Raw genomic sequence first — 72,089 nt, forward strand, 5'->3', positions numbered from 1 at the left:
CACCTCAGCTGACTCCTTTCGACGCGAAGGAGTAGCGGCTCTACTCCAAGCTCCCTCCTGATGACCGAGCTCCTTACCCTATCTCTAAGGCTGAGCCCGGCCACCCTACGGAGGAAACTCATTTCGGCCGCTTGTAGCCGCGACCTTGTACTTTCGGTCACGACCCAGAGTTCGTGACCATAGGTGAGGGTAGGAACGTAGACCGAGTGGTAAATTGAGAGCTTTGCCTTCCGGCTCAGCTCCCTCTTCACCAAGACGGTCCGGTGCAGCGCCTGCTTTACTGCTGCAGCTGCACCGATCCGTCTGTCGATCTCCCGCTCCATCTTACCCTCACTCGTGAACAAGACCCCGAGATACTTGAACTCCTTCGCTTGAGGTAGGCACACCGTCCCCACCTGGAGGGAGCAATCCACCGGTTTCCGGCAGAGAACCATGGCCTCAGATTTGGAGGTGCTAACTCTCATCCCCGCCGCTTCACACTCGGCTGCAAACCGCCCCAGTGAATGCTGGAGGTCACGATCCGAGGAGGCTAACAGGACCACATCATCTGCAAATAGCAGAGAGGCGATCCCGAGACCCCCGAAACTGACGTTCTCCGCCCCCAGGCTGCGCCTAGATATCCTGTCCATGAAAATCATGAACAGGACCGGTGACAAAGGGCAGCCCTGGCGGAGGCCAACACCCACCGGGAACATGTCTGACTTATTGCCGAGAATGCGGACACAGCTCCTACTGCAGTCGTACAGAGACCGGATCGCCCGTTGTAACGGGTCCGGCACCCCATACTCCCGCAGCACCCCCCACAAGAACCCCCGAGGGACCCGATCGAAAGCCTTCTCCAAGTCCACAAAGCACATGTAGACTGGTTGGGCAAACTCCCAGAACCCGTCCAGTAGTCTTGCGAGGGTAAAGAGCTGGTCCACTGTTCCACGGCCGGGACGGAATCCGCACTGCTCCTCTTGAATCTGAGGTTCGACAAGCGGTCGGAGCCTCCTTTCCAGCACCCTGGCATAAGCCTTCCCCGGGAGGCTAAGTGAGCGATGTCTTCTGTAATATCTTGACGGTTTAGATAAGCAATATCCAAAATGTAGACCCTATTTAGTACGTTATTTTTTGTGCCGATTTTGTCATGGTGAGACAAACAAATATTTTTCCACATTGGGTCGACAATAAAATCATATTCTATTATCAAGCCAGTGACTTGCAAACTCTGAATGCATCCTTTATGCTCTTGTCATTCCATCACTCTCTTTCCTCCTCACTACTTTCTGTCCATATTTCAGCCTCATCAGATGATTTCCTCAGTTATTCTAGAAAATATGAAGACATTATGATACAAGATGACTACGTTCTCCCCGGACATTGTTCAATCTTGATACAGCTTCATGCACTGAAGGTTTATGTTCATGCTGCAGTGCGTCTTCAATCCCTTAATCGCCAGTCCTTAGCAGGACCGCTGAATGTCATTAGCGGCTCCTCCGAGCCACTGACAGACACATGCTGGGGAGCGGGAATGACACGGGGGCCCCCCAAAAAAATCTCATTATCACTGAGTCACATATCTGAGAGTGATACTGGATGTCCAGCCTCACACCCTCTTCATTACACACCCTGCTGTGTCACTACACCAGCAAGAGGGCAAACCGTTTGAAGACAAATGGTCATCCATTCTTCTTCTACTTGTCAGTCCCATTATTAAAGTTCAGGGGAGCTTTACCTCCTGTGAAGGGCTAACTCGCCTTCAACTTTAGGAGAGATTAAGGAGTGTTTGGGTCTTTAAATGAAGGGCAAAAACCATTTCATTACTTTATACTATTATATTTTAACTTTCTTATTGGTAACAAGTAATGCTTCTATTTTAATTCAGTGCAATCTGTTACAGTCTATTTAAAATGAATTGCAAGCTGACAGCTTACCTAATGTTAAAATACAAAACCCCATAATTGTGTAGATGCAGTCCAGTGTTGTTGGTAATTGGGACTGGTGCAGAGGTTGCGTTCATCATCGACTGATTGTGAACCTCTTAAATTTAAATGGCAGAGCTCTCAGCAGTGTGTTGACCTGTCTTTGTGCCTCACACAATGGGAAACAAGTTTTGCTTTATTACAAGTAAAGCTGACTGAATGAATGAATATATAGCAGGCAAATTAATATAATAATAACAACTCAGTTTTATATAATTTTTTTTATCTTGTGTGGGAAGCAAGCAGAAAAAAAAATAGAAAGGTCCACTCAGTAGACTGCAGATATCTGCCAGGTATGATTGCAACGACCACTGCTGTATTTTGTGATTGATTGAATACAAACACTGCTGTAAAGCACCATCAAACACTTCATTCAAACTCAAAAAACAAATGGCCATGTAACACTATGCAGAAATGAGAAAGTGTGAGTCACCGCAACCACAAGTGTTCCTTGGGCATGCAGCCATGACTGGTTGCAGAGAGTTAGATGAGAAGATCAATACCACTCTCAGGTTTTGTCCATTAAAGAGTAACTTAACACCAGCCTGAAAATCAGGGTTTTGCTGCCCTCTCTGGTTAAAAGTTTCAAGCTTGTTGTTCATCGGATTACATCAGATGTATTGTATGCTTTGTTGCACCTGTAACCACACCCAACAGTGATGTCACAGGGTCCTGCAGGACACTTGTACATCACTGAAAAGTTAAACCACTGGAGGCCGGCAATGACAAGATTTTCACCTAACCTGACATATCTCTGGAGAATGGTTTCAAATGTCCATTTTGGTTTGGGTTGGCTTTGTTCTTAAAAAAAAATATTTCGTGAGGTGAAGCATGGAGACAGCAAATAAAAGGAAAAGGAAAGAGCAAACCCCCCCGGAAGTTGGTTAAGCAAAATGGTTAAGGTTGAGATTAAATGGATTGACTGCCGAAGAGGGATATTCTGATTTAATCAGTGGCAATATGAGTTGCTACGTGCATGTAAATCGAAAGTGTGCCTGTATCATAATCTAAATAGAGTTAATCATTCAGCGAATGCAAAGGTCTTTATTACAATGTTTGTTTATTAGTTGACCAATTATTCTATAGTCAATGTGGGCTCACACACAAAGTGACCAGGTGTGGATTTCATAACTAAATGGATAAAAAAAAAGGGAAGAAAAATGCTAATCAGCATGCTAATCAGAGCTATTACATGTAAATCATGGCTCAATTAATGTTGAGTGGCTCTGAGTAAAAGGTGCGGGGGGCTTATATTGATTGTATTATTTTGGAAGATGACTGCTGAAAACTGAGAAGTGCTGATGAAATATGATAGTCAGTCATCAAAGCGATTCCCTCAATGTACTCGCTGCAGATCATTGTGTGTTTGTTATATTTGCTAATTGTAAAGACAAACCGACGGCTCTTTGTAAACATGCTGCTGGAACTGAACACACAGTGCCTGTATCCTGCTCCAGAGAAGGCAATCGCGATGCTACTCCCAAATGCAAAACAAATGATTGAAGAAACACTTAACAACTTGAACATGCTAAAAATATTTCGCAATTATTGCTCTCAAGCAATAAAAGCAAATTCATGACCTCAGCAATTAACAAAAATTCTTAATTTTCTGCAGATGTTGTGGACACTTAAAACTCAACATCCTCCATATGTATTATTCACAAGTTTCTCCTGAAATAGAATCCAAAAGTTGTGTGTTATGTTCTTTGACACGCGACTCGAGGGCAATATTGTCTGTTTGATTCATGTGTCAGGTTTTGCACAAAAGTAACAGTAGTTTTGGATCTCTAACTCTTAGTCACCGTGCTGTCAGCACAGGGCCCCACAGAAATGTACAAAATAGGCTGCTATTGCTGCATTGTTCAGTTGGTTGGCTTCAACCACAATAACGAGTAAAACATGTTGACAGTTATTGAGGTTGTGAATGCATTCACAATGAAATGCAGCACTGCACTCATCGGCCATATCTGCTGGGGTCTACTAACTACCTTTTTTAAAAGTTTTTTGTAAGCTCACTTGACAAATGAAACACATTCAAAGACTTAGTAATCACAGATAAAATTCAAGCCGGCAGTAAATTGCCTTCGTCACTCACAAGATTAAGCAGAAATATAATACAACTATATTTTTTTACTTACTTAAGTGTCTGATGCACTATTTATTTTTAGCTTAGGATTCAAACTAAATCAATGAAAGATGGCAAATGGGCATCAATTAGTAATTTATTGTGCTTCCAACTCATACTTAACATAAACATGTAATATACAATAACAGGGAAAAGGTTGAAAAAAACATGTAGTGCTATAGTTGGTATTACAGTATTACACTCATAAAGTTGTCTTTCATAGCGTCCTTTATAATCCTTGACCTGCCTGTTAATAAATGGCATCATATTCACTTACCACCCCCAGATTGTAACTCCATTGCTTGAATGTCCCTTTTAAGTTGATCTTGCTATTGAAAAAGATCACGTACTGAAACAGAGTGCTTTGGCATGCGATGTAACAGGTTTATTATGACTACATGTTGTTCCTCTGTGTCCTCAGCAGGTTACCTTTTATTTGATTGTTTACTGTGCATTTTAATTCAAAATTTGAGGGTGGAATACATCAAATGTCCGCAGCGGCTGTTGAATTAACCAGCAAAACACCTTATTTAGCCAAATTCCTTGTTTTTCAAGCTGTTGCTGATGATCCCATGATGGTGCGGTTAAAGTGGTTCAAAAGACCTGCCTCAATCCGAATAGTCAACGTGTTACTTCGGTGCAACCGTTCAGTCTCTATTTTAGTCCCCCCGCTTATGTGCTCTCATATGTCCATCACCATTTGTGGCACATGTTTAGAGCAGTGGACATTTGAACTGCATCTTTATTCATTGGGGCACAGAGCGTGAAACACAGTATGAACAAGTTGACCCGTCTTTGAATCGTGCTGCATTTGCATCTGAAAGGGAGGTTGTAGAGTTCGAGTGAAGGATGGAATAATAAATGCTCTATTTCCTCTGTCTCCTCCCACCATTGTGCTGCGAGGCATCTGATCTCATTGCTCTTTTTATTTTGGCATGTAGACGTTTTTTTTTTTACACACACACACTCGCACGCATGCTCATTATTATAGCGCTTCATAACTTGGACTCTATAATAAGTGCTTAAGAACTCGACAGAGATTTAAACTGTGCTGTGCAGTGGCTGTACAGCAGCGAGGGAATTGTAGTGGAAGGGATTGAGAGGAAGAGGAGGGTGAAAAAAAAAAATTTCATGTGTCTCCTGGGTTGCTGTAACTAATACATAGAGCTGCAAAATCCAAAGGTATTGATTTGGATATTTGATGTCTGATTTTATTATAAATATGTAATATTTTAGTGATATAAAAAGGAGAGAAGGAACAAATCTTCACGTTTCGAAAAAAAATTAAGGGGATCACTAAATCCTGCTACATTTATGCTTCAGAGAGAAGCGCTCCGAAATGACCTCCAACCTCCTAGCACCGCACAAATCAACTGGCACTCAGTATATTATCTGTGTGCATCAATTACCTTTTTATGTTTTTTTTTAGAGGCGCGCACTCAACCCAATTGCATCGTTCTACTCGCGAGGAGCTCATTGCATCATGATCATACCATGATCCGAAATGTAAAACGCCACAAGCCGAGGAATTCGCTGTGCTTAAAATTTATGACGCGCAGCAACAGATTCCTCTCACAGTGCCATTACTCCGGAGCCATCAAATCTTCCGGAATGCTCTTGCCGCAATCCGTCATTGCTATTCATAAAAATGTGTAACTATGAATCGCAGGGTTTTAAGTGAGTGACAGTTTAATTTTCACCATCTGCATTATGCCCTCACCTGCACCCCCCCCCCCCAAAAAAAAAGTAAACCAGTCTACGATCACCTGTGAGGGCGTCGGTATTAGTGACATTTTAATTCACAACAATATATCAGCCTTCTGGCTTAAGGTTAGGCTACTTAAAATTGATGTTTTCAAGTGGCTTGTTAATCATTCCAACCTTTTTCAATTGCTATTCCAGTCATTTTAAAAACGATCGTCTCTTGCATTGGCATAGAGTCTCAGCCATCAATAGTCAAGCTTCTTTTTTTGTCAGTATAATAATCCACTCGCTCCAGTTACTTCTGTTTCTTCACTTTTTTTCCCAAAACACATCTGCCAAAATCCTGCCGTAGCGATGCCAGAGAGGTCAAAAGACAGTTGAGTTCATGCTGATATGATGGAATATGTCACAGCATGATAAAATACAGCTTGACGTGATGTCAGCTTCCTGATTTTCATTAGAGTTGAATAACTTAACCTTGCCTGTGATTGCAGAGTGGATGCTGAGAGGGACTGGCGATGAAAACAGGTGGCTGAATCTCTCTGCTGTTTCCACATCAATCTCCCAGTGTCCTGCCCTAATTAGACTGTGTTCATTCCCCACACCTGCTAAAATACCACTGTTGTTGTCAAATCATCTTGTTTTGCAAGCAATCATTTGCTGTTCAAACTCTTCAGGGTTTGATTGCACTTCTACATCAGAGAGACTGTATGTGAAGCAAAGAATATTTCAACAAGATGCGTTGCTACAAAAACATCTGTCCATAGCAATGTTTCCTAATCGGTTCTGTTTGATGGACCTCACTGCCCTGTCAGATGAACTGAAGTACCCCTTCATTAACACCACCCTTAACCAGCCTTGCCTTGCCTTCACAGGGTGCTTTGAGCTTGGAAAGTCAGACACTGAGTCTGTGCTGTGACTTTGGGAAACAACGCTCATCCGTCATGTAATTAGAACCTTTAAGGAGGAGTTGTTTTTTTGTGCGCATGCATGTGTTTTTTGTTGTTGACTGCAAAAATCTACAGCAATACAAAGTCCATCTGCCCTCCCACCTTTTCCCACACACACACACACACACTTCCCCAATGAAGCACAGTCATATACACACACAAATAATGAACATAGCCAGAGGCATAATGCTTGCAGAATATGTCCATATCTCAATGGACATGCATTATACATAATGCTGCAAGTGTCAAAAAAATGCAAAGCTAGCCACAAGAAATTGTCGGCTGAAAGATGTGTGCTGAATATCCACTTCCCTCTAAATGACGTCTTGTTGATTCATTTTTTTTTTAATGCTGAAATGGAATTCTGGTCTCAGTTATGTCCACTTCTCCACTCAGTGGAAGAGGTGAATCTAAATACAAGAGTGAAACTCAAAAAGACTTTATTCATCCCAAGGGAAATTGCTGAAATCGCAGCAGTAATGACAAGCACAGATGTATTTTTCTTGTATTTTATATTTTCCCAGATGGGATATTTGTACATGTAGAAACAATATATCCCATCCCAAATAACTGCGTGACTAGAAACTTAGTGCCAGACCATGTGATTCCTTTGATGCTAAAAATAAATGCAAACCTGAAGCATAGCTTTCTAGTTAATTTATCTCACTCATACTGAGTAAACCTTTTCTACTGAGCATACATCAAAAAAAAAATATATATACATATTTTTTGGGGATTCATTGTATACTAATAAAAGCAGCCAAGCGGAAACTGTGCAATTTGTGGGCAAGCAAATCATTGATTGTAATCACCGTATTTTCTATAACCTACAGCATGAGGCCCCAAAAACTGTCTGAAAATATAATCACAGACTCTCAGGGGAAAAAAAAGATCACTGTAATTATGTTTGATTTCCCAAGATATAAGCAGCAACGATTTAAATAATAAATGCTGTAAAAGATGTAGAGATTGGCCAGGTATAGGTATTGTACACCACCTCTCCTTAAGGTTCTAGGCTCAAAACTATGAGTGCAAATGACAAATGTTTCATTGTAAACCAGCCAATGAAAGCCATACCAGCCTGCTGCTATAGCTGTTTTCAAATAGTGTCACAGAACTAAAGCTGTCACTGTCATTTGGTAAATTAGGTAAATCCTCAGCATTAAATTGTACTAAAAAAATGCTAAAAATGTTTGATACATTGCCAATACCAGTATGTAAAGGGTATGCATGCATGTGGTGGTCAAATGGTCAAATAAATAGTTTGACATTTTGGATCGTCCCACAGATAACCCCCTGTGACACCACAAAGTGTTGTTTTTTGAATAGTAAAAGCACCCGATGTCACCATATCCCCTCTGAATCATTTATTTGAATCCCTCTAATTGCTCTAAAAGAAACTATAAACCTACTAAGCCGTTTTTTTTCTCCTCCTGGCACCTCTGCCTATTACGATTAATTTAATGTAACGCAGCCTGTAAAACCAGGAAAAGATAAATGTTATGCAATATTAAAATATCCAAAATCTAAGATCTTAGATTGTCTTGGATGATCAAGTCTGATATCATGATATCAGTATAATATCCATATATTGCCAATGCTTAACTGGAGCAGTTTTGCAGTCAGTGTATTGGACTCCACTCTCCACTCATCTAGACATTTTCTCTCTTTACTTTAATTGTAATTTATGAACTACCAACTGTATTCTGAGCCGATACGCTTTGCTGTGCTTTGTTAGCAAAGACTTTTTGCTGCAACTTTACAGTGAAAACCTTCCAGCTATTTCAAGAGAACGATCAATTCTCTGGCCAAAACCGCTTTTCGGTTGCTTCGTTATAAATCAAGAGCAAAGAATTGATCCACAATTTGATGATGTGTCAAACAACTAGTCCATTTGAAGTATTCAAAAGCCTGGGGGAAACATTACCTTACAGTCATTTATGCAAACATATGCTAATTAGCACTAGACACAAAGTGCAGCTGAGGCTGATGGGCATGTGATTCTTTTTTTCAGGTTTTAATTCATAAACCAAGTATTTGACAAACCAGAATTATAACCTGATGATGAGGCTAGATGAAAAATTCATCAAAGTTATTATAGTTTATCCTGAAGGGAACATGAACGTCTGAACCTCATTTTGTGGCAATCCATCATAATAGCTGTCATTTGACTTCAAAAAAACAAAAATGAACCTCAATGCAAATCACCAGTTATTAGGAAACACTGTCTAGGAACCATCATTCTTCATCTATGTGGTGAACCAAACCAAAATGAGAGGACATTGCCATCACGAGAGGTCGCGTAACCAAAAAACATGCATCTTTCCGTTTACAAAATGCATATTTTACCCTTTCTTGAGATTCACCTTCCTTACCAATTTGTCCATCATGGGTCAAGAGTCAGACGTGATTTTTCCTGTGAAAAAAATTAAAGTGTAGCAAAATGTAGAGCATAGAAAACAGGATTCATGAACTGTCAAATGTTTGAGCTAGTGTGTGTGAGGTTGTGAATACATGTATAAAAGGACTCCTGAAGGCCAACTGCGTTTGTGTATGCCAGCGTGTGTCTGTTTGTGGCCTTATTGTCATTCCAAACCATCAATCTGAATCAGACGAGCATATTTGTACCCAAAATGTTTACATACATTATAAAGGTTATAAAGGCCCCGAGATGAGTTTTTGATATTTTGTGTAAAAGGATATAAATGCAATGTGTCCTAGTGCACACTATACATTATATTTACAGCATCTAACAGGAAGTTAGAACTATATTTGTTCTATATAAAAAAAAAGCACCATGGCCTTGTGACTTCACACACCAGAACTCTACAAACGTGGCTGCTAGGGATTATCTGGTGTGTTACGAGTGTGTGTCAAAGTATTAATGCCCTTGCTCTTTCCTTCAAAAGAAGTGTTAGTAATGGCTCCAAAGTGGAGACAGTTGCAGTTATTATGTCTAGTGTCCTGGTTTATGGCATCGGCGCTAATGCCTTTTAGCCACAGATATGCACATACACCACAGCATTTCGGTGTTATTTCACTACGTCCTTAATGCTCGCTGCATACACAGTCCCTTAAACTGGGATGAGGCGTGAAGTGATGTAATCAACTATTTCAATTACGTTGATTAATACGCTGCGGAGAGTCCCCAGAGAGCAACGAGAGATCTATGAGGAGGGATTTGTGAAGAAAGTGGTGATTCGTTTTTGGTGTGTGTGCGCTTGTGTGTGTGTGTGTGTGTGTGTGCCAGAGAGAGAGAGAGAGAGAGAGAGAGAAGGTGGGAGGGAGACAGCTCTGACCTGATGGAATGGGTTAATGCTTCAAACGTATCGTTTCCATGACAAAAATGTAGGCTTGATGAAGGAGCTGTACTCGAGAAGTGAGTGAGACTTTGTTTGTGTGGCTGGAAGTGTATTCATCTTTATGTGATCTGAGTATAGATTATACATTATATATCTGTGATTGTGTGTGACCGGGATTCAGATGACTATTCCAACACAACCAGCAGAGATGGAGACGTATTTAGAAGCTTCTCGAAATTACTTCGGTGATAGTCTAAAAATATCTCAGAATTGTACGTAAGTACAGTACTTGAGTAGCATAAATGTACATTCCACTGCGAGAGCACAAAATTGTTTACAAGAGCACAACGTTCTTTATAGCTCTAGCCTCTTAGTTGCTCTCAAAGTGCACCAGATTGATGCATTTTTAAGGACATCATTTTCTTCTGGTGGAGAATGATCCCTGACCCTGTAAGAGGGTCTGTAAGGCTAAGGCTGTATGGATTCATCTGCCAAAGCTTGGCAGGTTTTTATTTTTATGTTTTTTGAGGAATGGCTGAAATGAAGCTGGAAGTGCCTTGTTATCCAGAGATGGGTGTGACAGCCGACGCCATGCGACAGAGTGATAAGAGACACTCCTCCCAATAGATACACACACTTTTCTCTCTGTCGTTCGTCCTGACTTTCTCCTTTCTTTCAGATTCTCTATGGCTATCTCAGTGCTGTCTTCTACACTTGCCCAAACTCATTTGTTCATTTTCACGCTTTGTTTTGTCTCTTCATCGTCCTCACTTGACAATCATTTCCAGCCAATTTCAGACTTTAGATCATTTTTATTATGTGATTTATCGAAGTGATCGGGCCCACATTGTCCTCTCTGTCTAGACTGAGTCTTGCATGAATGCAGAGATTCAGTTTTCTGGTCAACGAAATGTTCAAATGACATATCTTCAAATGAAGACGATATGTGACTTTCAATACATCGATTTTAAGGCTCATTGTGCTGCAACTAGCAACTCGGGAACACCCGATTCTCTGCCATTTCTGGCAGTTTACCAATAATGGTGTGATGACCCAAAAAACAAAAAGTTAGCTGTGGATGCCATTTTGATGCGAGAGGTCACAGGAGAGTGCGAAAATGTTTTTGAGGTAACATGCCAAAAAAATACAAATAACATCTCAGTACAAAAGTAATGCACAGAAAGGGCATTTCAGGGCACACCACTCAAATATCAGTCCTTGAATCAATCTCCACGCATTCAAGATACAGATGTGTGTAATATCTAATATCTAATGGAAGAGTGAATACTGTAGTTTACCAAAATATTTCCGCTTGCCTTACAGATTGAGCTGCAACAAATACTCATTATTGATTTATCTGACTATTATTTTAATTTATCTTTTAGTCTATAAAATGTAAAAACCTGAAAAAAATACATCAGCGGTGACATTTTCAAATTACTTGGGTTGTTTTTGACCAACATTCAAGAATATAAAGATTTGCTATTTACAATTACAGTGATTTAAAACAGAGAAAGTAATGATGTCCTCACTTTTAGGAAAAAAGGACTGAAATGATCAGTTTCAGATACATGTTCAATTCTACATACAACCAAACAGTGCGTCTTCATTTGAAGTTGGTTTTGGTCACATGACACTCTTAACACAAGGTCAACTTACTTTTTTCTCCTGGGGCTTTCATCCGTACCTCACTGTCTCCCTTTGTCATACTGTTTCCAATATCAAGAGTGAAATTCCAAGCTCATGATCCTGTAATTTAATATTGCAATAGTAATGTTTACTATTTTTTTCTCTCTAAATTGTATTGGGTAAGCACTTACTTACTAAATAATTAGAGGGGGATGGAATAGGGGGCCTTATTTAGTGAATTAAATACCTATTAAATCTTTTTATCACATTGATGCACAGATCCTGTTAATCCAATATTGCCATAAAGCAGGTTTGCCTGTTGATTTACAACATTGCCTTTAATGGTCTGATATTCAACTGCAGCACTGTATTAAAAGTATACTGTAGAAACGGTATAAAGTCTTGCCAGATCCCTATTGTTTCATGGCGTATATATCACAATATTGCCCAACCCTAACATTCTATATAGAGCTCCTTATGTCTACGCTGTTGGTGGTGAGATTGTGTGTCCAGAGCTGGATAAATACACCTCTCACAGCCCCCTTATCATGTTACTTATAGACCCCTGCTTATTCCGCTCGCCGACAGCTACCTTTAGAGCAAACTAATAGCTCTGCCAGCCACCTTTAATTGGAAATCTATGGCTGCATTTATTTTAGAGCACGGCTGACAAGCGCAAGTCTCTACGTTTATGTATTATCAAACTGAAAACAATCAATAACTGGAAGACAGCACCTGATATTTCATGGGCAATACCTTTATCAATATGTAAGCAGGTGGAGGCAGGGCTGACGAAGAGAGAGCGGGGAATAGCTGGTTGAGTTCTGCTAGCATGTGAGAGGGCCAGAGACAAGGACTTTTAAGAGCCTGTGTTTTCTTAGATCACATCCAAGCAATTAGTGTCACAACAATGGCTGCTGAGATGTATACCCTAACCTTGTACAATAAGCAAGACAATTCAGATGTGTGTTTGTATATGTCACTAATGGAGAATAGGTAAAAGGAATTTGATATCAGATTCCCTTGGATTCCAGGACTTGTTTCTATAGTTGGAAATCTTTTTTTCTTTGCGTTCATAGAGTTGTCCTCGGGTAGGTGTGTGGTTGCTATGAAGTCAAGCAAGCATAATGCAGCGTGTGTGGTTGTAAGACAATCAAATAAATGACCTTAGAGAAATGATGGTCAGAAACAAAAAGAGGTAGATGCAGGATAACAACAAAAGGTTATAAAATATATATATTTTAGACTTGTGATTCCCAAATAGGGGTGCCCCAGTGGTTTCTTTGAAAGATTGTATATAAGATAACAACCAATTTAAAACAAGTTCAAATAAATGTCGGGGGAAAATTGTTAATAGTTCTAATGTTACTTTTATTTTGACTTGAATCTGTCCACATGTGGTTTCGGTCTAGTGTGAACTTTGACCTACGGGCAACAGAGCAGGGGTTTCCTGCTTTCTCATGGGAACCAAAGTGGGTGCAGCTTCTCAAATGTGGGGAGCCTTATAGGAGACAGATGGTTACTTGATTTTGTGTAAACATCCCTCAGACAACAGGAGACTGACTGACTGACTGGAGTTTGATTGACATGCAGCTTCCTGCTGATGGGGGAAAGGCGGCACTCAGTCGTGTTCTTAAGGCTTCGCTTCTTTGTGGAGAAGTCAGAGTCTCCCTTGATCCTCCAGGGTGAAGGAGACACTCTCAGTGCTATCAGCTGATTAGCAACCTACTGTATGACTCTGTTTTACTCTGTTGTTTTATTCTGTTTATTCTGTTAGTGCACATTTGAGCTGTTTGGGCTCGTTAGATCTGTTTTATTTTGTTTATTTGTTTGTATGCTTTTTATAATTTTTCTATATCTTTATCTTGTAATAAATACTTAAAAGACAGAAAGCTTAAAGGTATTTCTCTCAAGGAAATACTTTAATTTCCACCACAATAAACACATCTGGAACAAGACAGGTGGTGTCGATGAAGGAATACTTCAGTTCATCTGACAGAAAAAAAGGTTGGCTAACACTGTGGAAAACTAAAAAAAGAATATCCAGAAGGAATGGCTGTACAATTTTTCACTTAAAAAATGCCAGGCAGGAGAGTGTGCATGTGTGTAGATGTTCTAAAATAATCCTCATCTTCTCATGACGATACACAAGGTCACCAGTGCGTTAATGGGGAAAGATCAGTAGGTGTTTTGGCTTAAACTTTGACATTTAATGCAGTGTAAATGGGGCTTTGACCTAGTACATGTACAGTGTAAGTACTTGTGAGGTCGTAGCCTGCATACGCATATGAGTGGGTGTGTGTCTAGGACCTTTGCGACTTAAAGCTGTGCATTCAGGGGCCAATTAATCAGAAGGTGGTGTCACTATGAGAAGGACTTTTGAACGTGTTGCCCTCTCTTCGGGACACAGGATGCAGAACAAAAGCTTTACCTTAATTATGAACAAGTTAAAGGACTCATTCCAGCTCTTGCTCCTGCTTCTTCTCTCTCCTTTCATTCATCTTTTGTTGCCATGCATTAAACAGATAAAAAAAATGTTCTCACACACACACACACACACACGAACACTCAAATGCCTTTTTCCTGTTTTCAGAGTCCGCCTGGCATTGTTCATTCCACCATAAGGGTTTCTACAAAATGACACTTGAATAACACATGGCATTTTAACTGCCACTGAAAACTACAAAAAAAATCCTAATCCTGCACTCAAGTACCTTTTTTATCCTTTATCCTTGATTTAACTGCAAAGCACAGGCCACAGCTTTAGATGGCCAATCATTTCAGTATCCCACACATTGAAAGAGCAAAGCCCATTAGGTTTTCACTTTAATGGCATTTACTTTTCTCTTTTTACTTACTTTGACATGCAGTTTCGTCAGTGAGGTCATACATGTTGTCAGGCTGCATGAGGCTTTTGCGAGGGGGATTGACAGTGAGTGATGAATTAGCATAGTAATTGATAATTACTCAAAGATCAGTGGGGCCATTGTTTCTTAGACGGCTCAACATGTTTTCCCTCAGGTTTAGGTCAGCTCTAAAAGGAGAAATATAATTGAGAGCCTTGTGGCTTAATTAAGGAGCTTGCACAAATTACAGGAAAATGAATGAGGAAGGGGGCACAGAGACGTACAAACACACACAGCAATATAACCACTTTCGCTTATATTCCCAATAATTTCCATATATTCACATGAGCAACTGGTGATCAAACAATGTATTGTTTGATAGATTTGTTCACTAATATGAACGTATAACATTTTTTAAGATCGTGTAGAGGTTTCTAGGCCATTTTAGTTTTAGTTTATTTTTAATCACAAAGGTTTCAACTTGTCATACCAGGTTGGTACAGCAGGTGATTAATCACCTTAGAATATGCGTAGTAAACCGCAAGAACAGGTTCACCTTTTTCAGAAGGACTAAAAAAATACTCAAAAAAAGATTGCTTTGCATTGCAGAAGCTAGTGGAACAGTGGCTAGCCTGGAGTTGACTTCCGGCTGTCTATTGGAGGATGTCCCTTTGGGCTCTTAGCAATTGCGATGAGCATTTCTTCACCATTTTGTGACAGATGACAGTAAACATGGCTTTCCTTTAAACCATGGCCCCTGGATTTTCTCCAACCCGGGCCAAGTAGATATTTTAACAATGACATCTAATGAACAAATGTATATTTATATTCCCTGACTCTCATCACGTCATTTTTTTGTGTGGAAACTTTATTCTTGGCCAATATCAATCACGGTATTTTTATTTTTTCCTGTTGTCCTGTTTTTCAAAATCTTCTTCCCTCTCAATCTCCTCATCTATTTCTCCATCCTTAAAAGTAATACCCATCTCCTGATTCTGATCCCCCCCTGGGTTCCATCTTCTTCCAATCAGGCCCCCAGTGTTTCTTGTCTGTCATGTAATTTGGTAGTGGTGCTATCAAGCTAATGACAGATACAATTTCTTCCGCCTCTAATGACGAGTAAATAATACCGTCACATCAAACCGTGCGCCAGATGAAAGCGAAGCCTCGGTGCAGATAAAAGAGAGGGAGCCAATGCAGCTGTTTGTCAACTAAGGACAGGGGTGTCTGTCTATCTTTCTTATCTCTGCCTCTCTCCACAACATGTTTGTTCTTCATGTGCCCGCCTCTGCCTCTGATGTCAGATGGAATGAAACCATGGGTGTTTGTCATTGAGATCCAGGAGACCACCAGGAGTGCTCACCAAAGCCTCCCATGCGCGCAATTTGCATTTCAAAGCCATCTTCTTTACCGTTATAATTCCATCTAAGGCAATTGTTCAATGAACATTCCTAACTGCTGACTAGGACAAAGATATTTTGAAAAAAAGAGAGGGAGATGTATGCATCAGTAATGAAGTGGAAAGAAGGTAGGGCGAGTGCGATCAAAGGTATGGTAATGCCTATGGTAAAAAGGATGGGAACTTGTCGGGCCTGTGGAATTGGGGGTGCAGGGGAGAGACTCAGCAAATGAAAAGGACTTCTCCTGGGGAAGGGTGTGAGGAAGAAAGCAGGTGGGGGGAAGGAGGAGATATTTATACAGCTAGGTTGCACCAGGTCTATAGATGTGCTGCTTCAGAAATCACCTGAGAGACACAGTCCCCCTATGGAGAGGCACCAGAGAGCTTTTCAGCTATTTTATTCCCCTTTGTATACAACCTCAACCACTTTGAGCGTGCAGCGCAGTTCGCTCGTCTCAGATAAATCATTGATACTCCGCTTGACAAAAAGCAGATGAAAGTGAAACAATGCTGTAAGGGAAGAGCTCTGACGGTGTCAAAGTGGTGACCGTGCATTAAAAACTGTAGACCTTAATGAGAAATCCAGGCACTTTCAAAAGTTTTGACAAGAACTACCAAGTGATTTGGGAAGAGACTGTTAACATTTATAGTCTCACTCCTCCTCACCACTTGTCTTATAATATCAATGAAGTTTGGTTGCCACCTCGTCTCACTTTCTCCTTCTATTTCTTTCTTTTTGTTAAAGCTTTTGCCCCTCCTGCTATTATTTTCCCAATATCTAATATTTATACATTGCGGGCAGGTGGATGAAGTTGGACTGACACCACAGAGTGAAATATTGAGGGTCATGAAACATTGACAACTCTCTCTAAAGACATTTTTTTTAAATATAATGTAAAAGAATGAAGAAGTTAAAACGACCTATTGAAACTGCTGCTAACTTTGGGATCTACAGATTGAGGAACAATGAGGAGCGTTATAAGAGTATTGTTGGATTCATCTCTTATTCCATCACAGAGCTTGTTTAGAAGTTCTCTGATAAGAAGAAAGTTTTGCATAGTGCAAATGATTTTATCCGCCTATTCACTCGTGTTACTTCTGTAGAGTCAAAGAAAAATAGATAAGAGAAATAAATAGTTACGATTTTGAGACATTTCACCACAGATGAACATGAACCGATCACAAGTCAGCGCTCGAATTTATTATCCACCAGCTCTACAGTCATGCTTTTATAACCTCTGACGTGACAATTGCAAGGCCTTTCATCTCTCTCAGCTGGAGTCATTCGGAGTCAACAAACACAATCTGTTTCTCCTCTCCTTCATCTCCATCGTTCTTCTTTCATTTTTCTCCACATCTACAATTAATGCATTTATTTCGAGGCTTCCTCTTGTTCTTCAAAGACACTCACCAGGGACACAGCTGTCGCTCCAACCATCAAAGTCCTCCTGCACTCCTCCGTCTGCCCTCTACCTCATTGTTTTTACCCTCTCCTTCTTTTCCACCCACTTAGACCGTTGCGTTTTACTTTTGCAACGACACTGAAACAATGATAGCGTATACGTCCTCATTGTGTGTTTCTCCACATTTCTATCCATCCTAATAAACACAAAATTCAGATGCAAAATAGGCAAGGCCAGTTTCTCTACTTCCCCGCTCTCCATTTTGTCTCGGTGTCTGCAATCGTCCTTTCATCTTCCCCCAGGATGTTGGCTGAGTGATCCAGGTGCACACGGCAAACACTCATTCATCTCCGACTTATCATTTCAGCCATGACACCTGACTCTCCAGCGCCACGCCGCTCTCCAGAGCAGGGCACTCTGGGATATGACTAATGCTTTCTCCAAGCGTTGTGATTTGTCTAATCTGCCGAGCCTTCTGGGACGTGAGTAAGACTTGCTTGAATGTTTCCTTAGCTCACCCACAGCTGGTTTCCCCCTGGTTGGCTGGCCGATATCTTCCCACCCTGCTTTATATACAGTTCCTCTTATTTTCTCCACTCCGTGTTTGTACGTGGTTTCCCACTGAATCTCTCTTGCTTCATCGCTTGAAACACAGATGCAAAGGCACCCATCTACACAGCTGCAGAGATACGGAGTGAAAAAGTAGTTTAAGGAAAGTAGAGAGGGACATAATTCATTGCACCTGGTTTGAGCAGTACATCATTATCACTAACAACCAAGCTTGTTGTTCACTCTGCATGTGTATATTCTGGTAGTTGTATAATAGTCCTTTCTTTTAAGCTTGTTATTTCCAAATAAAGAATACATTAACTTCCAGGTACAAATGTTTGTCTCCAAGGAGATCTCTCCTTTAATTCACCCACATATAGCTGCTTAAACATGTTCTCCTTCAGGCTTATTTAGTTAATCAGGGAAAAGAAACATTACTGTCAAGTGGGATTTATTTACTTTAAGTGTTTGAAAGATTAAATTCCATCAACACACACACAGTGGTCGACACAAACACCGGAACAGCTGTATAAAGTAATGTAATCCAGCACAATAGCCTTGAACTCATAATACTGTTCGTTTTCTGGTAACTGCGACCTTAGACGTTGCTTGTTATGTCTAACAGGGAATTAATTAACGCAAAGCCTTGAGGTAATTTCAGGTACTAACGGGGCCGTACACAACAGTTACCATGTTGTTTTTAATTCATTGCATTATGAAAAATGTCTGAAAGGGACATTAGAAATAGTTTTTTGTTTTGCTCAGGAACATTGTACATTCAAACCATAGGAAATCAAAATCAAATAAATAATGTATAATATATAATTTTGTCTGCCCCCTCTCTCTTTAAACTTCAAAAAAAATACATACAAGAGAGTCCAATTCTAAGTTAATGTTTTGATACTAATGCAAACCAGTGTTTTGGGCTACACAACTTGTAGCATTACAAACCCGTGTCTGATCACTAGGCAATGTTCAGTTCTAGTGACTAGTACCCCAATAGTTCCCGGGCCACTGGAAGAAACTGTGCCTCCGACGCAGGGATGCTAATTGGAGCTAGATTTTTGTTCCAGTGTTCCTTTAAGTATTTGGAGTGGAAAAGGGCATGTATCCGGACATTAAAGTGTTCCATTTTGTATGGTCTAACTGTTATTTTGCCCATCTCAGTTTGGGACACATTTGGTTGTCAGCAACATAAACACAGCTACTGTACTCTATTGTTGGTGCATTTAAAATATGGTATTGTATGGTGTGAATTTTTAGGCTGTTTACGGTGTCATCTGTTTGCAGCTGTTTGTTTGCATGTGCATACGGGAAAGGTCAGAGTAAATCACCCGGGGCGTCACTACAGGGATTTGGGTCATCATATGCAGATACACGCACACACGCACGCACACACACACACACACACACACACAGAGACTGACACACAGTCGTGTTGCAAACACTTTAGAGGACACCGCATTTACTTCCATTCATTTCCTGGAGACTTACCCTAACCAATTGCAATTTGACTAATCCTAACCTTTACCGTAACCTTTAACCAAGTCTTCACCCGATCTACACTATGGGGACTTGCATAAGTCCCCATAATATACACACACACACACACACACACACACACACACACACACACATACACACAGCCTCTAAACTCATCCATACCTGTGTGTGAAATAATATATATCAATCTCTGAAATGCCCTCACCTTGACCGGGATTACTGGATCTGAATTTACTCCCCTCAGTCCAGCCTTTGGCGTGCAAGCGTCCGCACTGCAGTAACACCATATTGCTACAGCGCTAAAAAAAAGCTTGAGGACGTCTTGTTGCTAAAAAATTTAGCTGGGCGGAACATGTAGATGTGAGACACCATTGGGACTTAGAGAGAAATGTATCCCTGTAACTGTTTGAAGTCATGAAATATTGAGTGTGATGGTATCAAACTGCAAAGAAATACAGGTCTCAGGACAGAACAGGAACAATCTATAAAGAGATGGGATGATTCAGTTTTGATAACATCTTCCAAGCGAGTGAGGAATAGGCAATAACGTTCAACCAGAGTGACACATTGGAATGATATCTGTGTCTTGCATCAAGCCTCCTCTCAGGATGCAATCCTGCAATTGGCACATAATATATATAAATATTTGTACAACCTTATTGAATCATTGCACAGCCAAATGGTTAAATACAACTTGAGTTATTAGCCAGAAGGCCTGAATAATTAACCTTCCACAATGTTGCTTAACCTCAACGCAACATGCGTATATTCCCGTAACCTGCAGGGTCTGATTTCAGTTACGGGCTCATGTAGAATGATTATCCACTGTATTTTATCCACTACTATTTGCAGTAGCTTGAAGGTAAAGCAACATTTCATTTATCAAACTTTTAGTTTTTCTATTTTTTCTTTTTCACCCATTAGTCCCTATTATTGCTGTGGAAGCTTGAGCCTGGATTGCATTGATTTTAATCATCACCCCTTGTACATTTGCTCTGGTTATTGGGAGAGCTGAGTTGGTTCCAGTGATATATTAAGTACAATTATTGTTAGCTGGGAGATGAAGAGTTTTATTCCCAAGATGACTGGTGAGAGGGAATGTGTGAAAATAATTTATTTCACATCTGTGGGGCCACACAATATTATTATTGTTGATGAAAACATGTATTTAATCAGATTTTCCTCTGTTTATGATGCTATATTTGTCTGTTTCATTTCCCTATAATCTTTTTAAAACTATATTTTTGTTGGTGAATGAAATGAAGTGATATTTTAAACTAAAGCAGTACAGTGAATTCTAAAAAGAAGAAAGGATTAAATGGTATGTGTGTCCGTATATCGGCTTCTTTGCAGATGCATGTCTTTGTCCATCTGTGTGTTTGTGTGTGTTGATCTGTGTGTGCTGTCTGACCTGTAAGTGCTGAAAAGTAAGTGAACCCTTCACTGATAAGTCAACATCGGTCTGTACCCTGCCATGAGCCACCTTGTATTTTTGTCACTTACTCTCTCACCAGGCCCCCGCCAAACACAGCCACACGTACACACCCCTCTTTGTCCCTTAACTAAACCCTGCAATCCCTTGCCCATACTTCTAAATAGAACACAACACAAACTATACCCTCCATGCTGTGCCGACTGGTAAAAGCCACAGGGAGCCCCCCTGACCTCATGCCAGTTCGCTCCATCTCCCCAGGTCTGAACTGCAGCAGAAGGACAGTCACTTGTTCCCCAAGGCCGGGACTCTTGTACCCAGCAGCACTCACGCAATCAGACACACACACACACACACACACACACAAGCACGTCAATAACTCTCGCTTGTGTTCAGTATGATGGAACTTTGGTGTATGCTGTCTAAATGACATTCAGTCTCTCATGACTGCTTCCTCCCGATGAGTGAGAAGGTCATCTTCTAACTGTTTGTGCAATATAGTCAGTGTGAAAAACAGCATTCATTTTGAACTACTAACAATAACTTGCAACCATTTTTTTTACGCTATAGTTAAAACATTCGGTTTCAAAGTGTTTTTAAGCAACAAGCCACGAGAAGCCTCACATGGCTTAGTGCTTTTATAAAACGGTAACAACATATACCTGGCAAAGTTTCATGAAATAAACTCACAGCAACAACAAATGCAAGAATTTATTGATGACAAATAAGCATTCTTCCACCAAGCAATGCATTTCTTCAGCGACATTTAGCACAACAGTTGCCAAGCAACACAAAGATGGAGTGAAAAGCATGCTTAATGATTGGGGTGATTGTTCGTATTTATCTGGTAGCGATTGTTTGCTGGGACAGGAATATTTGACTCTGGACTGGTGCGTTTCAATCGGCTCCACGGGTTCTAGTATACCTAACTTAAGGAGAAAGAAAATATTCCCAATCATCTTGCAGTTACATTATAACCACATGTTATAACTAGTATGCTATACTTTCCCGTTGCTGTTGTCACTTGCCATCAATATCATTTTTGTTACAGTGTTGCCTGGTTATAATCGTCTACAAATAAAAACATGCAAGTTATTTGAAGTTGAATCGTCAACTTTCCAGTGATCATCGTAGTTCCCCCGCTTTGGATGAAGATAGAAGGCCGGTGGATTCGGTGGCAGAAACAACAAGTATCTCTCCCTGGCTGCTCAAACATATATCCCTGTGGGCTTTCTTTCTTTCTTTCGCTGGCACGTTTGTGCTTTTTGGTGCATTCAGCGAACGGACTACATAGGCTGTTTAGCGACCCTGAGATGAAGTTGTCGCTAACGTCAGGGCTAACCCGCTTCAATTTAATCAGCAGCTGGCAAGCGAGACACGGCAACTTGGCTTGGGTCTTGAGGAGTTGTAGCATGTATTCACTGACAGCCTGAACTGTACACACGATGCACTGCTACATTCACAGCTATAGTGTTGCTGCTAACTTCATACTCACCGCCACATGCACTATGGAAGACAAAAAAGAAAAAAAAACAATCAAGCATCTGAATTAATGCAGCAATGCCATTTCTATCATGCACAATCTAATGTTTTGCACCTGCACTTGTCTGGTAATTGTGTTGCTCCAAACAAACCCCTTTGCATGGTGGTCGGTTAAATGTCGCAGCTGAGGTTGTGTTTATGCAGATCATTGGATGCGGTAACATTCTGGCACTTATTTTGGCATAGAATTGAATTTGTATTTAATTTCTGCCTGTTCACACCACCTGTTATCACAGTGTTGTTGCTGTAGGTCCTTTTGCCTTTTTCACATTAATAGACATTTGTTGACGTAGTGCAATACTAAATTTAAACAGTCTACTGTATAGCTTTCAAAACAGTTCGGGTAGAGTCTACTTTGTGCAGTCTAATTTCATGGTTATGCTTCATGGAGTGCATAATTAATAAATGACTTCAAACGTCTGACACAGGAAACGATTTTGTTCGTGGCCTTCCTCCCTGTCTTTTTGCAGGCATCATCGCAATATCGCCCTTAAAACCAAGATCCCATGGATAATGATGCAACTGAATGTATTATTCTGCTCTTTATTACAGCTGGGACTGTACATTTGATTATAATAATATAAATAATGACAGAATATTGGTTGGTTACAGTTGCCCCACGGGCCATAGTTTGTCCACTCGAAGCATATAGTATGTATGCCAATGACCGGCCGGGTAAGAGATTGCATGTTCTCTTTCTGCCAGGATAGTGATTAGCACTCTTTTACCACAGAACTCATTGAACTCGTTCTGCGTCTCACCACTTTGATAATGAGTTAAGAGCGACCCTCTCCGCTTTTGCCTTACTTTTTCTAAGTGCTCCTCTGAAAGGGGTTCATAATGTGACAACAACTCAAGAATGCCAAGAAAATTGCCATTAAGGACATCATCAAAATTCAAGGTTTTGCCTCTGAATTCCAGATTTCTTAAAGCCAAAATAAGGTACACATCTAAAAGCCTCTTTAAAATAATTGTATTCTCCTCTTCTTCTGTCTGCAGTTTTTTTAAGGTGACCGTCAACTCTCGATGCTGCAGATAGTGAGTGCTGAAGGCTTTCCCATTTCACCATAGCACTGCTTACTGGGCGTGTGTGTCTCATGCTCTGGTCGTACATTCTTTGACATTTGATGTTCGCTAACTTAACTCCATTCTTGCTGTTCAGTGCACTTTTTGGATGGCTGCTGTCTGCTCATGACAGAACAGAAGGCACGGGATGCAATACAGAGCCCCGCACTCACTGTAAATAAACCAATCCCTTCTAATGTTCTAACACCCATTGGCTCACTTTGTATGTTGTAGATCATTTGGGAATAGCTTGTCCTGGGGATCATTCCTAATTGCGCTGATACTATTATCAACCAACTGCACATAATTATGCAGACAGTCTGTAGTTCTGAATGTTTTGTTATTTGTGTTGTTTTTTCCATGAAGTTTAGGGAAAATGTTCTCAATTCACCCCTGCCCCTTTGTTGTTAACTCCTGCCTCATCATCAAGCTGTCAGAGATACAATGGAGCCCACACTGTCACTAACTGAAGAAATATTATCGCATTTTTTAGAAAAACCAAAAAGTGATTTCAGAGAGCAGTAAGAGAAGGGTAGCGCTGACGATAGAAGCTAAAGACTACAGATCACAGTGTAAAAGTAAACCATCACATAACCTGGCGATTGAGAGTTCAATGAAATTTAAGGAACAACACTGTGTCTATAAAGCCGGGTAGGTCTTTATTTATTGATACAATAATTAAAAAGACAAAGCCTTGTGTCTACACATTGAGGACGAAACCTGAGTTTCTACATTTTCATTAAATATTTATACAGAAAAAAAGGAAATAAAGAAGACAACAAATAGATTTAGTGATCCATGCACATCTGGAACTTGGCCTTTAAGAATTTTGTGTTTGTTTAGGTAGTTTTTCAATTTTCAATTTTCAATTTCAATGATTTTGTTATTAGTTTGGCGGTCTACATCGCATTCTCTTTAATGTCCATTAAATGCACATTTATAAACTTTATTTATTCATTTTTTATGATTTATGAATTTTATCTTAATTTCTATTTGCATTTGAGCGATCATTTACCCGTGTTACTGATCATCTGATTTCATCCTGACTCATGAAGCACTTTGTGAAATCTGTTTCAATATGAGCGCTATAAATTGACCATTGATCATGTTTCTGACATTTAATAATGATGGTTGAGATATCACTGCAATAATTCTCTACAGATATCATGTGATGAATTGGTGGTACAGCCACTATAAATAGCCACAGCCATGTCTATGCCATGCCTATGAAAGCTGCTCTGGTGCTGTTGGCGAATGTCACAGACATGCGACACAATCGCTGAAATTGCACGTCTTTGCCATTCTTCTATTTGACAGTTCTAATGAGTGGCGGAGAGGGCACAGGTTTGTACTAATGAGCAAACATATCATTAAGGTGCACTTCTACATCCATTTATGGATAACTGACAGGGAGGAAACGTGGCTTGTCCGCCTAGCTTTACAAAAATAATGTGAATGGACATTTTTTTGTCTTTGTGCTTTTGTCTTGAATCTACACAGACTTTAATGCATCAAGCCCCTGCACTATATACAGCTGCTAAACAATAGCAGGATTTATCATAGCATGTAGTGCACCTGACACTAGACAAAGGCTATAAAGTTTTAAGATTCAAAATATTGAGGTTAAAAAGTCCCAGCAGTGGAAGGAAGAAGCCGAGGAGGAAAGGAACACTTTGTTTGTCAAGGAGGTCATCGGGCACAAACAGCAGAGACAGTGTAATTCACTGGACCCTTCAATCCAGATCGCAGAGTAAGGAAGAGTCATAGAGAGACACACAGATACCCTTTTACAGGGAAGACAAACAAACAAACAAATTAGCTATTTGTGTAAATAGGTCGTCATGTGTTTTCTTACCTGGCTTGACTAATCATGGTGTAACCACACATTAGCATTGTTTTACCTTATCAACAAAAACTTTTGCAGTTCTAGCGGTTTAGTAGTGACGTGGTTTTGAGCATGACTGGAAACATGGGAAGAAAGAGAGGTCCCTGCCTGAATTGAACTAGAGGTCTTAAGATTACGTAGTGTTCATCTTAGACCACTAGGATGCAGCCGCAACGTGATGTGTAGGGAGCCGTATAGCCCCAGCTTTTGAATCACTGCCATGGTATTCACCAGTAGTCCACTATGAAATGTCAAATGCACATTGAGTGGATGTTTATAATTTCCTGTCATACATTGGATATGTGTGTGAGCAATGAAGCGAGGGAGAGAGCGAGCGAGAGACTCAATAACCCCGTGAGGCTGATCATCTAGAAGTAATTTGTTGTCCTTTTTAATTCAGCAGCACATCCCTTTTGGGCCATTACTTTGATGCAAATCTGACACAACAAAGTACTTTCAGTGAAGATTTTTGGCAAGGGACTTTGATGAACAAGGAACAAAGTGTAAAGTGCTGAGCCATGCTTTTCATGAGGCTAATTGGGAAGCGCACAGTGACAAAGTTGAGTGAGTGACGTTCTGGATCTTTTTATTATGGATACCTTGAGTACAAAAATGTGTGTAAGAACTGTTAAATAGGCTGCTTTCCCAAGAGAAAACTGTATTGAAAATGTAGTATAATAGGGCGTTATATTAATAGAGACAAACAAAATATAATTAGCAAACTCACACACCTAGAAACAGATGAAACATTGCTGACGAAGAAATATTCAACCCAATAATGCTTGTCTGTGTCTTCAAAATAGGTCAGTTGCAACACGAGTGATTTATGACTTTAGTTCAGTTGGTAGCAGTTATAATTCGTCTGTGTAGCCTTTTTATATGCTCAATATTGAAATATAGCCTCTCACCAACAGGCACGGTTGGCATTATTTACATTAGTCCAAGTTGTTTATTCCATGACCAATCCTCCCCATCTCCTCCCTTAACCTCCCCTCCCTGCTTTTCTCCCCATACTTATTTAATTTTCTCTCCTCGTGGTGATTTACCTCCCAGACCTCTATTTATCCACCACTAACAAATTGGGTTATCATGCTCCAGCACTCCCCTATTCCTTCTCTACCTCCTCTACCCTTTACCTGCCTTCCCTTTCTCCTCCCACCACCCCCCTCACCCTTCCCTCCATCTCCTCCCTCCATCTCCTCCCCCCAGCCTTGGCAGCTGACTTATGAGATGCCATGTCAAAGTGAGAGATGGTGTCTGCCACAGAGGATACGTGTGTGGTTTAGGCAGTGTTTGTATTGAGGTTCCGTATGAGTGTGCATACTGTATGAGTGTGGAGGAATCGTGCTCTTGCCTTGTTGTTCCGCATCGTTGCTGCCTCCTCTGGCCGTGACCGTATGACAGGTGGCTGGTCTATGACAGGTTGAGGACAAGTGTGTGTGTGTGTGTGCACTTGCAACATATCACTTGGATGTTATATATTAAATATATCGACTGTAACCTCATAGCATTCAAATACTGGAAGCAAATATATGGTGTGTTTTGTGTCTTGCACTGCGTGATGAAATCTTGATGTAGTGTGTATTGTATTATTTGTGTGTGTGTGTGTGTGTGTGTTTTTGTTTGTGTGTGTGTGTAAGGCTGAACCCTGGCTGTCAGACATTTAGTTGTATCCAAGCAGTGCTTCACAAGCTAATGTGGGCTTGACATTTAAACTCGGAGGACAAGAGTGTGTGTGAAAGGCCAAGAGCAGCTGCTTACAGCAGCCATTCTCCAAAGTTTACCAAGCTTTAACTACAGATAAAGGCTTTCTCAAGAAGCCTTAAAGTCAAGAGGCACTCCTGTACAGAATGTGCAGACATACGAAGAAAACCCCTTTCAAATCCTATCCACTTGTCGAGGCACTGTTGGTTTTAAGTTCATAATAGAACTCCCTTGTCGGGCAAAAGACGCTGCTTTTAGGCAAAACAGTTATGCAAATCACAAGGTATGTGGTTAGACGCACTTTGTAGTCCAGGCCAAATGTCTATCTAATGTATAAAAGTGCAAAAAGGGATTAAAGCCCCCCCGATTTCCTTTTCAAGAAATTAAAGTTCTGATGCATCTCTGGTGATAATATTATATTTGTAGCAAAAGATTGTGTTCATTATATCGCAGACCACCTCACCTGAGTTATGATGTAAAATAAAAATTGTGTAATGCTTATAAAGATATTGTGTAATATTGTCAGAGTGAGTGTAACCTTGTAACTCACAAAGACCTGGACAAAGCCATGCAATCACGTGACACTGTACCTCTGTATACCATGTAGCAGCTACAGAAGCATATCGCATATTATCTGGAAATGATTCTTTGAGTAAAGGTGGAGCATAGCTATTGTGTGAAAGTAATATAAATGACATACAAAGTGGAACTGGAGGCTCCCCTGACGAATCATTCTCAGTTTCTGTCTTTTGCAAAAGAACAAAGCTCCAGTATCAATAATGTATTTGCTTAGTACTGAAAGCCCTGGCAGCCACATTAGTACAGAAGACAAAGTACTCAACCACCACCGCAGGTTCCTGGTTTCAAGTTGGGGCCACCTACCAGTTCAACACAGCTGGCAGCATTTGGGAAGCCAGTGTGGGATCATACATCTGATTAATTTGGGAAATGGACATGATCATTTTCCCGCTTTGGTTTTACTTCAGTGTTTACTGCTGACAGCGTTCATGGGTGGGAATACCTTTGTCCCTGCACCAACAACTACTATTAATAGCAGAGGGTGGGGCAGAAGAGAAATACGTTCATGATATGTTATCTTCCACATTCATGATGGAAGAATGAAGAATTACCAGACCTGCAAGTTTCCTAACCACCTGTAAGTTTTCACTGATGGCTTTTAATTGCTGAGTGTGGCCCCCAGTGTGGCCCCCGGCTGTAGCACACACCTCTCAATCCCCCCTGAGGGTGAGTGTGCAGTCTCCTTTTTTTTTTGCCAAAGTCGAGTTTGAAAAGTAAAGGTGATTCGATCAAAAGCCTCCACGCTTTCAGAACAGTCTGCCCTAGGAGAGACCAGACATGCTGAATCAATGAATTCCTTTAAGTTAGTTTGAGAAGTCTTACTTCTGTAGACAAGTTGTTTTTACCCAAACCTACACGTATATTTATTAGTTCTCATCCACAGTCTACCTTCTGCAGTGTGCTAATAAAACACTCACTGTTGTCTCTTTACACACTTCACTCGAAACAAGATGAAGAGTAATTAATGCAGTGTATTTATTCATGTCTGTATTAAATACGTCATGTCTGTAGCAATGCCAGAGAAGTGGTTTATAATAGTGTTAAATCTCCTACCTTTTGATAGTAAAGCTCCAATCATTCCAAATCGGGCGAGTGGATTCACTGCGTAAATGTCTGGCTGGGTGTTGAAGCTTTTATGCGTTTATCACGGGTTGGCTCAGCAATCAGTCAGTCCATAAAGAATGAGCAGATGCGTTTCATGGTCTCATAAAGTCAACTTGAAACCGGACATCGGATTGCAAGTCTGTTACCGGAAACTTCAACTTTAATTAAATTAACTTCTAAATCTCATATTCTTCCGCATCAAGGAAATGTTAAGTAAACATTGGCTGCTCGTTTATGAATACATGCAATTAACCTTTCAGCGAGAATTCAAGCGACCCACACACAAGAAGAGAGTATTTAATGTGATAAATCAGTGCTGTTGTGGCTGGCTAGAGCGTTGTGTTAGTATTCATTTGTTCCTCATAGTAAAAAATGAGCTCCATGAGCCCATTTGCTGTGACTCCGTGTTTGCGTTGCAGGCTGTAATGAAAGTGAAAGGGTACATGTGGAAAGAAAAGAAGCCACCTGCTGCAGGCTTTACTCTCCCATCTGCTGAACTTTACTTCTCGGGACCTCAGAAGTCTTTTCAGATACGTGTGTCGGCAAACAAAGCAGTTAGAATGATAATTACACATTCCCAAATGTTTCATCCTTCCTAATTTATTTGTGCTTTGTGCTGCTGGATGTGCAGCATATTGAAGTTTAAAGCCTTTTCATTCTTAGTGAATGATAATAGATAGCACAACATGAGGTTTTGACTTGGGCTATTGAATTTAATTAATTGAATGAACAAGAGCCAAGAGGTATGCTAATGGTGATTGATTGAAGGTCTTTAAGAAATGAAAATGTGTTGAAGAAAAGGACTTTCCTGACAAAGGCTGGTTTATTGGACTAAACTAATCTGAAATGTGGTATTAACCCTCCATGTACTGTATGCCTGCAAATCTAAAGGCAAAGAATGAATTCAGGGACATTAATAATGACAGGTTGTCCATGGATCACCTGCTGCTGTGTCTACCCACCGAGGCGGTCGCACTCACCTGTACACTCATGGAAACAGAGAAGTGGAGCAGTCCATCTATCTAATGGTAACTGTTTGTCCTCAGTGAATGAAGTCTTCCTCTTATCGTGTCTTGCCTGCAGTGATGGACCTGCTGCCAGAGAAAACAAATTGGGTGGACAGGACGACTAATTATTTGTTTGATCTGTCCAGTATTAAAACAATAATTCCATTTTATTTTGAAATTCAAGCGGTTACATTTTTCATCGGCTCAAAGAATAGAATCAATTGCTGTATTTTTATCCCTAGGCTGAACTCACTCAACCAGTCATACGCTTTAATAATAACGCTGCCTTTCCTGTAAAGTCCCTGAAGCTGGCCCCCATGGGGTGCTCCCATAACGATGGGCCTGAGTATGAATGCCTGTTCACTGTGTTCACTCTTCACTGTTTCACTTTTTTTTTAATTCTACGCTGAGGAATCAAATGTCTTTTGTCAGGCTTAACTAATTAATGTTCATCTTATCTGTAATAGCTTCTGTTTAAAAGCAGTGACACAGACTCTGGCAGAATGATTAATATCATACGATTTCAAAATACTACTTTACGTAACAGTGCTTGATTGTTTAAGTGGTTGTTTGATGAAATGACAACAAAGACGGTCTAGAACTTCTATACAGTGGGTGGGTGAATGGATGGATGAATGCGTGGATGGAAAGGAATTGGAAAATGATTGTGTAAGGTTATCCAGGAATAACATAGGAACAGTAAATACACAGAAGGCTAAATATTAATATCAACACTATACACAGTAAATATATATGAACAGAAGAATACATGATATAAAGAATGAATTAGAATCCATTATAAATATACCAAACTACTACAACTAAAATATAACCATAAGATAACATACATAGGACTAAATACAGTAGAAAAGTGTGCATATTTGTTGCAGAGTTATTATTTGTAATGTGAGAGTATAACACATATTGTGCACAGTTATTTAAAGAGCAAAACAGACTGGAGTATGGTTTAGAAACAGTAAATCTGAGCAATCTCTGATAGACAGAGGTGAGGTGTTGGAGAGGGTTATTGCATTAAGGACTATCACTAACTTGTGACTGCACTTGTTCTTCATAGGTAAGTATAAAATGATATGATCCACCAAATGAAAACAATTTAGAAACAACAGCTGTTTGGTATTATTTTCTTCATTATCACAGCTCAGTGGCTGCACATGAGTATTGCTGTAATTCTGGCCATGTAGTTGTGTGAAAACCTTTCTCTTAACAGAATAAGTCATTGTTGCAGTAATATATTTTGTTCAGCCCACACCAGGGTAACTGTAAAACAACAAAAGGTGAGCCTGCAAGCGTGAGCATACAGCTCTGTATAAAACCACAATGTTCCCATCTCTATACAACAATACAAGATATTCTGAATACAAATAAAACAAATCTGGTACTGAGTAGGCACATGTAAACAAGATGCAATAATGTTCACACAGATCACAATTATGTAACAGTACATGAGATTCCCCTACATGTAAACCCCCCAACACACACATACAACATTCAAAGGATCCTACAAGCTGCCTTAGACTCACTTTAAACTGGGACTGATGTTCCGTGTGGAAACATGTTTTACATAATCATTGTGTGTGCGTGTGTTTTGTTCTCTGAGTTCAACAAAGCCTGAGAGTCCATGAGTCTCGGTGCATTTGCGTCGGCGTGTGACGTCTGTTGCGGACATTTTGGGCTGCCAAGCAGGTCTCACGTGAGGGAATAACGGCCAGAAAGGGAAAAGGGGGTAAGTCAGAGAAGTCTGTACAGTCCGCCCCAACCATCCATTAAAAGGTAAAACCCACACTGCTCTCCACATGCCGAGGGTAATAGGGGTCCAAATATGCCTCAGGCAGCCAGCTAAAGCAGTACACACACACACACTTGCAGGGAGATTTGCGCATGCAAGCAGCAGAAAGGCACAATGCAAAACAGTTTCTATCCTCTCCCTTTATGTTTACCAGCCTGTGACTACCTACAGGCATTTGTCTGTCCGGCTATCCTTCTATCGGTTTGTCTGTCACTCTGACTTCGTTTCATTTTGTGAGACAGAGGGAGGCAAATGTGAGGCTCAATCAAACACAGTGACATCACCACTGCTGATTATATCAAAAGTGACTCATTCAAGAATAAATGAAATTTAAATCACCACCCTGAAGCCTTTTTTTTATTTTTTTCAAGCATTTGCAGCAATCATCTTGTATCAGGCATCAGTCATGTAGTCAACTATCATCCTACAAACTCGTGTCTTTCAGTTTGTTAAATTTAGCAATTCAATGTCTGCAGTCTTTCCCCGATAATTCTATCCTTGTGTGGGTGGAGATGTGAGTGGTGTGTTGTGGCTAGAAATGTAATTATGTGTGCCCCAACCTGCGCTCCAACTCATTCTGTTCTCACCTAATTTCAGTTGACTGGGGAATCTGTAAACATCGGACACCCAAGTGGAGCTTTGGTCCATGAGCCAACATTTACCTAATGTCCAAATATCCAAACTATCCCTTTAAGGCATTACTAGCTAAATCTTCCATCTCAGGCAAGCCAGGCCTTGAAATGTAGAATCAAGATAAATGTATATATTTAAGAAATAACGTGCTCAGACAATACAATGTTATAACTGGTTTTATGTAGAATGACAGAATGTTTTTTTGTGGCTGTCGTCAACATCCAGTAAGGGGACGTAAACCAACATTTGGACAAATTTAATGGCACAACAATACTACAATACAGAGACCCTGCTTTAGTAGCTATAGGTCATATAGACAGTGCAGTTGTGAGAGAAAAGTGTGTACCTCATTATTTCCAAATACAGTGGCAGATTTAGCGATGACTATATTGATGAATCGACGGTTGACTAATCTGCTGTGGAATGCCAGACACAGTCAATGAATCAATCGGAGCTTGGAGACTACGGCAGCTCTATGTAATTTATGGCTTAGTGTGGGCTATTTGTCTCCTGCAGGGTTGTATTTTATGTGTATCTGACTTTGTATTTGTACGAGACAACCTTGATCAAGTATTAAAAGTCAGTCAACCAGTACGAGAACTTGTAATTGCCCACTGTCTCGTTTGACGACTGTGTGCGAGTGTGCACATGGCATGCATGCAGGTGGTGTTGGCACTGTCATCGATATGTTCACGTTATCACGACAGACGAACACATCTCGTTAGGACTGTAATATTTATTTTGTTATAGAAATGAGGAAGGAGTTATTCATTCCTTGAGTTGTAGCAGGAACGTTCAATGATGTCATCTGCACATTTTTCTAGCTGGATGGTGTTTGTGTATCATCTGGCTTTTTAGACTGCAGTTTCAACAGCTGGTAAGCGTTTACTGGGAAAAGTCAATAATGCACAATACTGCAGTAGACAAGGGATATGAACTGTGTATGTACACAGTGCATTTATTTGTGGTGCAACTCTGCTGTCATTGAGTCCATCATCACATCATCTCTTACAGTATTGTACGGCAGTACAGACAGTCAAACATGGCAAAAATGACAGCGAATTGTTAACAAGGAATCCGAAATTATAGGCAAACCACCGTACTCACAAAAGTGTAAAGCAAACAAAAAAGATATTGTCCGACCCTTCACATCCGGCTCATCACCTCATGCAGCTCCTTCCCTCAGGGAGGAGCTACAGGTCACTGTCCACTGACACGAAATGCTTCACAAGCAGCTTTTTTCACTTAGCCATCAGGACTCCTCCCTTCCCCCTCCTCACATGCCACTGACATGCATTTACACGATTGTCTGCTGTTGTCCATTTATATACTTGTCTGCTGTTGTTTGTTATGTATTTGTTCTGCAGAGAGAAACATACTGAATCGATAACAAATTCCAACATCCTTAGTCGTGTGGCAAATAAACTATCTACTCTAATTACTGTAAATGGAAAATTTCCCACAAAATGACATTCACCGAAAGCCTAAAAAACACTGTCACACAGTTTACATTAGGCTGCATTCAGTGGCCAGCCTCTTCCATTGAAAAGTGATGGTTATATACATGCCTGTATTCCATCTAGGACAGCTCTATGTCTCTGTAGTCTTCTGCCTCTTCTTGTATTCTGCTGCCGTCCCCTCACTGAACCACCAGGGATCCTCTTACTCCTCTTCCTTGAGCAAGCACTTGCCCCCGTTCATTATTTACCTGGCCATGTTCAGACATTGTAGTGATTCTGTTAGTGTCAAGCTCTATAAATATGTTTTGCTAAATCCTTTCTCATGAATAACACCTGTCAGCTAACTTGACAGAACGTGTGGTTGGTTGATGTTAGAATTTCCCCATTCCTGAGACAAGTTTAAGTCTCATTTGACAGGCAATTTACCAATTTAGTGGACTTTACAAAAACTCAATATTACTGTCATGACATTCATGGTATATATGCGTGACATATTTGGTAATTGAATGAACTATAGTGCATGTGATGTTATTAATTACACCTGTGTTTACCCTGCAATGACATATCAAAATGGCTGCTGTGAAAGGAGCCTCTATATCTTAAGCCTTTTTCCAGTTTTTGTTGCTGAATCAGTTTTACATTGTGGATATATCCTTCAAACGCATTTTGTGGACCATCTTGCCCACTTCTCTGTCAAAACAATTTTATACGATAATATTCATGCACGGAGTGCAATTAGTGACAGTATGGGCTCCATCGCTCTGGCAGCTTGACGGAGTAGTTGCGGGCTTAGTGAAGGATCAATTGTCGTTACTTATTTGCATAGATGTGCAATTTGTTAAAAAGAATGAGAACCTCAAATCTGCCGTAAAGAAGTGCCCAGTGGTTTGGATGTTTGCACATGTTGTTTGAAAAATATTCATTATCATTTGAGAATTGTGCCAAAGCAATTCAGAAAAACTGTTTCCCGCTCAGGGTCTGCTCTTGCCTTATGCCAGAACGGCTAACATGTTAATCCCAACTATACTTCACCATATTTCACTTCCTGCTTCCCTCTCCTTTGTTGACGTTTTGGATCCACCCGTGTGCATGACAAACAGGATCGGGTACATTTCTCACCACTGTCTCAGCCAACCCATTAAAACTGAGTGAGTGGTAAATGTATGCATGCGCACACACAGTCCAAAGGGTGAGTAATCATACAGCAAGCATACAGCATACTTTAATCAACCATAATCTATAATCCACACTTATTTTATTGTAGGAAGCAGAACGCTCCTCCACACACGTTATTGTTAATTTCTCAAATAACATATTACGATTAATGCAGGCCAAATCAAACATATTCTCTGCATCTTACTGTAACAGTGTGCCAGCATGATTCAAATTTAGGACAGGCTGGCTCTATATGCAGTGGACTGTGCGCCTTGTATGTGTAGGGGTGGAGATGACGGACAGGTTGAGTGACACTAACAAGACTGTAACAGGCCTGGGATACCTCTCATATAAATGTGAGGTGAGGGGTGAGGGGAAGTAAGTGGGACCTTTATGGGTTAATTACCCATGGACACCCACTACAACACACCGCCTCACTGGGATGACATCTGTGTGTGTGTGTGTGTGTGTGTGTGTGCGTGTTTTATGTGTGCGTGTGTGTGCTCATACCCGTTCTTGCAGTACCTCATTCAACAGGAAACCATTGTCTTCCTTTTCATTTGCACAGTTCTGATTGACTTCAGGAGGTGTGAGGAGTTTGTCTTTGCTCCATCCAAGACTGTAATTAATTTGGGAAACAGAAGTCAACAGTGTATTGCGTTTCTTTTCTTTTCCCTCTCAATGAAATCAGAATCCAGACACTGTTGTTGCCAATTCTTCCACCTACTTGGGACGAGACCAGAGACAAATCCCTGGTGGAAGGAGCGTGAGGATAATATTGCATGGGCTGCTTGGTGAAGTAAGATCATCGTGAGGCACCTGCTTTGGAGCAGAATACTGCTCCGTTCTCACAATACAGGAAGTTTGAGTAAAGAAAAACGGCATTGTCTAGCTTCTTCCTCCTCATGTCTTCCCGTCTCCTCCTTCAGTGTAATGTTTTCTCAGGCTTTGTGGCGACTGGTCGGCCATACTGTAATACGCTGACTTGACAGACAGAGTATTCTCATTTGCAGACAGGATACAGCTTCCTTTGACATTTCGCCAGAGAATTGACCGCTTTGATGGTTTTTCTTCTCACCAAAGGCCTTTTCCCATTCTGTCCAGTTCACTGTGTGGAAAAGACCCTGCGGCGAGAGAGTCATTGTCTCTCTAACATCTTCAATCCAATTTACTGTGGCCATGTGTCACACATGTCTCTCTTTGGTCACACCATGCACACACTTACTGTACATGTGCACATTTAAATGCTTAGACTTACACATTCAAGTACACGCGCACACACAAGCGTGCACCAAATCAGAGAAATAGGTGTCATATTGTGACTGCTTTGGCACCCATGAGTCCGTGAAGATGAAAGCCTGAGGGTAAATGAGTGTGAGTGGAATGTGAGCCTACAAGGACCACTCTTTTTTAGAGAAAATGACATAGAAGGATGAAACAGTTTCCTGTCTGTCTGCACATCACTGACACTGTTGCTCTTATTATCACAGAAAGACACACACAGGTGGATGTAAGACTTTTCCATCTTGATGTTCTCAGCTTCAATTCCTAGAAATATGTCACTGGATGTGATCTAATTTACATTTTGCTTGCACTAGAACATTCTGAGTCTCGTTACCTTGCTAACATTTTACCCGTGCTTGTCATCTCATCTCATTTTCATCAGTCATACACTGTGTGTAACTGATTGGGTGTGGGCTGGAACAAAATTCAAAGCTGCCAACTGTGTGTCAGGCTTCATACCCCCAGTGGATGTTTTCGAGCATGGAAGGAACAATCATTTATTTGTAGAGCACTTGACTTAAAGGGATGTTAATTTTAACAATCTATAACAAGATAGAGGTGATACATCTCATGTGGTGACATTTAAAAAGGGTGTTTTAGACTGAACCGTGTCTCTTTCTCACTCTACCACCTCCTGCTTATAGGTGAAATTGTTCTGTATCAACATGAGAGAGAGAGAGAGAAAAAAAAAGTTAAAATGCAGGGACCTAAGGACTTCATGTTACGCTAAACTAAGTTGGTGAACAAGATAGCTATTACCTGAATGCTAGCATCTTACTGTAGCATCGTTATGTCTAAGTACAGCCTCACAGACCTCACTTTTAATTCTATTATGTTGTTATAATTCAGTATGTATCCTTTCTCATACAGGCAATTTACGGACAAATTAAACTGCTATTCAGCATCAAAGTCTATACAGCCCTGCAATGTTACAGTCAATTAACAGACACATTTAAAAATGTCTGTAAGGGTCAGCTGCCTCAATGACCAATTACTTTATTGAGAGTCATTAAAAAAAAAACTGTTGATTAATTAGTTTGTCCTTTCAAAATAAGCTTGGACAGAGAAAGCAGACAAGGCAGGCTCAAAATGTACAGTTTGTTTTTCAATGGCTAGTGCAGTGTGCGAAACAACAGAGACAAATAAAAGATGGTAACATAGTGAGAGAGGGAAGTAATCAAGCTGCTATTCACTGCTATAGCCTAGATGCAGAGATGAAGTTTACACAATCCATCTTCTCCTTATTGCTATCAGGGAATCATTCCAGCTTGAAGTAAAGTATGCAAATTAAGGGAATAAGTTTGCATGGAATGTAAAGTATGTGCTTGGATTTATGCAGAAGGTTTCAAATAATAAGTACAATTATAGGATGCAATGGCCTCAACAGTTTGTTGCACACAGTGTTTTCCTTTACTTTTTCTTTCTTTACCTAATGTAATGTAAATCTTAGATCAATTGGGCAGTTTATTCGTCATAATCGATCAGGAGAGATGCAGTTGTCTCTGTAAAAGCTGAGTTGTTGTGGCAATTAAAGCCTTGACGTGGGTGGTTTACTTTGTTTGTTGTACAAAGTGTCAATGAGTGCACAGGCAGCCACACATGATTATTCAGCAGCGGGAGAATCACACTAATTTGGGTAGCAGATGCAGATTGCAGAAATCAATGAGGGAGAGCTAGACAAGAAAGTGAGAGAGGGAAAAGAGGAAGGGAAGCGGCTAAACCAACAACCTTTGGGAGGGAGGCGTGGAGACGGATGAAGCCATGGGGTTATGGAAGAGATCTGCACGAGCAACTTTGTAAAAAGTTGACTTTACAAAAGTTTTGCGACTTCACCATGTGGTTGAAACAAAGAGAGGGGCCTGCATGTCATTTTGAAAGACTAGATTGTGAAATTGCGCCAACCCACAATTAGGCGTCAAAATCTCACCTGAGTGTTGGTTCAAACCACAACACTGGTGCCTCATTGGACGAGAGCAAGGGGAACCCCAGGGAGTCCCTGTGACACGGACACAAGGTCATCCTTTTTGATCCTGAATTCAAAAATGGATAACTTGCTCCGTGCTCCGCAACTTTAACCGGAAAATCACGGAATTCCCGCCAAAATCGAAAAACTGAGGATACATGCAATAAAATGTGAGGCATCAGCAGGAAGAATGGTAAAAGCTGTGGAGATGCCTAGAGTTACGTTTGCAGTAAGTTGTCCAAATGTCAGTGTAGAAACTATATTTCTGTAAGTTATGCTGCAGCAGTTTCACAGTATGCAAGTTGTGTTAGTGGAATGTGGTTACACCAGAAAGCTATGTTTGCAAGTGCCTCATCTAACTACAGTAACTTGCTAACGCAAAGCTAACATTAGCTTGCTAACAGTTTACCTGTCCCATCCCATCATCATTTTAGTTGCCAACGGCACCCCTGGTAGAGATAGGGTTCTAATTTCATCTATCGACATGCTGAAATTTGACATTTTTAAGTAGCTACTGGCATTTTTTTAGCGGTTCAGCCGTGTTGTTGCTTGTTGTGGCGCAGATTGTTTTCACATCCGGTAGGCGTGGTTTTCACAGTATTGTTCGTCACACTCTGTCTTTATTCTGTGGATGGACTGTTATTTAGCTGCTATTGGTGTTGTTTATCTCCGTGTCAAGCTAAAGGTCACAGCGTAATCACAGGCCTAAACATCACTCCAGCGCATAGACAAAGCAGCTGGATCACCTGGAGGAAAATGTCAGCCAGATAAAGAGTGCTGATTGTCCATTAGAGCAAGACTGTGGCCAAGCTTGAGTGAGATTAGTAAGAACCCCGGGTCCTTCAACTCCTCTTGACAAGGTCACAAAACTCCAAACAAACCCTACAAAATACTGATTTTGAGGTAAAAATCACCTTGATTTGATGTATATGTGTGGATGAGAGACATCCGTACTATTCTTTTGTCTTTATGGACTTGGAGTGTGCCCACAGAGTAGTTGGGTAAGTGACCTTATCATACTTTGTTAGTTTTCACACCTTTAATGTTCTTTTAATTTTTCATACATTTCATACATTTGAACTGATGTTTTGTGAATGTGAAAGCAGCAAGAGACTGCGTGCACATTCCATAGGTGTTGTTAAGTGGGTGTCTTAATTGGTATTTCTTAATTTTCCTCCCCCAAAATACATACCTCCATTTTCTATGTGCAAGCATGAAATTATGCTTCATGCAGATAGTCACCACAGTTTCATTCCAAGAAAAAAATGAAATAAAGGTACCCTGCTAAGCTAAGATGGTTCATAAGGTAATGACTAACTATTTAAGCTGCTAAATATTTCAACTGCAGAACACACCTTTAGACGTGGAAGAAAGGCTGCACAAACCACATCATTTTAAACCGCGTAGGGGATGAAGAGGGAGGAGGAAATGAAGGTGTAGGAGCTACAAACAGACGGACAAACAGCTAATTCCTTTCTTTTTAAGCATACATATGAATGGACGGCCATTTCTGCAACCCTGCACAAAGCTTTAAAGCTATCTTCACAGTTCATAGCAGCCTCAGCAATGTGTGACATTAAGATACTGTTAAAACTATACAGTGAGAGCTTGTTTGTCAGTGAAACAATGATTCAAAATGACATTTTTACAGTATTAATGCTACATTCTAAACACTAATGTTTACTCTGCATCTTTCCTTATCTCTAAACTACTGCTGATGTGACTACTATTTCTGCACTGCATCTTATGAATCTATGTATTAATGTGTGATGTAAACAAAGTGCGGATCAGCCTTAAGCACATAACTAATCCATCCCAAATACACTGTTTTGCATTTATTTCCAACCTCAAAGCTTTGACGGCAGCTGACTTAATTTTAAAATCACATGTCAATGTTTCCTTGAATCTACAGAGTGCTAGTGCTGATGATAATACTTATCTGAATGAGGAATTGTTCCATTTTGACAGCTAAATAAGTAACCATTAGATTAGAAAAAGAAATATGGTAAAATGTACATTGAATAAGAATGACCCTGAATGATCCTGCCTGTATACATTGTCATGCAGCCTCACATCCTCCTCATAGACTAACAATGAGTGAGTCATTGATTGAATGAATGATACATGAGTGAGTTATTTTCTGAATCCATACACTACCTGCATCTAGAAATGACACACATGTAGAAATTACAAGAGGCTGCGCTTGTTTCCTCAGAGAAGATGGTGGTCGGTATACTGCTGTTATCACAGAATACAACAGGAAAACATCCTATCGATGATTTTCGTGTCTGTTCGTATCTCTTTACCCAAGTCTTGGAAATATAATACCCCATGGAAGGCCTTTATAAATACCAAGGTTCTGTTTGTGTGTGTGGTCCAGCTACTGCTGGCCTGCTGTGTCTATATATGGTTTCAGGTAGAGCAGGATTTGATAATGCCATGCAGCTCAATGCCATTGATTTACGGCTGTCCTTGCTCAGTGCTGTGTGCCCGCTGTGCTCATACACTGCCATTCTCATCTTGGCCTAACCCGCTCCTTGTCAAATCAATTTTTTAACAGGACTGTGTTTGTGTGTGTATGTATGTGTGTATAGTATACACACACACACATGGTGTATATCCATATACATGGCAATTTTTCAACACCGCCCAGTTTTCCCACAAGTCACAGCGTTAAAGATGAAGCCACAGCTGTGGAGAGACTAACGAGAAGAACGTTCTCAGGTAACCAGAGCTGTTATTGAAAATATGTTATCCACGCCGAGTTACCAAGTGGTGTAAATGAGGGCGATTGTGGCTAAGTGGATAGCAGGGCCGTCTTTCAATCAGAGGGTAGGCGGTTCGAGCTCCGCCTCCGCTAGTTGCATGTCAGTGTGTCCTTGAGCAAGACACTTAACCCCAAAATTGTGTAGAAATGTGATAGACTCTGAATTGTAAGTCCTCTGAATTGTAAGTCACTTTGGATAAAAGCGTCTGCTAAATGACTGTAATGAGAAGTGCCGGTGTCTCATTCGCCGCGCGGGGAATCCAATGGTTTTACGACTGTAACCATCCATCACAAATGCAACACATCGTGATGACGTTTTATCTCTTTCCGCTCCACGCGTGACTGGAACCCCTTCGTGGCGCTGAGCTGAATGCCCAGCAGAGAGATGGTGCAGTGTTTGCCCTAGCATTGGATATCCATCACCTTCCGCTGTGTGATGTTGGATCAAAGAGGCACCGAGACAAACAGTATGTCAAATGTGGTAGTGGATTAAAGCTGGGACTCTGTGAGACTGTTGTTGTGTTACTCACACCTTGAAGCTATTATCCCTCATGGAGAAATGAATCCCCCTAATGATTTTGCTCAGTGGCTCTTGGCAACACCATCTGACTTCTTTTTTTTCCCTTTCTCCCCACGTTAGACAAAGGTAGGACCTTTTTGTCATTGCTGTCATCCTGCTGTTGTTTTTCTTAACCTCTGTAGGCAGATGACACCCCAACTCTGACAATAAACGTAAAGTTCACCTTAAAGACACTCCAGGAAAATATTGGAAAATATTGTTTTTCATCCACCGTTCAGTTTTGAGATTTTGGGCTATTTTGCTTCCATAAATGTCTTCTTACAGACTTATGGAAAGAAAATATAAAAAAGATTTGACTATTTGACGATTTTCCTAAATCCTCCAAAATTTGGGCATTAGTTAAGCATACTTTAAACAAACAATATCAGAAATATCATTATTAATATATATATATATATATATATATATATATATATGTTACCCTATTTATCTGTAGCATCTGGCAAATTGTAGGTAAGTTTTGTTTCCCCCTCATACTCTGAGCCACAAATCTCTATTTCAGTATTACTTGCATACACCTTGTTTCTATACAGGGGTTTGTTCATATATCATCCATAGCCTGATGTATATAATTTATCATATATATATACAGTATATGTATGTGTGTATATATTTCTATATATTTAAAAAAACGTGTCAACATTGAAAATACTTACTCTATTCGCCTGTAGTGTCAATCCCTAATAATATCTAAACCTGATATCTGAGCTATACTGTACATTTAAGGAACTAGGTGAACAGAGATGGAAAAAAAGTGTGGAAAAATATATAGTTACGGTTTCTATAAGGCTCAGGAGTGACAAAAGAAAGAGATGTGTAAGATGTAGAGCCGAGGATGAGGCAAAAGGGAGAAAGCCCTTGCCACATAGTAACATGTGCGGGGACAGATGCTAAGGTGTGGCTTACGTCGCCGCGCTCGCTGAACAGATGTGGAACGTTGTACACATAAAGCCTTCTGCAAGCATTTGCATTTTTGTCAAATACAAATAAATACATTTATAAATGTAGTACAACACGAAAGCTACTTTTGAAATGTAATTTGAGGGTGAACCATCAAAAATAAGGTGTAAATAGAAGAATGATTTATTCTGTGTTTTCTGCACCAGAACTGTGTGGTAAGCAGTTTCCTCTCTGGGAGCTAAATTACAAGTCCGGGCTTACTTACTTATGGTCTGTGCCCCCTCTTAAACCTTTTTATGGAAGTTTGCGACTGCCTGTGATTTCCCCATTCTCATATCGTTCAATAAGGCTTTTATTTTCCGCCGTGCAGTTTTGTTCTTCCGGATGATGCCAGAGAGCACGAAATTGCTCACTGATATAATCTGCTACAGGATGTGACATTTAATAGTTTAGTGTGCGCGTCTGAGTGCATTTGTATTGGAAGTGTATGCCCATGGGCGCGTGTATAGCTGTATAGACAAAGTGTTCCGCACGGGTGTATAGGATGGGAGTAATTTGGTGAGGAGGGATCTCTGTCTGTCCCAATACCTGGACACATACATCTTCAATCTCCTCCATTTCGCCACAGACTGCTGCTGCATCCTAAACTGCTGCATGGAGCTTTATTATATTTGTGCATCCAGTGTGTAAGAAAAACAGAAGGTACTTGGCTCCCTAATGGAGTGCTCCAGAGCCAGGCACGAGTGGCTGCTGGCTTGTTTACCGACCAGCACAAGCCAGCAGCGCACACCGACCACTATTAATCCCAGGCAGCAGAGAGAGAGGGAGAGTGAAAGGCAAAGGCAAAGGTAGTTTGGAGAAAGCGGACCAACTTGTTCTTACATCATACGAAATGCTTCATCCAAGAATAGCTGTAAAAGCCATTATCCTCGAGGTCCTGTCTATTCTGCTCCCATTCAATCTTTGTTCTCTCCTTCACAGTCTCTTCTCCTACAGACATTGGTGTTAACAGACTTTTGATTCTTTGAGTTTGAAAAGCGCGTTGCATCGCTCTCAGCACCGCTGCTGCAAAAAACTTTGCAACACCGTCACTAAAAGTCAACGTGACCTGTTGCTTGTTGGCTGTACTGTAGAATACCAACACACTAAAAATAGTTTTTGTTCATTGTCTTGGTGGCAGCTGAACAAGCTGGAAACACAATATTGACATAAGGTATTATCACGTGCCAAAGTTGACACAGTGTTATATTGATCTAGCAAACAAATGCCTGTTTACACCACCAACAAACATGGAGCAACATTAGCAATAATTCTTGATTCTTCCCAGCAACCCAGTGAATTTAATTGTTGAAGTTATTGATAAACAGCATATGTATACAGCATCTCCGTATCTAGAATGCATCTTGAATACAAATGTAAGCATGAAAGGCAGGATGACCAGTTAATAATGACACAGTTAAGTTTCCATTTGCAGGCTTACAAATATGCTCATAAGCAAACAAGTATGCAGTAAAATAAGTTCATTGGTATACAGGCTTCAGGCTACAAGTTGTATTTGTCCTCTCGTGGCTACAATGTCAATTGACAGTGAAAGGAACTCTCTCAAGGAATACAACAACAATATCATTTGTGACATTTTCTCTGCAGTGGGGGCTTGAGACACTCGTGTTGTTCTATTGAATCGGTTGTGTTTGTAGTTGATGTATGTGGGGAGCGTGCCTTCCCAAATGGATTAATACCATAACCAGTTCCAGATGGCTGCGACATCTTGTTCCCCTTCCTGTGAGCGTTTAAATGCTTTATTGATTGCTGTTGTCTAGGGAACTAAACCTGCAGTCCTGCTTATTCCTTTTACTCACACACATCCTCCACCATTCACACACTCTCCAATCCATGAAGCCACAATCCATTTTGTACGGCGCTCTGCCATAATCATACCCCGAGCTGATTGGACACACCTTTCATCCGTGTGGGAGTCTGCAAGCGCACCTATAGGTTCATGCATGTGCAGCAGCAGAAGGTGCAGAAGGTGTGACCTGAACCGCCAGATGGTTTGTTACATAGAACCATCTGAGAAGCCGTTATCGGAAACTCTTTGGAAAAGCACACAATGTCAAAAAATACTTGGCAGGTGATTTCAAACTCTTGCTGAAGCGGCTCTGAGAGATAGTGGAAACATCTTTTCAAGAAAAGCTCTTTTGCACTTCTTTCAATGAAGAAATACACTGCAGTTCTGATATAACTAAAGCTATTGCAGCATCTACACTAACCTCTTTAGCAGCCGCCATTGTTGTTTTAAACAGTCGCCTCTCCGTCTCTCCACACACATATGCCACGTTCGTAGCTATCAGCAGTTCCTCACAGGACGCTGATTGGTCTGTGCTCTGCCTTAATGGACACAAACGCATTGCTTGACGCATGATGACAACAGCTCAACAAATTCAAAGACGTTTTTTTCGGGAAATAATTTAGTTTGGATTTTGTTTTTGTTTGAATTGTGCAGAGTGGCACGACGTGAACACACAGCACCAATAATCTGCAGCCAAACACAGATGGTGTGTTTTTTCTTTTCTTTTTACAGTTAATTAGATTGAAACAAATAATGTCCCATCCCGTCTTGAAATGTGATAAAGCACCATAATGCATTTCAAGAATTAAACATTAACCACTGAAATTATTTTTTGTGTTGTATTTTCATTTTTATGGTTTATGCTCCAGACATTTCCAGAATAAACAACAGAACACTGAGTTAAACCCGACCAGTCTGATGTGTGTAGAGGTGTGTGTGGTTATTCTGTATCAGCCTGGTGTTAGTTTATGATCCAATTTCCACCAAAATACCAACAACAGGCTTTGCATATCCCAGCTCCTTCCACCTGCGCAACGTCTACAAAAATAGGTGGGCAACACTAATTTCAAGGTCAGGAAAACACCCATTGGAGCACTGCTAGTGCTAGTTGTTGCTCCGCCGCAACAATAAGGGCCTGGAGGCGTCAGTAATCTATATGATTGATGCACCTGTAATTTACCATTTTTTTTAAGCTTTAGCTTCCTTCACATTTCCAGCCTCTGGCTCATGGTGTGGTTTTCGTCATTCACAGATGGGTCTCCAATGTATTTGATGTCTAGTGTATTCCCATGTGATATGACAGTTCCCGCTAGATTAGTCAATGCTTGTGTGCCACTCGGCATCAGTAAAGAAAATGTATTTATTAAAGATACGCTGCTGTTGCTTAGTAATGTAATCAAAGCCCAGATTGATGGTGCATTCATATGCTGTTGCATAGATCAGAGAAACACGTTCTGTATAAAGATGAAAGAAAAAATAGAATATACATTATTTTCTTCACAACATCCAGGTTGATTTATCTTCTGTCTTCCAGTGCAGATCTACCTTCAAGGAATAGCTTGACATTGGAAACATGCTGATTTATGCCATTAATGCAGCTTGTAGGCATGTCATATGTTGGCTGGCTTACTCAATGTAAAACAGCAATTTACTGTACAGTCATATAATGTACATTATCCAGGAATGTTGCTGCTTCTTTGCCCATTATAGCTACGATCGGCCCAGGCCAAAGAAAAATGCTGCAACGTAAAATCAGATCCCATGTGACGCCCACACATAAAACTACCAGAAATCTTACAAGTTAAGTTATTGTACATTTGCAGAGAGGAACATCGGAGAATATATTGTCCGTGTAAGAGCAGGTCTTGGGGATTATTTCCCTCCTTCCCACCTCAGAGTGCGGTGTCCATGGGAAGTGCCAGACTGCACTCTCATTGTATATATTTTATCCCTTTGCGGACCACAACAAGGGCTGTTACCCCACTAAACAAATCAATGTAAGGTGTAAAAAAGTAATGATGTGACGCTGAACTCTAACACCCAAAGCTATGGGCTACTAAATCAGTCCCAGGGCTGGGCAATTCCCACTGAGTGCATGATTAAGCAGTTCTGACTGAGGCTGGCTCATATGGTGTTTGGCTCATAAGTCAGCGCTGTCAAAGCAACATGGAAGTGTTAAGGAAAAGAAGGGCATGGTAAAGCATCTAACTTGGTGATAACCAGTCACAAAGAAAATTTGATTACTTGGTACCTTTTTTGAAGAACAAAAAAAAAGTGTTTTAAAGGTACAACAGAAAATACAGTGCACCAAGTGTGCCTTTTAATTGCAAAGACATTGCAGGGATCTAATGTGTTCATTCTTGGAGGAGGCTGTACGTGTCATGTGATTGACAGGAAGAAAGAATGATATAATGTGCCCACTGACATGAATATACTCAGCACAGGCACAGTGGAGTAATGATAAAACCGACAGAAACCTTGGCAAAACTAAATTAGGTCTTCATGTTTACTGTGATGGATTACCCAGTACAGGCAATTTTCAATTCAGTGTGCATGTGTGTGTGTGTGTGTGTGTGTGTGTTTTATATGAATGAATGACAGCAAAAAGAGACACTTAAAAGTAGGAGAATGAGTAAGCTGAAATTATACAACTAGGAACAATGGGAAGGAAAAATGTAGAGTGATACTTACCTGTAAAGCTCTAATGGCAATTTGTGCCCAAATTAAATTCCAGTACCCTGCAAATCATTTACTTTCAAGTCGAATCTTCTTCTTTCATTTTCATGACTGTACTTGGAGAATAACTTTGGTTGTCTAATAGACCGCTTGCATTTCATGCTTGTTTTATTTCATGGTTTTATATGTCACGTTCTGTATGTGACAGCCATTAGCTTCCACTGATGCAAATAGTGTAGATATGTACCTCGCTTTGCCAAATCCAGCAGCACACACAAACACATTTTATGCCAAAAATTATGTAAATATAGATGTTACGGTGACAAATTTTGCCCCTAAACCTGATCCAATTCCATTGATATTGATTAGCTTCTGATAACAACAGTTCTTGAAATACATTTCATGTATTTTATTCCTTTGTCTTTTTATGACCAGCACACTCTCAAATCAGTAGACACATTTATTAGCTCATCAATAATACAATTAAGTACCACCCAGCTATTCCCATCAGCCCTTCCTAATCTCCTCATCAAACAAAGCCTGTTTACTGAGGCATGACAACTACATGCATCATTTCCTTTGTTCCAGTGGGTCTAGCACAATAAATTGTATTTGAAATTTTTTACAATGCATTTGAATTTCCATCAAAAATAGAACCGTGACTAGAAAGTTGGTGGTTTGCGCATGCAGTGAATGTATTCTTAGGTACTGGAAAGCCCACGACCAAATGGCTATCTTTAGATTGCGCTAGAAGCAGCCATTTGTGTGATTCATCTAGTATCTTAAAGGTGATTGATATCTGTACCCGTTGCTATTAGCGGGGTTTCATTTCTTTCACTGCCGCTGTCTTGCATGGGGTGTTTGAGATAAGTGAGAGTAAGTTATTTTGCTCAGCGTGTTGCACTTCACTGCAGTTTTCTGATGAAACAAATTGAATTAAAAATAAGACGACAAACCACAGTATCCTAGTCCGTCTTGCACAGCCTTTTACTTTTCACAATCTGTTTTCTTGTCCATTATGAAACAATCTTTGGAGATACTCGCCGCTAATTACATCTGAGCAGTTGAAGTTGGAGAGCAGAACGGTTAGAGGTAGAAAGATTGTGAGATAAGTAGATAAGCATGGTGAGACTACTGTGTTCCTAGTTACACACTGAGGTGAATAGATGAAAAAGTGTACTTGGGAAAGTGTGAGCGTGTTTGACTGCTGCGACAGAATGTGTGCCCACAGTGTACGATTCTGCTGACAGCTAAGGATCTTCTAATAAGTGGCGTCGCTGTTTGGCAGAGGGAAAGGGAGGGAGGGAGGTAGGGAGGAAAATGATGCTCTCACCTCTCTAACCTGCTGAAGTCCCCACTGTGCAAACACTCGGCTGCACACTGAGGTGCTCTGCTGCACACTCTCATGCCCCACTGCAAATGGTTTAATTAGAGTGGCAAGCATATGTCCCTACAGCTAGGTCGCTCCCTGTCAGATTCCAACCAGATGACTGTTTTATGCAACGTTATTTCCTATTTATCAATACTGACTAAAGAGGCGATACGTAAAGCTTTTACTGCCCCATAGAACAAAATGGCCCCCGTATATTTGCAAAGGTTGATTAGGTTGTTGATTAACATCAGCAATTCAGAACTCACTTCACCAAATGTTTCTATTCTGCGTCACCTATCCCCATTTTCAGTGACGCATGCAGCTGACGTGACACACTTTCCAGTGGATGGTTTCACAATATTCCACCTATTGGTTTTGTGAATTGGTTTGAAACACAGGGTACCTTTAATGTATTGACATGCAAAAAGAGCCCGTCAAACATTAGTGATCATGCCAACACATTAGACCTTTTGTATATACACAGACACATTTTCATTTAGTGAAAAAGGAAACAAAAAAATGACAACAATGTCCAGGTATAATTACTTTCACCAGCTTATCGTTCTTCAGGTGTTAATTTAGCATTAACAAGTAGCGGTAGAGCAGAGGATGCCTACCTTCAGCTCAGCGTGCCATCTACCGTACAAAATGTACCTACAAACTATTAACTTTAAAGAGTAACTCCACCCTAGCTTTTGGAAGGAGGAAAGCAAAGCTGCATTGGCCTCTATTTGTTGAAAGTTAGTCTCTAGAACCTCTGAACACCTCCAACATCTCACGTGTGGTGCGCTGTACCTGTGTGACCACACCCAGCTGTGATGTAGTAGGATACTATATTACCACACTACACCACAGCAGCACAAGTTGTGGAAAAAGCATGTTGTCAACACTGATTGGCAGTGTTGAGGCTGACAGTGATGATGGTCTGTGCACTCATCTGCAATGTAAAATGGTATTTCTGTCTTGAAACTACACTTTGAAGCGGAGTGTTTGAATTCAAGAATTGTATTACTTGAAATAATTAAGTTGCGCAAGTAAGTGTTTCAGTCCTATAAAATGTAGGAAGCATCTTCTGTTTTACAAAGGGCATATATTAATATAAGTTTTATGAAAAAGTATCAAACCTGTTAAAAAAAACCCATGTGATTTGAATACGTTCATTATAGTGCTGCACAAATATTAGTTATTTACAGTTTTTAGTGACATTTTGTTCCTTTGTCTTACTTTTTATGCAGCTGTAATATTAAAATGTGTAAAACATAGTTGAGCTGATATTGTATTTCACACTTTGTGGTATGGCTATAACATGGTTCAACTGATCAGAGCTGGCAGGTAGGAGTCAAAGCAAATTCACACTTATAATAAAGCCAGCTTGCTGGAGTGCTGAAGAAACTTCCATCACTCCTTAAGTGTGTAAGCCTTACTGTACAAACTTCAAGATGAAAAGAACAGCAATTAATGTGTACGCAAATCTGTGACAGTGGCACCAATGCCTTTGTTCCTTGAATCTGGCTGTCACTGGTTTTTAATTAGTCGACTCCCTTCAGCGCGTGTGAGTACAAAGGCCTTATCAATGATACAGCAGAAACATATGAGGGGCTGCACATGCTTACAAGGGCCTTTAATCAATGGCTGCCACACAGGCACCAGGCAGGGTTTAGCACAAGCTTATTCACATTTGCGGTCTCTATCGTTGTCGTAATAGTTCAATGCATAAATTTGTGTGTGCGTGTGTATTTGAGTTTAATTTGTTCCTCTGCTGTTTGTCTGTGGTTTGAACATTCAACAGTTTGCTGACAAAACAGCGTGGGTTTTAATGCCGCCACAGATGGAGAGACACATCAGAGGAACAATACTGAGTACAATGACAAACAAATACAAATGAAAGTAGCTCATTGACTGTACATCTGACGCTTTCAGTGCAGCTACAGTTTGAGACAACAACAGGGACTTTGTTTGTGTGTTTTGGGAGGACCTCTATTTCTTCCCTGAAAATCAGAGGTGAGCATGGTCGGATAAAAACGGCAGAATGCCTCTATCAAATACCCAGCGCTGTCATCCCTGAGGCGGGTGCGATGCTGTAGCCCAATCTGCTTTCAACGCGGAGCCCCATTAAGCTTTGGCTCCAATCAAAGACCCTCTCTCTATATCAGACTTACTTTATCTCCGAGGACCCACTCACAGACACAGCACTCTGACAGCTGAATGATCTCTAGATTCTTGTACTTTCACCCTCAAGAAAGAGTGAAGATGGAAAGATTTTGGGGCACAGCAGCCTCTTGTATTCTCACTTTCTGTGTGTTTGAGTTTATCCTCGAGTTGTTTCCATATGTTTGTGAAAAGTGCTCGCAATTTTTATTTTTTATTTTCAATTGCTATTCCATAGCCTTCACCCCAATTAATCCATGACTATGTATGAGTTAAAATCTTCAATGACTATGTCGTTAATATCTGTCTGTGTGTGCATATGTGTGTGTTTGATGTGATTGTGTGTGCGTGTGTGGTTTGGTGGCAGATTGATGTGTTTGTTTGCCTTGTGTTGTTTTCCATCCTTTGTTTCGTGCTGTTGTTTGGACAGGCATAGGCTAGCTGGAGATGGGAATAAATGGGACTGTTAGGAGACATCCGTTATATGCTGACACAAAACCATTATAAACGAACTCCATATGTTTGTGTGTGGGTGTGTGTGTGTTTGTGTGTGTGTGTTTTGAGGGCATGTACATTACAGTATGTGTGTGTGATCCCTTGTGGGAAACAAATGTGAATGGTATGTTTGTTTTTGTGTTAGACAGTACGCATTTCTTACCTGTGTATGTGGATAGGCGGCCATTGATGATGGCTAGGCTGCATGATTGAGCGTTGAAGTTCATTACTGTGCCATGACTGTATAAATTGTTTGGTTCTCATGAGCCCGAAGTAATGTCTTCAAATTGCATTCCAAAATATTCAACTTACAATGATATAGCCTAATTAAAAAGGAGCAAATGGTTGCATTTCAGAAACTGGAACCAGAACACATGCCGCATGTTTGCTTTGAATTACTTATTGATTATCAAAATCAATCTGATGTTGATCAGAATTCACTGATTGGAGCAATAAGGTTCTTTTTTCCCTGCTGTTTCCTTTCGTATTTCCTCTCCTCCATGACTATAGATGTTGTATCCACCACAGATCAGCACTTCACTATAATGCAGTGCAAACAGACCCTCTAACTGACGTGCAGTCCATCCGGTTGTACCAATTACAGATGGTGATATTGATATAACCATCAACCACTGTATCAATATTGCCATTTAGCCTCTTGGGTTTGTCATTCAAACTCTGCTTGTGTAACTGCTTTATTCTCGAGGCACTTTGGGACATATTCTTATCCTTCCGAATGGAACGTCATTGTGATGTTTTCTCATTAACCTCTCGATCTTAGCAACTACATTCAAACTCATCAAAGCTAGATATTGAAAGGTCTGCAAATTAAAATGAAATAGGAGCAATGAAATGACAGCGAGGTTATGAGAAATTAAGCATGACACTTACTCTATGATATGGTGACAGGCTACCTCCGCTGATAGGGGGTTTATCTATTCCTTATGTCTCTGTCTCTCAGCAGCTTCTACTCTTCTCTCAGCCTCTATATATCGCGGCTTATTTTCCTCTTGCTCCGCCATTGAGGTATGAGCTCAGAAAACAAATTTTCTCAGCCTTTTCAGGATTCAAAAGGTAGGACTGAAGTTAGAATTAAAAAAAGGAGCATGTGGACTTGAATGTTCGTGTGAGCATTCGTGTCAGTTCTGGTGTTGTGTGCCTGTTCGTGTTTGTTTGGCAAGGCACGTGGATGGTGCTGCAGTGCTTTATGGTGCTTCATAAAAATAAATGGTCTCTGTCTGGCTGCAATTATAATGGTGAATATGCAAAGGCGCCTTGTTCATTAGTTTGCTTTTGCTCTGTGAGCGGGGGAAGTGGATTTGGTGTATTAAGTATCTGACTGTTGTCCTAAATAGCAGGGATTATTCTAATGCTCTGTCAGTAGCAAGGCCTAGGCCTAATTCCCCTTTCTATTCCTGATATCCATTACAAAGGATACACTAATAGAGCCCTGTATTTCCAGTTCCGTATGTTTCTTAGCCAATCTTGTCATTAAACTGTCAACTATGGGTCTGCGTATGTGTGCATAAGCTCCTGCACTCTAGAGAGAGACGGTGTGTTTGCATATGCGCCTGCAAGCGTTTGTCTAATGAATGTCTTCCCTGTATATAGAAGAAGGTTGATTGTACTGTATGTTCACAGGACTGTAATAGCCATTTGTAGTCCATACAAAATAATATTGAATTCCTTTGAGAATCCATATTAGAAATGTCTTCTTAGATATATAACTGCATTTGTTTTCAATTACATTAAACACATTAGAACTTTAGGGGTATTAAAATCTCCAAGGCTAGATGGAAAAGTAGAACATGTCTTTATTTCAGCAAGGCTTGACTGACAGATATCTAAATCCGTATTTAGCTTGAAGTCAAGTTCAAAGAACATGATAATTAATCTGCATTTTTAATAACTAATTATATTGTAGCTCTGATTTAACACCTACATTACTGTGATACATACAATTACAATTCCTTATTTTTATCATAACATTCAAAAGCAGCTGATGATACCAGATATCATCTAAATGATCTTGTCCACAGCTTCTAAGTTAATGTTAGCTGACATTATAACTTGACAGACTGACAGGAGAAGCTGCGTAAGGCGATAAAGTAATAAACGTATACTCATACTTAGTATCGTTGCTTTGTATGATATATTAAGTAATGTTGTTCCTCGTTCTCGATGCATTTTCCTACAAATGTCCAGCAATAGGTGTCAATTTACGACCGTTACATGCTTTACAATCTTCTCAAAATAAATTCCCGTCGTCACAGGAAACAACTTAAACTATAGGTTCAAGCAACAAAACTACTTAAGAAACGATTGTGGCATTGTCACTTATGGTTACATACTGGATACAAACAGCGGTCTCCTGGATGAAAGGTCTGCTATTTTACCTCCCTATCCATCCTGACCTCCTCCCTACACGGAGTGTGTCACTCTGTATACTTCCTTGTTTGCGATTACCTGGCATGCATATAAGTTGATTTCGTGGGAATTGAATTGAGGGTTTACAACTATACGTTTATAAGATTACAATTTCCTTTTGTAGTTTTGCCAACTCATAATCAATGCTGATACCGTTATATAAAATTTAAAAATAAGAAGTCTTTTAACAGCATTGGCCCTGCCCTGGACTTGATGGGGGACAACCCAGGTGGAGGGTATTGACGGGACATGTAATCTTTTAAGAGGTTCATTGTTGCAATTGCACCTCTGGCTGAAACCCAGTATGGGTATAAGGGACAACATTGCATTGTAAGGAGATGTAAAAGTAAAAATTGGTCTGTCATGATGTTGTACATATTTTTAGAAATGTCCAGTGGCTAAACAGAAATCTTCATTATTCCAGCTTCTCTAATATAATAGTTGCATCTCTGTATTAAAATGCAGCAGCTTAAATGCATAATCTGTATCATCGTTGGTATGGCAGCTGCACGGTTCATCCTGACCTATAACATTATGGGAAACCTCTAGAACAATGATATGCAGATACAGTACCAGCTGATTAATTGTCTCTCAGCTAATGGAGACAAGATTCATGTTTGCTGCCAACCAGCCACAGCAGGTGGTGCACTTTCAATATGCATTTTGTAATGGGGTAATGTGAAGTTTAAAAAGGGTGGAAAAAAAGGATTAATTATACATTGAACCTTGTGATTGCTGTGAGAAAATACTAAAAACTTTATTCAAATCCCTGGGGAACTTTGTGTCACCCCGGAAAATGTTCAGCAAATGATGTCATTGCTTGGTTTGCTGAGCCTGGTTTATGATGAAGCCATGGTTTATGATTTCACTCTGAGCCCAGGGTGTTTCAGGTTTTGGGGTTTGGGTTGAGGATTCAGAACTATACTCACTGTGCTTTCTCTGATATTGAGTATGAGCCTAAGGGAAAATAAATTAGAGTTAAGATAAGCCTTTTGCTGAGTACGATGCTTAATAGAAATTTGGCATCTGGTCCATCTGTTATCTAAAAGTAATGGACACTAAAACATCGCTAGAATAATGAAGCATCACTTTTTATGTCACCTTTGGTGATGGATCGATGACACTCACAAAAGGAGAGAAGATGAGAGAAAAAATATAATAAGATATTATTTCATCTGAGATACAAAGAAAAAGGTGCAATGAGTTGAGCCCACAGCACTCCACATATTGGAATTAATGAAGGAAAATGTTCCAACAGGGCTACACTCATACAATATGAATAATTAACACGCAAGGTCACAAAGAGACGGAGATGTAGGAGAGGAATCTTTTATGGCTGGATAGATGTGTAATGTGTGTCTGGCCTGTGTGTTAGATATAGTTACATAATCACTAAAAGCAGAAACCAGCAAAAAAACATATATGAACATACCTCAGCAAGTTTCTGTGAACTGTCCATGCAGAGCATATGCAATGTTCAATGATCATGGTATCATTTGAAATGCACATGCAGTTTTTGAGACACAGGGTCTTTGATTTCACACAGAAGTTAACAGATTTATAAAAAGCATTTGAACAGACGAACTGTTGCTAACTTTATTTTACAAACTGGGCTTACTGATTTCTTTCTAAACAAACATTGTAACTTACTACTGTGTATAGTAAGCTAGCTAGCCAATTATTCCATTGATTGCAGTTTACATTAGGGCGGGTAAACACAGTTTACAAACATCCAGTCTCTTACACAGGCACATATTAAAGAGCTCCCGGAGTGAAACATATTATCTAAAGCGGCTGATCATTATGAGCATGAACAGGATATTCTAAAAATAATCCTGTTGCGCAAAGTGAAAAGAAAAAAAACTCATTGGCTAAAACAAAAACGTACACTATGACATCCGAACACTCATGGCTAAATGACATCCTTGTGCTAACAACTGCAGCAGGACTCATTTATTTCTTTGTCCCCATTTAACAGGAATTTAATTTATTTTCCTAACAACTCATAACTGTGCAAGACTCATTTATATATCCCCTGTGCTGCCAATGACGGGCTGTAACAGGACTACAAACGCACCTGTCATGCTGCATCTCCTGATGTGTTTGTTAGCTCTACTGTGACCTTGAGACAATAACAGCCATCGTATACTAGATCTCCCGTGTGTTCAGATGCACAGACAATAAGACGAGAAGTGAGCACGTAGATTGAAATATTTAGAATGAATAAAAGAGAAAAGATAACCCCCTGTTGATACTGTATATAACCCTTAAGAGTTTCATTTTTTTATTATATACGGTGAAAGGAATTACAGAAGTCTTCATTTAAAATGAGTCAAACTTAAATACTGGAGATACTGGAATCTGGCTATGAAATACCTGCTTTAGTTTTTAATTTTAAAATGTCACCAAAGGTGCTGAAACTGCCACAGCCACAGTAAAAATACACAGGCGGTGACCTCAGTGCTTTCAAGGGTTGTTATGTTCCTGATTGCCTCAGCTGGCTAATCACTGCTCTTTAACAATGCAGAACCTGATATTAACCCTGGCCTCTCCTTAAATCCTACACCCAATCATGAGATGAACTCAAATGTTTATTCCAAAAAATTCATGATCTTTCCAGTACAAGGCAGTACAACATAATGGTCCCAAAAGTGGCCAAACGGGACACCCCTGGTTGACAAATTAAGATTAATGGTGCTTCAGCCCAATGTTGTACAGAAAGGTGCAATTTGTCATGCTTAAAAGGGAAAGAAAAACAAAAAGGTTACTATTTTTTGGACTAAAAGAATGATGATAGTGTACTACTTTTATATTTCCAGATGATTCAAAAGGCCTGCACTGGCCCAAAGTTAGCACAAGTGCTGCTAACTGGAGCTGATTCTCATTCCAAATCGGCCCAAGTCCATATCCTGAGCCAAAGTTAGCTTCTATTTGGCCTTCTGGGTTCAGTGGGCAGCCAAGTGTGCTGCCATTCAGCTGGAATCATCTTGACTAGGCTGCCAATTGTTTTAGGACAGGACGGCACTGCTTCTCAATGATCATACATAGCTGGCAGACAGAGTTTGCAGATAGACAGGTCTGTTTCAAATTTTAAAACTTTCCGTTGATATTGTGATGAAATACGTGGTCAAGCAATTTAAAACCTTTTGAATGTTGTCAGTAAAAATGTTCCCATTAAATAACATTTGAATGTTTAGATGAGTTTAGCTTAAACACATACCTATCAGTTGTTGATTTGATTAGTCTTTAATTGTTCACAAATCTAATCTCTACTTAAAAGGCAAAAAAAGAGAGCTTCCACAAATTCACAGCTGCGTCTGCACCTACTTTTTCAAACATAGTTGCATGCACACACACACGCACACCTAACAATGCCATATTCCCAGAGATAACAGTCTGAAGCTAGTGAATCATGTCTGTTTACACTAGTAAAATATTGATGTTCGAGATCTGTCAACGACGTTGGGCTCAGCCCCTCCCCCGACCTCGTCAGCTCTCCTGCTTACTAATATATGAACAAATATGATTTATTAATTCCCCCCACATCTCATCCCAGACTCCAATTGTCTCAAAAGTTTCTGACTACGTAATTTGCCACCCTTGTTTGTCAGCCTGGTTTTGCAACTCGGAACACAATGAGGCACAGAGAAGAATGTCGAGCACTGTCGTGGGAGAATTCGATAAAATATGCACAAATTACAAAGTGGAGACAATTTTCGTTCTCTTCTCACTCCCCCCTCCGCCCCCCCCCTCTACACACCCCGCCTTCTCATTTCCCTTCTCATCTCTTCATAGCTCGCATTCCCGGTGATAACTGTTCATCTGTGCGCCTGATAGTCAGCGCGCATATGGAGGGTGTGTGTGGTCCTGCCAAGCAATGTAGAAATCACAGACAGGATGGCTGCACTGTAGCGCATTAGAGTAATCATAGGGAAATTATCGCCCTTAAGTAGCTTTTGGACATCTGCAAGGGGTGCATGCATATTGTAGATACACACACACACAAACTTGCACACAGATGCACCAGCATGCTCAGATACCTGACAGCGAACAGATGGACTTGGCACAAACAGAATCAGACACCCTTCTCTACTTTGAAAGAATAATCATTTAAAACTAAAAATTGGCACTCCCTCAGGCTATTCTTTCTAATAAGCACATGAGTAAAGCCTTTTTTGAAAGATGAAAGAAAACACAAAGTCAGATGTTTATGAGCTCGCTTAGAGGTGTAGTTAGTCGCAATATCCTGACTTACCATGTCTTTGCATGCAGGTGAAAGAGATGAGCATTACATTTAATAGGTGTGTGTTTACCTTGTGGGAAATACAGCAATTTTATTCAGGCCGGCTGTTGCCTTGTGTTAAAACCACACGACAAGTGGCAGTATCTTTTTGTGGGATGTCGTTGCTTATGTTTTTTTTTTGCAGATCCTACACTCTGATTCAAATTCATCAAACTTTGTTGTTTTTTCCCCTGCTTCTCACCAGCTTGTAAGTCATGTAAACACAATAATTATCGCTCCATACCTGTCACTATTGTTTTGACTCAGTGGATATTACGCAAAGCCTGCAATTCTCTCACACAACACTCACATTCTTGGGTTCAGAGCAGCAACAATCAATCCTTTTTAGCCGAGCTAGCAGCATGGCTCTATGGTTGGTAATGTCTGTCGGTCCACCACTTTAGTCCAGACTGAAATATCTCTTACTATTGGATGCACTGACCTGACATTTTATACAGACATTCATGGTGACCAGAGAATGAATCCTAATTAACTTTTCATCTCGCCCCACCAACTTGTCAAAGTTTTCTATTATCTAATAAATTGTCTCCACATTTAGATGGCTTGGCGTAACATTTGGTACAGACATTCATGGTTATTTTGGTTAATACCTTATGAAGTAAGTAAGTAATTATGACCACCATACATGCACAACGACCCCATCAGCCTCAGCTGAACATTTTCTTCTATTTATTGGCTAGTTGATTAAATAATGTTAGAGATGCTTGATATATATATCAGTCTCAATGGTGGTCGACAACGGTGAAATACACACAAAGAACAAGTCCAGGTCCAGCTGCTTGCCTCCAGAAAGGCTGGAGAAATACAATTAGATGAGGACATTTCCAAATAGGCATACGAGTTGCTTGCTTTGACATAACCATCGCGGTTACAAAGTAGAGCATTGATGTGATAAGTGGATGTATCTTGCCTGTGGTAGCGTCATCACTTAGTTTGGAAAAACATACACAATTTGGGATGCAATGGCAGCATGGTGGTGTTCTTGTAAGCTATCGCTTGTGCTCGTTGACTACAGTTCCATTTGTATATCCAGCATTCATGTTAGGCAACATATTTAATACATTTACATGTCTGATTTGACAAACTTTGTCAAAGCAAGTAATTCAAATTCTTGAGGAAAATGCTAATGTGTTTTTATGATGTACTTAACGAGAAAAAACATTTTCAGACTGACAATTGTTCTTTATTTTTGTATTGATAACAATAGTGATGCTAGTTAGATTTGGTTCATCCATCTTTGCTCACCAAAATCTTAGCATTTGAACTACAGGTTGTGAACTTATTTTTCAAACACAAACATTGTTGGTTATATTTTCGTTATCGACCATGAAAAGCAGGAAGTTATCAGTTATCTGTATCAAAAAAAAAAGTCCATTTGGCGCATCCCAAAACAATAATGTTTTAACGCCACACTAATTCAGCACTGTGACTTGTTAGCATATTTACATTTAATGTATACCCATTGTGCACAGCTGTGATATATAAAGTACTTCACACAAAGATACAACACAATACCACGTTTTTCACTCGTAAGAGCTACAACACAAACAGAAGATACGAGCACATCAGTCACATCACTGTTAATGTTGCTGTAGCTATATTGCAGTGGCTCTCTGTTGAACTTTGAAAATCTCTCTCCAGAGGTATTGGCTGTGCTAAACTTTTTTTTTTATATGTGTTCACCTCATTCATGGCCTCCTTTTTAGGTGATGTGGTCAGACGTGTCTCGCACTACAAGCGACTCTTGGAATTGTGCCGCTGTCAGTCCTGTTTTGTGCAGAGGTTTCTGATAAAAAGTAAAGAGAATGGGGGGTATAGTGAGTGCATGTGTGTGTGTGTCGTCTAACCACCAAGTGTCAGCTTGTTTCTGTTGGAAGCCTGGGTCGAGTTTGATGGGGCCCTCTTCTGCCTGTCCCCTCTCCCCCTGGTTCTCATTTCACAGGTGGACGAGCACATTAGTTCCAGCCCTAATCCATCACCACGGATCCCGGCTCACATGTCGGAAATAAACACTAACCGATACATACGTGCACCCTCATCGGTAAACATAGCTGAACACAAATGCACACATTACACCAGGGCCACGTCAACTGGGATGTGCGGAAGGTCAATGAAAAAGAACAATTCTTTCGCACAGAAGAGAAGAAGAGATATCACGCACAAGCGCATACACATCGATGAATCTGATTTGTATAAGCCTTAACTGTTGGATTTAACACATCTCAAATTGTCTTACACTTTATCTCAGCCCTGCTTCTGCACTTCACAAGCATTTGCATTTTTGTACACTGCTCTCCACCCACTTTCAGATCATTCCATGTCACTGGCTGCTGGTGGTATAGGTCCTCTTTAAGTACAGGGGACCAGCCCGAGGTGAAATGTTCCATTTTGACATTCATGCGGATTGTCATCTCTGAAAAGCGGATCAGTAGTGTTGCTGCTATCAAGGATGCTGTATTGTTTTGAGGAAATGTCAGCAGGAGCAAGAAATGGGAAAGAAAGGGAAACGAGAGGCGTGTGACAGAGCATGAACTGTGCTCATGGGTGTTTTGGTTGCCATTGATTTCGCTACCAGATTTATTCAACTCTATGATTCATGTTTGCATTACAAATGTGTGGCCTATACATACCCATACATAATATTTTCTGCACGTTTCTCTCTCTCTCTCTCTCTCTCTCTCTCCATAAAAGCGTAAGCACCCACTCTATAGGGGCTAGTGTCCTATTTTTGGTGCTGATGTGCGTTTAACCTCACAATGATGTTATAATCACTCCATAACTAATATATGAAAAAAAATCCATCCAACTCCTAGCTACCTCTGCCATGGGAGCAATTTATAACTTTCTCATCTCAGGGCTATTTGTCAGCATCCACACCACTGGGATTTTCATGTGTGTGTGTGTGTGTGTGTGTGTGTGTGTGTGTGTGTGTGTGTGCTGTATGAAAGACTGCATCCTAATTTGCAGCATTTAAAAAAAAGGAGAGTAGCATAGAGAAAACTCTGCCGCCCATGACTTTGGCTCACCGACCACATGCTCCATGCCAACAGACAACCTTCACTGGAACTTAATTAATAAAAGAAAGGACGGTGTACTGAGGCAGCACCAATTAAAAAGCTTTTATGGCTAGTTCATTTTATTCACCACAGGTTGTTTTTGCTCTGCAGGGTAGAGACAAGCTGTTTTCTTTTTACTAAAACTGTTTGTTTATCTCTAGTCTTTGGCTAAATGTCTGCAACATAATCCGTGCACCACAACGTGAGCATCAAAAAGCAGCAGGGTAATGCAGTCCAAAAACTTTGTTTGTATAAGAGAGGTATGCATCTGCCAGTCACAGACCAATAATTCCAATGTTTTATCGCTTTCCTTTCTGATGCCACTGCAGTACAATTCAAGCTTTGCAGCAGCAACACCTCACTTGCAAAGAAACTTCTGGCCCACACTGTTTTGAATTCAAGTTGAGCCCATTATTCCTGCATGTCTGGCTTGGTTTGAGGGAACAGTCTCCGACGTACATAACATTTCACCAGACGTCACATAATTCAGTTATTCATTCTGGTCATTTAGTGTCGAGCATTGGTGTGACAGCTGACAATGACTGAGCCACTCAGTCGTTTCAGCTCAGTGAGACCAGCAAACAGCTCAGGATGTAAATGACTCTTTCTTTCTCCTTTTAACCTTTGCAAAGTATTCATTAAAACCCAAACCTTAACCATATCGTTGTACAATCTTAAGGTGGATTAATCTTTGACAAATTATGTTGTCCTGCTGATATGTCGTCTAAAAGGGTATAGGGACAAAAAATGCTCATTTTTAAAATTCATTTTGGAGGACTTTGTTGCTGGTCTAATGGATGTAAATTTTCACCGACTGACAGTGACTTGAGTGACATCACTTGAGTCAATTTATTAGATTTTGTGCAGTTCCCTTTGTCGGCACAAAAGGCTTTATACAACTTTTTACACCTATGCAGTAGTCCAACACATGTAAACAGACTGTAACATGTGTGGATTACCCCTTCTGATTTCTTCAACTACAATACTCACACGCCCAATGAAAGAGTTATAGGTCGCAAATCAACTATATATATTCATTCTAGTACACAATGAACCTCTTCTTGTTTCCACAGACAGTGTTTCCTTGACATGGTGAAGGGAAATTCAGAGGGAAATCTGTACTAAAAACAATATACCTTTGGAAGATACCCTCTTGAGTCCGACTTAAGTGTTGTATTAGCTTCAGCTAAACCTTATAGGCATATAAGGATGGTTTTAAGGCAGACTTGAATGGATTGAACTGTCTCCTGCTGCTATACATATCAGATAAAACTATTCAAACATGTAAAACAAATACATAGTAATGTATTAACTCCTTTTGTTAGTTATTAACTGCAATATCTGGCTTCTGGATCAAGACAGAGTCTATGGTGTCTCCACAGCGGCTGAAGTGGTGCACTTTCGGAACCAGAGGAAGAATAGCAAGTAAGTAGCAGGAGTTAAATTTCATACTTCAATCTGATAAAATGTCAGCCAGTACATCTTTGAGAATATCAAACAAACACAGGTTCACTTTTGTCACACTGTGAAAGACGTTCCAGTGAAGAGGAGTACATAATTGGGAGGCACTAAAATGCTTTCACATTTAGGATGAACAGATGTGTTTGAGCAGTGTTCCTGAATGAAGTCGGCATTTAATTCATTGATCAATGAATCATTGATCAATGATTTATCCCTGTTTTCATTAAAGCTCCCTGTGACACCATGAAAGCCTTGTTTTGGTTTGTAGTGAAGAATTCTGTGTTGTTTACAATGCAAGTCATTCCTCTCAGCACTCAGATAACGGTTTAATAGTGTTGATAAACAGAAGCCACCTGATCTTGGCAATCTCTTTTGTTTTGATCATCAGCGAGCAGGGACATTGAGATTAATTAGCTACAAATGGCGATAGAAATTGAAAGAAACAGAGATCAGATTTGTGGCTGGTATTTACAGAGCAGACGAGGACAACGTGATGGCATGAGTTTGGGTTTCATTTAGGCACAAATTGTTTGTTTCACTTTTTTCTTCAATGCTCGTTAATCCATCAGTAAATTTACTTTTTTTTCATGGCAGCTGATCCACTGTGTATCATTATTCTTTTGGTTAGAGCTAATACCGCTCTGTTGGTCAGATGATTAGGTATACCTGCATCTAATACAAATAAATACAACAGCCCTGCAATAAATCCTACCTTCAAGCTTTGTGTTTTTTTCTCTACACAGTGATTGCATTCATACCTTGTATTAATACGCAACTTAAGTTTTCCATGTAGCTTGTCAATCTTCTCACGTTATGGACTTATCATATTGAATCATGGACACAAACAGTGATAACAGAAGAATGTAATCCCCCACACTAAACTGCTACTTCAAGATGGTTAACGGTTGAGCAAATCGGATGCCATCTCCGAGTCTGTTTGGAAACCCAGCTGTAGCGTGACTTATTTCCATCATCTTATTGTTGGGGTAAGAGTTAGAATGTACTTTTTGGACTTTTAAAAGTTACATAGCTCATATAGTTCTTGTTATCACAATTCTTCCCGCATAGGCCTTTTTCACAGAATACATTTTGGCACGTCACAGTGGGAAAAGCACAGCTGCAAATAATTGTATCAATGATGGCTTTGATTTCACGGTCCTTGAATTGTACATGCCGGCTCTCCGTCACTCTCACTGGAACACTTACATAGAACAGAGCCATCGTTAGGATTGTTAGTAACACCTGTGCTTTTCCTACTATGACAAGTCAAAATGTCTGCAGTGAGAAAGGCTTGCTAGGCTGATTATTATTTTACAGTAGCATTTTTGTAGTAATCATGCATGGGAAAAAAGGCTTTTTCAACCAAGTGGCCTTCAAGCGACCTGCAATTTGGAATGTGGCCACTAAGCCAAAATCTCCTTAAAGCCGAGCACTGTTACCGAGGGCTTGTTTGTGCCTGAATTCCTCGAGATAGCAGGAATAGGCGAGTTAGGGTGACATTTAACTTATTCAGCATTTTTTTCTTAAGTGTGTGGCCAAACGTAACTGATTGACTTGGCTATGATCCCGTCACAATGTGAGCCAGGTCCAGATGTGCTTTGTCAGATCCAAAACATTGTGATTCACAATGCTTTCTGCTTTTATCTACGCCTCGATTAACATTAATAATAATTGATTTGCTATTGTTAAGGCTGTCGCTACTGGTGTTGTGTTGGATTATGTGTCTGTAATAATTACTATTTACTCCAGCCTCAGTATTCCTTCACAGTGAGTGTTAGCAGATACATTGTTTTTTACTCACTAATCCTGACCAAACTGCTTGTTGGTCCATGTTTGTGTCCATATTTCTAAGTAAATAAACAGCCCTTGAAAAGATAAATACCCGCTTTAGTAGCACAATGGTTTGTTCGATACTGGAAAATCCTTATAATAGCTGTGGATAGCCGTGCGCTCTCTAAATCACATATAGACATTCCAACCCAAGGCGATGTGAGAATCGATACCCAGCTCAGGTCTTGTAATCGACTGGTCTCTCTTTCTGTTTCCCTCTGAAGACTTATAGTAAAGATGGCCCGTCTGCCGCTCCGTGGGCACTCGCAGCTCACGGTTCAGACATTTGAAACATAATGTCTCTATTGCTGGACTTTATCCAGCCTGATAAGCAGAACTGCAGCTGAGGGGAGCAGACATCTGGTGGCCAGCCTCCCAATTCAATATGAACAGGATTAGGTCCACTGCCTGGAAATTGTTTTATTCCATCCTGCAGACTGCAGATGAGGAATAGTTCACAAAAGACACTTGTCATTATCCATCTTTAAAGCTTGCACAGTCTTTGTGAAGATTTCTTGTCATTCTTCGCTGGCGTTCGCTTCAGCGTCTCAAACCAACAGCTTTGGTTCCATCGTTTGCCTCGACTAGACGCTAGACGCTAGCAGCCCCAAAATCCCTTCATCTAAAACACTGCAACTAAGATGCTCTCCAAGGATTTTTTGTCAGCCAGCCTTCCTTTTTTATTGTACTTTGGACATATTTTAAGAATTTCTTTAAAAAAAATTGAAAAACTAGAGAGAAATTCCCCAAATGGTAATACAAGATGGGTTTTGTGTTTAATGCGTTGTCATCAAAGCTCAGAAGAAATCATCCGTAGCTGGAAGAAACTCTGGATTCAAACCACGTCCTCTGGCTACACAGAGAGTATATTGGACTTTTTCAACTGCACAGAGTTTGGTGGAATAAAAACAAACTGTGCGTAAAGGCAGTGTGTGTATGTTGGTGTGTCTGACGTGTCCCTCCTCGTTAAGCTAGCTACGTTCCCCAATCATGTACCTGCATACCTGCCATCCACCACTTCCCTCAGTGAAGATGTTGGACTGCTATGTACAATGCTGACATTAGCAGTGTTCAAAATGGACAGCTGTATCATGGAACTATATACCTTACTACTAATTTAAGAAGGCTACGTGTTCTCAGACTGTTAAGTTACTGAGAAAAGCAGTCAACACAAGCCGACTAATGCTACTTCCTAGTGGCCCCTAGTTTCACCGGGTTGTTTAAAGCACACTTGTTCTTAAAAAAAATAAGTCTGAATTGTCTGAATAACATTGCCCCTTGGCACTTATTATATAAGACAGCAGGATATGGCTGATCACAGCATGATATTCAAACCACATTAGATGTACCCCCCCCATCTAATGCGCACAGAGACACAACACGTATTATGCCTGTTGCATTGCAGACAAGGACATTTGTGTCACAGCTATGGCAAAAACAAGATGGTAGCTGAGGAGTGAACGGAGGCAGCTGGAAGGCCAAGCAGACATGCACAATGCAACGGATTGTAATTTCTAGGTTACATTTACTTCAATTTGTTATCATTGCACTGAAGAGGTTGGGCCGGAGTAGCGACAGCTGCCCACTGGTCATTTTCCCTCTCTCAATTTTGTTGTTGGGGACTCTTGGCTGACTAAGTGCTCCAAATGGATCCCACCTCCTGACAGGGTCTCTCTTTTTTTCGCTGTCTCTCTGCGGCTCTCTCCCTCTCCCCCTTCAGCCACCGCTCTCTCTCTCACTGCTTTTTCTGTGTGATGAAGTGAAATTCGGCTAGAATATTTCGAATAGAACACGATCACTGAGAGCGTATAGTTTTACTGAACAACACACAAATATGACCTCTAAGTTCACCAGCTGGATTTGTGAAAGACAGGAAGGGTTTTCAGGATCTGCTTGGATGTTTGTGAGCACTTTATAAAGAGATTAACGGCCAATCACTGCACATGTACTTTCTACTCCAAAAAAGTTCTGTGGTCACCACACACCTGTGCATGTTTATGAGTCCTGGAATCACTTAGCTCTCTAGAGATGACGGAGGAGGAGGCGAGCTGGTGAGAAGAAGGAAGGAGCGGATCGAAAAGTTGAGCATAAATTCTGATATTTTTTACTTCCTCTCTGTGTTCCTCTGTGATAGGCTGGCAGCTGCTGCCAATGCAGGCTTCCAGTTCAGCAAACATCTGGGTGTCCAAGACCTCCCTTGCCTGCTAAATGTGTGCAAAAAAAGAGAGAAGGGGAGAGGGACAAGCTGCATAATAATGCTGGTCTAAAGGTGAAGGATAAAATATGCCAGAAAAGGAGGTGAAAATAGAGAGAAACAAAGTAGCTTCAGGCATATCTTATTGTATGATCGGCGGAGGAATTACGGAAATATGTATAAATGTTCTGCATACTGATTTCCCTGAACAGTCTTTTGGCAAGCACCTCATTTATGTTACTTTTTTTTTTTTTCAAACACCATAATCTCTTCATTTAGTCGTCCGCACACAACTCAAACAGACACTTGTATTGATCAGGCTTTTATTTTCTCTTTTTTTCTTCTTATCTACTTTGCAGCGTTTGGACAAACTCCTAAATCATCCAGCGCATATTCCTGGTGGTTCACATATCTGCATGACGCTAACGTCCATATTTGATTGGATTTTGCTATCTCTGTAATTGTTTTAATCAGCCAATCACAATTAGCTGCAAGACAAATATGTGAGAGAGAGAGAGAGAGAGAGAGAGAGAGAGAGAGAGAGAGAGAGAGATTAGAAATAAATTGTGCCAAACAAACGTGGTTTCAATGTATTTACGACAAAGCTGTCAGTCAGGCATCTGGCATTTTTTATCTCAACAAAAGAGCCCATTGAATACCTGCGCTCTCGGAGGAATGTAAAATACTTGACTTGAGAGACAAGGCAATTGACCAACTGACCTTGCATTTCTATTCTTACATGTGAAGAGGAGGATGCTGTATTTTCTCTTTTTTTCCCTCTTCTTCTTCTTCGTCTCTGAGATGTTGTTACCGAAGTCAGTTTGCTGCCCTTCTGCTCGGTTAACCATTTTGTTGAAATGCACAGAGGGAGAGCAATTACTACAAAGTTTTAATTTGTGAAAACTGCAAGCATATACCCACATGCACCTGACAAATCTTCATCACAGCATGATGGTATGCAAATCATTCCACCGCTGATGGGTGCAGTGGGACTAATCCCTTATCGTGAACAGATCATTAACTTTATCAAGACCTGAAACTTGCCATTTTAGAAAAGTAAAGGGGCAGAGAAAAAGGTTTAAAACGTGACAGCTTATCACGCTATGACATGAATTAAAATTTTTTTTCTGTCACCTGTTCAAAAGATTTTCTTTGAATTATTTTCTTTAGTTTGAAGCTTAAGTATCCTGCTGGCAGAAGTGATATGTTGTTTATGGCTATAATCCATCACTTTAGACTTTGCATTGCCTGTTTTATGCAACATTTTTTTTGTGATACTCAATTGATCCTCAAAGGAGAAATTTATGTTTTGGAGTCTTGTTTTCCAAGAAGGATTAAATGGACTGAGACAGTCTGGTACTTAGCAAGTCTTACTCATCATTTCAACATTGGCGGCTCTTAAAAAGATTTTACGTATCTGCTGCAATAGCTCCAATGTTATTAGAACTGGAGAATATATCTTCACTGTCAATTTTTGCTCTACTTTCAATGAAGTATTTCCTCGATAATAATTCTGCTCTTCTCCCGACTGACTTCGGCTGTTCGGTTTGATTGACAGATGGTTCATCCACTCACCTGCCAGGTATTTTTTGAAAGTGCCTGCCCTTTTACAGTTTGCAATGATGGCTTACACTTTTGCCGTATTTTGCCGTATCTGTGTTGTTAGCACTGTTAGCTGCGAGCCGCCGGCTCAGCCTTGGCCATTTTGAGAGCAGTTGAGAGGCAATCCAATACTCCCAATCATGTATTTAGCACATTTAAAACTTTACACCTTGCCAAGTTTAATTAAGTGCTCTCTGACTTAAATGTTTATAGTTTACCGTTCTATGCACAATACTTTATTCATAGAATGCAACCAAATGTAAAACTGTGACAAAACACCTCCAAACTGTGCAGCCTTAACGTTTGTGAACTGAATACAATGCCATACAATGCAAATAATTCACATTCAAAAGTGAGAAATAGGTTTTGCTGGCACAATAAGTCTATTTAAAGCTCTTATATTTGCACATATACGAGTTTGTGTTATAACCTTACCATCAACAACAAGAGATGTCATCGACAAGTCGTCAACACTTTTACAGCTGCGCGTTTTTTCTTCACTTTTATCTTTTGTTCCTGGGGCTGATGGGTGATTTTAAAGTTATCTTGATTACTTTAAAATGCAAAAACGTTTCTAAATATGTACCACTGCAGCACAAGGCCCGCGGTGGCTGTTTTGGGCTCAGCCTACCCAAACGTGCATTTGGCCCACTCTATCAAAACTTAATCGAACATCTTTTTCTTTGGTGAGTCAATGGAATATAGCATAGATAATACCAGTACTGTTTATTACTTCTGATTGGGTGGGAAGCCCACAGCCCCCTCTTCTCATATTCAGGCACAAACACAGAGAGCTCTGGAACAGACTCGTCCAATGTCTCTCGGCGCATTTCATGTTCTTTTTCTCGAGAGTTTGCCCAATTTCTCTCAGTTCCCGAATGCTGTGCTGCTAGGGAAAGCTGATAGTTTGACCTACATTACATTATCCAAAGCTATGTATCTTTATTTTAAGTCTATAAGCAAGCCTAGTGCTGCTTCTGCCTCTAGCCAAGCTTGATTGGATGATTTAGTTGTTTTCTTTGCACCATTCAGTTTGAGTTTGAATAGACTACCTTCTAGTTGTGTAAATATTGGTATAAGTCCCATTTGATTAAATTTAAATTTAATTTGAGAACTAAGCTCATCGTGAAAATAAATGCTGCTTCACCATCTCCCAATTTCCCTGCTTCAAATTATTTAGTTTCTATTCTTTTTATACTTTAAAAGAATAGAACAGTACTTTATTAGCCCCTGTGGGTAAATTAATCTTCTGCATTTAAACCTTTTAATCACCTCATACACAAACACACAGCCATAAGCTGGAGAGGCCTGAGGGCACATTAGCAGGAGCTAGCATCTGATCTTGACAACCCTCTGGTTCCCAGCTGTCATATTGCTTGATTTCTGTGGCATCTGGCCAGGGATTGGCACCAGTAACCGGCTATTTGTCCACTCCTTGAATCTCTGGGCAATACTGCACAAGTGGCCCACCTATTGAAACCGGCCCTACTGCAGCATATTGTGTATGTTCTTGTCCGTAGTGATTTTAGTAGGTATTGTTTTCCAATAAAAAAAATTGACAAAAGTCATGAGCATGATAAAATATTGTGGTTTTTTTGACTTGACAAAAGTGTAACTAATAACATAAAGAATGTCCCAGTAAGCCATCACAGTGTGACAGTGACGAAACATGCACAATACCAGGACTGTAAAAATGATTATTTACACCTGTGCTTTCATGTTAATATGCCTTCTGTGAAAAAGGCCTATTGGAAGATCTAAAATAAACTAAAATAAATAAAGACAAAAAAATACATGATTTTGAGGTTTGCTACCAAGCCTCTACACACTTTGCCAAATGCTGCCATTCTTTTTGATCACAAAGCCTCAATTTTGAGAAAATCCTTAAAGATTCCCCGAGACATGTTTTAAGACATCTACAAATACTCTGCTGTGAATGAAATATAATTAAACTAGTTAGAACATTTTCCTCCCTCATTGGAAAATTAATTTGTTTCAGTTGGGTTTGGTATATGTCCCCATATCGACATCTCTTAAGGCAGTGATTCTCAACTGGTGGGTTGCGACCCAAAAGTGGGTCGCGGACCTGTAATAAATCCTGTGCTTTTATTTTGAAGGGGATTTTTTATGCAGCGGAGTGAAGTCTATTCATACTCCTTAACAGTATTTGGCATTAATGCCTTGTATGCTAATAGACACCCGCTATTTCACAGCATAGAAGAACACCCACAAAGTTTGTTTTCATATGCTAACGCAAGTACGACACCGACTACATGAGGTATGGATTTTCTTACATTGAGGACAAAAGAGGGCAAAAACCTCAGTGTGTTTTGTGCAGCGAGGTTCTGGCACAAGAAAGCATGAAGCCGTCAAAACTGAAGCGGAATTTGGAAACAAAACACCCTTCTCTCAAAGATAAACCTGTTGAGTACTTTCAAAGACAACTTCAAGACCTGAGGAGATCACAAAAGTGTCTTACTTACCTGCAGCCATGGACAAGGACACGTTGGATCAATCCGCAGCGGATGAACCGAAAACTATACTTCTGTCAAATGACGCTATAAGTAGGCGAATTGAAGACATGTCGGATGACATCAAACAACAGACCACAGCTCGAATTAAGGCGAGTGGTCATTTTGCATTACAAATGGGAAGTTTGAGAAGTTGAACATTTTCCTCGATTTGGGTCGCGGCTTATCATTAAGGGGTGATGGTGGGTCCCGCAGCCAGACCAGTTGTGAACCACTGTCTTATTAAGGGGTCATTGAAGAATAACTTTTTTTTTTGTCCTTCAAGTGGTGTGACTGAAGTGCATGGATATAATACAAATATAAGCCTACCCTTAAATCTGGAGAAGTTGAAGTTGTCCTACCAGACTGAAAGCTGGATCCAGAGGAGAGGAGCTTGATTCCTTTATTTGTTTCATTATCTTTATTTTTAGAGGGGAAATAGAGTTTAGTGTCAGTTGCAGTGAGCTGGTAGCACTCAACAACATGATCAATTTGGGTGGGAACGTTTTTATGGGAGACATCCTGAGACATGGCATTCACTTAAATGCAGATATAATCATTTCCTTAAATTAACAGTTGCTACAGCATTATCAGATAGACATCTAGTGTACAAACCTTTGCCTAAGAGCGTGTACAGTAATATGAATTAGTAAGCTAGAATTTAAAAGTTATTCAATAATGGTCCGATAAGACAGTGTTCTGTGGAAAGACTATTAAATGTTCAATTTCAATGCCCCCAATGCAAATATGTGCTCCCGCCCTGCCAAAAGTTGAAATTAAACCTATGCCCTTGCTCTTCTTACTATGATATAGCAGAATATTCAAGGAGTAAAAGCATTAACTCCTCCATTGGCCCCATGCAAATTACATCAAGCTATAAAGGACTATTTGCTCACTAACCGCTGTGCAGACAATGCTTGGCATCTATCACTATCTGCCTACCATAACTCCTTTTATTGATTATGAGCCCTATACTTTCAAACTTTGTGTTTTCTCCATCGTACACAATCTACTAAGATTGGCTGAGTTTCATCATAGCTAGCAATCTCACAACATCTCTAGAAAAATAAAGCAGAGAAGATGTTCAGAGAGATATCAAAGGTAGAGATAGCGTTTGAAAGTATTTGTGGTAGGAGGGAGGAAAGTGCTTGCGAAGACAAATGCTCTTGTTTGTCCGTTGTTCTCAGATTCAATCAGGTCTATATCGTAGCTCCGGGTCATATATACTGCTTTATCATTTCAGAAGGAAAAATACTTTTTCTCATCTTCCTCAAACTTCCACTGCTCCCATGTGTCAGTGCACAGAAACAGAGATGCACGCAATTATGCCTCACAGCCTTCCTCTTTGCAAACTGAGAGACGGATCAATAAGGACACCAAGATTACAAGAGAAGAAGGGGTTGGGGGTGTTGGTTGACTCTGATATAGATCGACTTCAACTTGGCATGTACCAAATAAATGCCGTGGGGGGGGGGGGGGGGGTTATTGACATCGAGAAACCCTGTGATAAATCCATCCTTGCCAGGCGTGCATACATCTGGAACGGGTGTGCAAGGTAGTGGGACAAGGTGTTGAGAGATAAATCGTTCACCATTGATGATCTGAGAGGAAAGATATTCTCCTTTTTACTCTCACTTGTTACACACAGACATGAATGAACACTTAAATGTTGTTGCACAAAAAAACAGCAGGCAAATCGAGCTGTATCAAATCTCTGTGTGTAGGTTGCGCTTCTGTATTGTGTGTTTCTACATGCGGTACAAAGTCAAGATGAGGCTTGATCAGATGGTGTGTGTGTGTGTGCGTGCGTGCGTGCGTGCGTGCGTGCGTGTGTGTGTGTGTGTGTGTGTGTGTCTGTGTGTGTAGTACACAGCCCACATGAGTCCAGGTAGGAAGAGAGGAGAAAGCCATTAGAGATAGGAGCC

Source organism: Anarrhichthys ocellatus, unplaced genomic scaffold (assembly GCF_004355925.1).
Source record: "Anarrhichthys ocellatus isolate YVR2014 unplaced genomic scaffold, GSC_Weel_1.0 scaffold14, whole genome shotgun sequence".
In the NCBI taxonomy this organism is placed as follows: domain Eukaryota; kingdom Metazoa; phylum Chordata; class Actinopteri; order Perciformes; family Anarhichadidae; genus Anarrhichthys; species Anarrhichthys ocellatus.